Consider the following 72,089-nt stretch of genomic DNA (forward strand, 5'->3'; position numbering starts at 1 on the left):
AATCTGATCACCTTTCAACAAAAGGTGGAAAGTTTAGGAAAACAGCTGCTATTCGGAATAATTATCCAATTATTATTACCCTTGGTGCCTTAAAATGTATGCTTATCTTATTGAAAAAAAAGGTGTCAGGAGCAATGTGACATCATGGTCATGTTTAGGAGAGGGAGACGAGTGTTTTTTTCACAACATCTTTAAGAAGCAAAGTAAAAAACTTGGATCTATCTTAAGTCTCTGCAGTTTGGCACAAGGTGTCTCCCTGAGAAAAGCAGTGAATTTACTTATTGCAGATAATACCTCCTTGTCGCAGGAATGAAACAGGCTGCAGAATTGGGCAAAGTGACCATGGCTGAATAGTTATGCAGACAATATTTCACAACCTCATGCCACTAGAATCAGATAGTAGTTCAGGTGCTTTAAGATTTCACTGTGCTGGAATATGGTCACCTTGGAAACTGCACACTGATAGGATGATTTGATCCTTGAGGTTTGGTTTTAGGGTGCCAACAGGTTTGCAAATATAATGAAGCACCAGGAAGAAAGCCTGCTAATCTGTGGTCCAGAGAAATGGAAACTGTGGACCACAGGTGCAGATTCAGTTATTAAGTTTACCATCAGGAGATGATTACACACTTCTGCTTCAATACTCCTTTCCATTGCTCCTATAAATTTGATACTGAAGGCCTCATCTCAAGATTTTCTTTTACATAATAATGCCTTTCCAGAAGTAAACATCATAAACAAGGTGGAGGGAGCTTTATGGTGTTTTCTCAGTCTAGTTAAGCCCCAGGGCAGTTGACTCATGGAACTGAGGGCATGGTTGGGTTATGGAAGAAATGTTTAATTTAGGTTTGACAGAAGAAGTCATGCAGGGTTAGCAGGAATTGTCCATCAGCTGAGGAGCCGAAATAGTCTGTTAATGCTTAGTCAAGCTGGATTCAGAAGCCAACTGTGGTGAAGTTCCACATTGCACCAAACTGGGGACAGGGCCTGATTTCCAGGAACATGCAGGCCCATGCCCAGGCACATAATTTCCTAACACCCTATTAGTTTTTCCTTTGGGGTTTATGAAGTAAGATAGCGTACACAGGATGGCTCCAAGGCCCTGGTCTCCATGCCAAACAAGAAGGTTTGCAGTATGTTGGGTAATACAGATATTCAACTGTTTCTGCTGCATTTCTTAATGCATCAATACCTGAATGTCAATATTATTTTAACACATTGCAAAGATGGTAAAAGATGTCATCGCCATGTCAAATTAGTGGTACCAACAACCTCCTTAAAATCAGTTAAGATGGGAGTCAGATGAGATTCCTGTGGAGACTTCAATTTACTTTAAAATTATTTACAAAATATTCAAGTACTATGGATGTCATCTCCAAATCCCAAGGAACCGTGTACTTGTTCCATTTGGCATTACAACTGCACCCCAATTTAATAGGTTTCCATCACCATACCAGAACTGCAGGAGCAAAATACTTAACACAAAAGCTGTACATATTTTATCTGAGCGCTTAAATTAAAAAAAGCTGCAGCGATTTCTCTTCCTCTACTAACTTCCTGTATTCTTCCTCTACAAGCCGTGAAATAGGGACATCTGGTCTAAGGGCATCAGCGGACTTCTGCATCCTTGCGATTTTTCCTCAATTAGGAGGCCAGCAGGCCAAGACTATATTAGGGGCTGGGGGGTTAGGGTGCATTTCAGTGCCTTCTGGTGCCAAAATTGTGGCCAACAGCTCTTAACAGAACCTTTAAATGTAAACCCCACTTACCAAAATACGGTTACTCAACTCAGAACTTTAAATACAGAGAAGTTGTGATCATGAGCAAAAGCACTCTCCAAACAGAAAATTGCTCTTCCATCAGATATCACTGGAGATGGGAGGCAGAACTAAAATAATTTGTAATAATTGTAATATAATAATAACACAATTTGGTCCGACCATTATGCTAGTGGAAAAACTTTATTACATGTAAATCATTGTTATTATTAGGCCTCCCTGACCACAACAGAAGCCAGTAGGAAAGCAATGAATTTACTGATTGCAGATAATACCTCCTCATCCCAGGTATGAAACAGGCTGCAGGACAAAACTACACAATTTGTGACAGGATTTCACAACCTCATGCCACTAGGATCAGATAGTAGTGCACGTGCTTTAAAATTTCACTGCCTCACCCTCCTAGGGTGAGGAAAATAGTGCACATTATAGTTTTCCACTTCCTAACCCCACTAAGATCAGGTAATAGTGCACATGCTATAAAGGTTCCACTGTCTGCTCCACTGTGGTTAGATTCTATTCTATTTTTAATGCTCACGGTTAAAAGATGTTAAAACAAAGAGAAGGATACACACAAGAATTACAGATACTACAGTTTCTAACATCACTGCTGTGGTAAATTGCGATACGACAGGCAATACACAAGAAACTGTGTAAGTAACCATTGTACACTCAATTTGTTGATGTTTTTTGCTGGCTGGTGCTATGTAAACATGTATTGAAGTGTTTCAAAGTGCCTGGAGGGGAGGAACAGATAGAGGGAAAGGGAAGGGGAAACATGCGAGTCCAGCTCAGCTAGATCTGCCTTTGAATGGAATATCACCAGTGCTATGATGATAGACAGCAGGGCTTTGGAAGATGCAGCCAGTGCACCCTTGCTTTACCATTCACAGCTGTTGTAATTGATACTGCATTAAGAAGCAGGAAGGAAGGAAATAAAAACACAGCTAACTCTAAAGAAAGTGCAGAAGACCAGAGGCTTTTTTCACAGGCAGCACTGGCTTGAAAGGCCCTTCCAAATATGTCCAGTTATTGCCGAAGACAGTCCTCTGTGACCCCTTGAGCAGCCAGCTCGGCAATGACATTGTCCAGGTAGTTGGGGTCAGGGAATCCGTGCCCCGAGACATTGGACCCCATCTCTGTTTTGTGGTGAATTTCATTCCAAACCACGGTGTCCGTTTCTCCAGTTGTGTTCGACGTTCCCACAGTAAAAATCAGCCGTCTGTTCCATGCTACTTTGAGAAGCTCCAGAACCTGAAATATATGATTCAGTACAGTTTGCATTCATTTCCTGAGGGCTGTACGTGCATAGCTTTATACCAAGAGCACTAATCAAATGGAAGTCAATTGATTTTTTTTTTAAAAATGATTACTCTTTCATGGGATGTGGGCATCACTGGCAAGGCCAACATTTGCTGCCCATCCCTAATTGGCCTTGAACTGAGTGGCTTGCTAGGACATTTCAGAGTCGGGCAATTAAGGGTCAACCACATTAGTGTGGATTATGTTGGCCATGTGGAGTCACATGTTGGCCAGGCCAGGATAGCAGATTTCCTTTCCCGAAGGACATCAAAGGATGGGTTTTTGCAACAATCGATGGTAGTTTCATGGTCACCATTACTGAGACTAACTTTATGTTCCAGATCTTTTCTTCTTAATTAATTGAATTTAAATCCCACCAGCTGCCATGGTGAGATTTGAGCCATTGTCCCCAGAACATTAGCCTGGGTCTGTGGATTACCAGTCCAGTGACATTACCTCTATGCCACTCTCCACCAGAAACCCTGTTCTGTACTGTTAACTGATCGCAACTGTAGAAGCCCAATAGCTGCACAGTGCAACAGGCTGCAGCATCCAGCAAAATGCATAACCACCTTCATGGAGCAAAGGATTGATTTTTTTTTAAAATTTTAAACATGTTCTATGGTTTCTTAATAAGGTTACATTCCTGTAATCAATTCAATTCTCACACATCTACAATGTGGAAAATCTACCCAATACCAAAGTTAGAGCAGGTGGCAATCACGAGTATAATATAAAACTTATGAGTTCTTTAATTGTTTAAATTGTTTGATCTACTCTGTTACACTTTATATTACCTGTTTGCCCTTTTCACTATAAGGCAAGTAGCAGTGCCTGGGGAAGCCACGGGCAGTGTACGGTTTGCCAGGATTCGGGTGCTCTGGACCCTGTGAGCAAAGGGGAGCTGGTTAATTTCAGTAAATTAAAAACATGAATAGATAAAAGCTTTCAATTGCAATTCCCAAGGGGATATTCATTCTTCCCTAATTACATTTTCAAAAATGTTTTACTTTTAATGTAGGAATAATTGCAATAAGGAGATAAATAGAACTTGAGCTCTACCAATGTCTTAGAACTACACAGTGTAGGTTCCATATAGGCCTGCCAGATCCCGATTCAACCACCAGTCTATGTTGTGTTAACTGGTCTCTGCCAGAGTGGTACCTCAGTGCCACTGGGTTAAGCCAGGGTGGGGGCAGGAAGTGAGTTGCAGCTCCTGGCCTGCATTTTCCAATCCTGCCTGTGGTGGGAATCAGTGCAGGCAGGGCCGGAAAATTTGGAGAGCACCTAAAAGTCTGTTCACTTTGGGTGGGAATTTCCGGTCCAAATCCCACCCCGTTATTATCCAGTTACCTGACTGGAAAGAGACTGCAATTTCCAGGTTAGAACAGGTCTGGGCTCACTTGGGGTGCCCTCCATAGTTGAATAGGCTGCAGTTCATTGTCTGAACATATATGACCACTTGGACAGAGGGGCTTGAATATTTATTTTAAGATTAAGAGTTTTTTTTTAAATATCAGTGGTCAAAATAAAGTGCCTAGTGCTAAATGTGTCTCACGGTCCACTGTCCCCATGAGGCAGCACCTAATGTCTTCCCAATGCCAGCACTGCATCCCATTAATAATGGGAGTCTAAGCGACACAGTGGCTTAAAACACTAAACACATTGCCCTGATCCACATATTTGTGCCTAAAACTTCATTTGCCTCAAAATTCTTATCAAAATCTCAAGAAATTAGGAAACAGGAACAATTTCTAACAAGTGGTAAAAGCAAAATACTGCAGATGCTGGAAATCTGAAACAAAAACAAAAACAGCTGGAAAAACTCAGCAGGTCTGACAGCATCTGCAGAGGGGAATACAGTTAACGTTTCAAGTCCTTATGACTCTTCATCAGAACTAAGGAAATATAGAAATGAGGTGAAATATAAGCTGGTTGAGGGGGGTAGGACAGGTCGAGCTGGATAGAGGGCCAGTAATAGGTGGAGATTGCCAAAAGATGTCATAGACAAAAGGACAAAGAGGTTTTGACGGTGGTGAAGTTAGCAAGATAAGTGCTAATGGTGACATTAAGGGGAGAAAGCAGGACGAGCAAGGTACACATAGCCCTAGTGGGGGTGGGGTGGGGGGGAAGGGATTGAAATAGGCTAAAAAGGTGGAGATAAAACAATGGATGGTAATAAATTTAAAAATAATGTAAACAGGTGGGAATATATTAAAAAAACTAAAATTATTTGAAAAGCGGGGCAGGGGGGAGGGAGAATCGGAAAGGGGGTGGGGATGGAGGAGAGTGTTCATGACCTGAAGTTGTTGAACTCAATGTTAAGTCCAGAAGGCTGCAAAGTACCTAGTTGGAAGATGAGGTGCTGTTCCTCCAGTTTGCGTTGAGCTTCACTGGAACATTGCAGCAGGCCAAGGACGGACATGTGGGCATGAGAGCAGGGTGGTGTGTTGAAATGGCAAGCGACAGGAAGGTCTGGGTCATGCTTATGGACAGACCGAAGGTGTTCCGCAAAACACTCAGTCTGCATTTAGTCTCTTCAATGTAGAGGAGACTGCATTGGAAGCAGTGAATGCAGTAGACTAAATTGGAGGGAAGTGCACGTGAAGTGCTGCTTCACTTAAAAGGAGTGTTTGGGCCCTTGGACGGTGAGGAGGGGGGAATGAAAGGGGCAGGTGTTGCACCTTCTGCAGTTGTATGGGAAGGTGCCATGGGAGGGACTTGAGGTGTAGGGGGTGATGGAGTGGACCAGGATATCCCGGAGAGAACAATCCCTGCAGAACGCTGCCGGGGGGGTGAAGGGAAGATGTGTTTGGTGGTGGCATCATGCTGGAGTTGGCAGAAATGGCGGAGGATGATCCTTTGAATGTGGAGGCTGGTGGGGTGATAAGTGAGAACAAGGGGGAGCCTAACATGGTTCTGGGAGGGAGAGGAAAGTGTGAGGGTGGATGCACGGGAGATGGGCCGGACACGGTCGAGGGCCCTGTCAACCACCGTGGGTGGAAAACCTCGGTTAAAGTAGGCCTCTACCTATCACTGGCCTTCTATTCAGCTCCACCGGTCCCACCCCCCCTCAACCAGTTTATATTTCACCTCATTTTTATATTTCCTTAGTTCTGATGAAGAGTCATACAGACTCAAAACGTTAACTGTATTCCTCTCCACAGATGCTGTCAGACCTGCTGAGTTTTTCCAGCTAATTTTGTTTTTGTGTCTTACAAATGGTACCTATCTTCAGGTTAATAGTTCACCTCTCCTGTTGCAGCACGTGCTACACAACAGATTTAGGTGGAAATGGAGTCAGATATTGCAAAACAATTTTCATTGCAGTAAAATGTTCTGAAGTAAACTTTATTGAATTGGGCCAAGCTACTTCATAATAATGAATCAGCATTTCTAGTTTAGACTTTGGGGTTGAAATCTAACTACCATGAATTTGTGGTAATTAATGAACTCAAATTGAGCCTTAATCTCCCTTCATGGGCCCTCTGATAGCTGTAAACTCAAACTGAAGTTGAACTTCCATCACCCAAACTGTAGACACAATAGCTCAGCTCTAATCATAGTCAACTGATTGGTACAATGCAAGTACAGACGGACAAGAAACATTAATTGTCCATTGATGAGCATTAAGGGATTAATTTAAATAGTAAAACAGATTATATTTACCTACATCATTCAAATTATTGCAACAAGACCAGATCCAACAGACATTGATAAGAAAATATTGGTTTCCCATAAATAGTTTGTTAGGCAATCTTAATCTTCAAGAAGTATAATTTCTACTGTCACAAATCACTCAGGAGTGGTTACCTGAATACCATGAGGGATATTATACACAATTTGTATAGACCCAGAATCTGGATATCCAGGCAGTGACTGTGGTAATAAATAAATATCCATCTTTCCTTTTGGCTGTGTTCCAGTCTTTTCACCATAGATTATTTTACATGAAGGACACTGCAAACTGCCATCCTGAAAAATAAGAACACAATTGCTGAGTACACATCTCTAATCTGGAAATAATGGGTGGGATTTTCCACACCCACTTAACACCACAATCTTCCAGTCCTGCCGCATGTCAGTGGGCTTCTGGCTGGGGTGCTGCCTCACCCATGGCAGGTCCCGCCCACGATGGGGCTGGAAAATCCCAGCCTATGACTAAATACTGGAATAACACAAATTTCCCTTCCCTAATGAAGTAGCCCACGATTGTCCAAAATATGCATAACATTATGTTCATACGGCACTCCTATACAGAACTGAGTGAAGCAGGCAAGGAAGGCTCCTGATTTTATCTGTCTGAGCTGAGTTAACACCTCTTAACTGAGGCAGTGGTGGATGGACTACATGTGATCTTATGGTAATTCCTTATCAGTCAGCAATGCATGGCCACTAAAAATAATGAATGAATGTTGAGGGGGGAAAAGGTATGAACAAATAAGTGGCACTTTAGAATAAAACAATCAAAAAGTCCGCACAGAACTGATCTAGAACCAACACTGACCATTCACAATATCCTCTATCTAAAGAATATTCTTCCCCTTTAGGGAAGATTGCAATGCCACTTTAAACAAATCACTGCTGCACTATTGCTGGTTGAACTATGTATGAAGTGGGACAATTTTCTGTACCTTGTTTCCATTTTCATACATGGCCATCATACACAACAAATGGAAGACATGGCCACATCTTGTGAACTTCCCCACTGCACCCGGCTGAATGTTTCTCATCCGGGAGAGTCCATCGTACCCGGACAAGGCACTCAGCTTTTCCATGCAAATCATACAGTCCTAAAATACACAAAAAAAAACACAAAATCAAAGCAATATTTAGCTTTAAAAACTTAACATTCAGTAGGTTTGAGCAGAACAGCATGCAGATACCCAGTTCAGAGTCTGCACTGTGAGGTGCAGTGGGAGAATGAACCGTACCACATCACTGTCCTGAAGCACAGTAACTTTGGAATCTGCTCACTAATACTCAGGAAAGTGTAGTCACTGCAATTAAATAGATGCATTCAATCTCTACTAGTAAATTGAGGACAGCAAGTTAACTGAAGCATTCAACCCATGGTCTCAGATTGATCCACAGATCCTCATTTTCCCCGTAAAATGTAGACTAACTGCACTGTCAGTTTAGCTTAATCGGTAGCAGTCAATTTTCAGCCCATAGCTGTGTGTTCAAATCCTATTTCAAGTTTCAGCATATGATCTAGACTAATAGTTCAGTACATTGAAATCTGTATTGCTGAATTTTGTTTTCCTGATGCCTTGGCCAATATTCCTCTCAACCATGCCGAATATCTATTTACTCACTGTCTGAGATCTTGCTGTGATAAATTGGCTGCTGCATTTACTTACATAACAGTGACTGCACTTCAAAACTAATCCTCTAATACGAATATGCTTTGGGAAATCTTAGATGTAATATTAATTCAAGCTTTTTTTACTTAATTTAAGTAACATAAAGAACATAAATGAACAGCTTTATTTATTTTTTTCTATGCAAAATAGCACAAAATGGGCCTAAGTGGGAATGGGAAAACCATTAAAACACTAAGTAAATAAATCAGCACACCCACAAGCAGCTACTCAACATCCTAAACATTCATTTTTTTAAAATCCCATTTCCACTTGTATCATCAGCTGATGGAGAATTCAGACCATTTTGATTGGAAAATGTTAACATATTAAATCAATGTTGGAAATTTTGAGACTAATAAACATAATGTATCAGTGTTATGTCACAGCAATTGGTACAAGCTGAGTTATATAATCCCAGAGGGAAACTTGAACAACTGTCATAACCTATATTTTCAATTGGTATGTTTGAGAGGCAGCCCTGAATTCAGGAATAAGACCACTGAGCCTCAAGACTAAATCAAACATTTATTAATTTAACAAGTTAAACACATGTCTACAAATTACTACCATAATAACTTTTAAACAAATCTCCAATTTAATCGCTTCCAGATAAATCTTCACCAAGGCAACAGTAACCCATAGACTTTAAAACAGACACCAGGCAAAGCACATTTGACTGTACAAATTCAAAATGAGGTTCCTTGCAATTTGGTTCCCTTGCAGACAGTTGTAGGCTTACAGGCTGGTTAGATCTTAAATGCCTCTGCCTTACACAAACTCCTTTGTTTATACCTAGCTTTTCCTTTGAATGTAAATTTTCCATGGCATCCTAGACTTTTCATGTCATATCTTCTAGCAATAACATTTTCATCCTACTAATTTTATTAATAACATAAACACATTGTTTGGCGTTTCCCAGCTAGGTGCAAGCTTTTATTCCCACTCTTGAATGCTTTATTCAACAAATGTAAATTTACACTTTACCTTCTATCCTCCTTAACTGTTTACCCAATTAACATCTCAAACTACTATACATCAAAGCACCCAGACTAGCTGGCTTTAATCCAATTAAGACACACACAGACACAGGCCCCACTACAATTCCAATTTAAAAATAATTTCCAATAACATTATTGACATTAATATCTCTTCATGACAACCAGGCTATGATGATTAATGCCTTTTAAGCTCCTGTATATTACAGCTTCTTCGGTAAACATACAGTTTTCAAAGTCATAAGTCTGAATCCAGTAGGTACTATGGACATCTTAGGCCCACCGTCTTCTCAACTCCTGCAAATATATTGCTTTTTCTCAGTCCAGGATCTTCCCCATGTCCAAGCACCCTTCCATCTATGTAAGCTGATGGATATGTAGCAAATTTGTTAGGGATGGGTTAAATTCATATGGTGTACTTTTGCTGATGGCTGAAGAACCAACCTGAGAGGCAGGTTCTGCCACAAGTGCCTCGTTTGAAGTGGTTATCAGCTGTTGTTGTGGATTGCTGTTTTCAGTGTTGGTGCCTGTTGCCAGGCCACAGGAGCCACTGATTGTCATGATGGTGCATGCCGACCCAGAGGCGATGTCACCATTTTCCTCTGTCGTCAGCTATTGTCTCCCAGGTGTGAAAATTGCTTAGGGCCTTCATGTCACACTTGCAAGCATCCTTGGAGCGGAGCTTTGGACATCCTGTTGGTCTTCTGGCTCCAGTCACCTCACCATACAGAAAATCCTTTGGTGTGCGACCATCTTCCGTTCTACAAATGTGCCCGTGCAAGCGAAGTCACCTCCGCTTGATGAATGCCAACATACTTGGGAGATGTGCCTTTGAGAGGACTGTCGCACTCATAATATATTCATGATTCTTGACTAGATATTATCCCACTTAACCAGATAGAACTGTAAAATTGTACAAAACCTCAAGGCACATATCTGCAAGTATATGATACAATGACCTGTAGAAAGATTTTGTACAACACAATAATTGGAATAAATGAGCTCGCTAGTGGGGGAACATTTAGAAATGCACTGACATTCCATTTGTGGTCACACAGTTGCTATTAGAACTAAAACAATAAATCCACATTTTGTTCCCAGTTCTGGACAGTTGAAGATAACATTGTGTTCTGCTTTGGTCTCATTTTAGGAAAGTAATTTTTCCTTCTCATCAGTCTTCCTGGGTCACTTAGTAAAGTGGGTGGAGATATAACTTGTTCCCAGAGCTCTGCCAACTCTACCAACTATTACCCTCAAGTTATAATCCCCACCCACTATATTCCTGGCAGAACTGTAAGTGTTACAATGAATAGAAGAACTCAATGCTTTGGAAAAATAAAACTAAAGCAGGTGGTTTTCAAAAAACAATGACATTCTAAACACTGGAGTGGGGGCTGGTAATAAAATAATGACTTTAGTCCTTTTTGAAGAGCCATGTTGTGCAAGTGCAGTAGGTAAGACAAAAACTGGAAAAGGGAAACTTCTGTTTTGGAAGCTCTTAGTGCTTAAATATCAGTGTTTAATCATAAAAATCACAGTTCGCCATCAACAAAACTTGGACTTCACCTCATCTGGAAACTCTTCTATTCTCATCATGTACTTCTTTACCACCTCCTCTGGGTCCTTTACCATTTCTGTAATGAAAGAAGAAGAAAAACAGACAAGTTATACAATTGTCATGTCCCAGTGTATTATGAATTTTCACTCAATACTTAATATTTTCAAAAAACAAAGGAGGCTCCAAAAAGATGGTCACCTGGCTTCTCTTTTGGAATGAAACACTTCCCTGTGTCAAGATGGAACAAAAGGGACATTCCAGACTGATGTTGACTCAATGCCTTTCCCTGAAACTATTTCAAAAGGGTAATTTCAAATTGAATGAGTCATTTAGATATAAAGACACCAGCTGTCTCAAATTCTCGGTGTGAAAGTCATCAAACAGGATATATAATTGACCTGGCCACCCACCTTATTTTGAAAAGGGCTTTGAACTTGTAGCAGGTCACATGGTGAGAAGGCAGTGTTTGTTGTCTGGTTTTAAAACAGCAAGAAGCTGTTCTGCAGAAAGCATTCGAACCAAATTCACACCAACTAAGGAGCCAAGGTAAGAAACAGCCATACCTTGAAGACAGGAGGAGGACTCTCCCCAACCTTTTCCAACTTCAAGTTCACTGAGAACCAACCTCCTGGAAAATCAACTACAAGAGGCTTTGCAGCTTACTGAAAATCCTCTACAGTACATGGCCTTCACTTCAACTAAAGCATCAACTCATCTAAGAAACTACAGGCCTGACATGAGAAACTGAGACAGACAATCATATATTGTAGTTGCATGGTTTTCCCCTCATCTGTATCTAATCTTTGTGTGAGTGATTGTGTGGATGAGTCAAGTGAGAGAGATAAACTTCCAGGGCAAGTGTGTCTTGCCTTCCTTATTTTTAAATTCACAAAAAGCTTGCTGCTGGGTTTATTCAAATTGGACCTAGCACTCTGAGGGTAAGAAAACACATCCCTCATAAACAAAACACACTGATCATGGGCAGTAAGACAACACAAATTTGGCGATCACAAATGATCTGACTGACAAATATCCATTTACCACTGGTAGCTCAACATCTAGTCCACCGAAATTGCCTCAATTCTAACTGTAATTGAAGCTGAATTTTATAAGCAATGAGAAGTAAAATGTCAATAAATTAAAATCCAGGGCTAAGAGATAAACAACAACAAAACGATTCCCAGCAGCTTCTAAAAAGATTAATGACTAAGAGGTAGTCTCAGTGTCTGCCAATTTTAACAAAACTGGATGAATCACAAGATGATTTCAATTCCCTACACACTGCTGTCATGTCTCTTTCTAGTCAAAAATCTGCTCAAAACAGAAGGCAAATAATATAACCAAGAGATACGAGCTTGAACCTCTGAGGACAACTATGCAATCAAATGATATCAGCTTCACAACTGAAGTGAGGGTTATTTGTTATAACAGTTTGAACGTCTGATCCTCTTAAATTAATTCAGCTTTTCGTAGTCGGGCTCATAAATTTCTCACAACAAAGTCTCCTATTATTATTCATGCAAGGTTTGATTAGATGATCAGGCAGCACTCACTCTTCAAATGGTCTCACTTCCACTCTGATTTCTTCCTTTGATTCTCTTTCCTTACTTACAAATACTTCCCTTCAGTTGAGGGGATAAAATGGTCTGTGCTATGGATGATGCAATAACATTCTATATTAACCTGAAAGTACTAGGTTTGTTACAGTCATGCCTGAGACAGTGTTTTATTGTCAAGTTATTTAGACAGTCTACTCAGTTTGAAGTTGCTTAATTTCAATTATCTGTGAATTCAAAGTGAAATTGTGCAAAAACACCTGTTGTGCTCCTATAAAATTCATTTCAATTCATACTGCTGGATAATTTAAATCTTTATCAAAAAGAAACATAACTTCAAATGAACAGGAGCACACTAGTGGGAAATGACAAATTCATTCAGGACGGGTAGACGCATGAACCTCAGAAAAGGCTATGAGTCACATTTATACTTCCCCTCCCAAGAGGTACACTGACATTGGATTGGGGAAGGACAATTTGCACATGACGCTGAAGGCGCATCTAGTAAGCGGCTGCTATATCGTTTCTGTTATATACCAGATAGGGAATACTTCTAGGAGAAATTCCTGAAGCAAAATTATATATTCACATCTGTCTCTCAGTAAGCAGCAACTTCATTTTTCATCAATTCATTGGTTAACTGATGTGGTATAGGACAGGGAAGGATAATCATGGGGAATTTTAACTACTCCTAAATAAATTGGCAGAAAGAGATAGCAAATGGTATACAGGGACTTGAGTTCTTAATGTGTGCAGGACTCCTTTCTTAGCCTGTATGTAAAAAAGCCTAATGAGAGAGGAAGTACTGCTGGAGCTAGTAACGAGAAATGTACTAGAATGGTCAAGAAGTTAGTGTAGGGGGAACATCTAGGAAATAATGATAATGTAATCAGGTTTAAGATAAAGATTGAGCAGGACACAAATAAAACCAAAGTAATATCCAAACCAAAGCATTAAATTGGCAAAATAATTGATTTTTAGGGGATGAGAATGGAACTAGAGAAACTCAATTGGGGAAAAGTACTCACATAGATATAGAACAACAGTGGTAAACTTTTAAAATGGTGATCAAGAGTATTCAGGAGAAATATATCCCACTAAAAAAAAAAGCAATAAACTAACCAGTAATGACAAACTACAGATGAATAAAGAAATAAATGAAAAACTGAAACCAAGAAAAAGATTTACACAAAGTATACAGACAACATAGAAAAGGATGACAAAAGGGAATGCAAAATAGTTAGGAAAGAAGTTTAAAAAATAGGAAGGCAAAGAGAAGTACAACATTAAACCATCAAGGAATATAAAATAAGCAATGGAATTCTACTGGCAAATAAATAACCAAGGGGGAAAAAAATCAGATAGGAATAAACCCACAGGTAATGATGGTGAAATGGCAGAAATATCAAATTACTTTGCTTTGGTATTTATAGCAAAACTACAGTAGTTGATATGACATGAGAAAACAAAGATTTTTTAAAAATTAAGATAGGAACGTAAGAAATCATTGATAAACTGATCATACAGAGTAAAACCCCTGGTCCAAATGTATTGCATCTGCATATATTAAAAAGTTAAGGATGAGATTAAAACTATTGAAGACATAAAAATTGATTAGAAGGGGGATTAGTGCCAGAGGACTTGTGGTCCTCTAATGTGATTCCTATATATCAAAAAGACCAAACAATTCTAGAAAACCATAGACCAATTAATTCAATGGTACGAAAGCGAATAGATACTCTACTCAAAAGGTATTATGGAAAAAGATGGAGAAACCGAGGATACAATAAAGAAAAGTCAGCATGGATTCCAAAAGAGGTCATTCTCAGCCAATCTTATTGAAATCTTTGAAGAACAGGAAAGTTATATAGTGCAGATGTTTAATTTGATTTGCTTTTTAATTACCTTATTAATCTGTGTCATTACTTTGTGATTTGCATATCTGTACCCCAGATTCCCATGGTTCTCTGTCCAGGCATTTATCTTCCAAGAGGTTTCCTAACTCCATAACAAAAATGTGCCACCTCACACTTGCCTATATTGTAGTTTGTGTCAATTACATACCCATTCTGTAAGCTTATTAATATCTTCTAGTATTGTGTCGTAATCCTCTTTATTAACCGTACCCTCTTATTTGGTGCCATCCGCAAATTTCAAAAATTTTACATAAAATGATTCAGACTTGAATTGGAAGTAAGTGGTGAGTAATGAACAAGAGAGTTCCCAGCACCACTCCTTGTGGAACGTTCCCAAGTTCCCACATTTTTGGCAATCTGAATAACTAGCTTTAACCCTTACCTCCTGTTTTCTGTTTTGTGGCCAGTTGGCTATCCACTCTGCGTCTTGTCCCTTAACTCCACATGTTCTGACCTTAGACATGAGTCCAATATGCAACCTAAGCAATAACTTAAGACTATCTATTGCAGAGCATATATACTACTTAGTGGCAGCAATCATTCTCCTGGGCACTCATTTATATAGAATATTTTTTATTCATCCATGGGATGTCAGCGTCGCTGGCAAGACCAGCATACGTTGCCCATCCCCATCGAACTATGGGAAGGTGGCAGTGACAACTGAGTGGTTAGCAAGGCCATTTCAGAGAGCAGTTATGAGTCAGCTACATTACTGTGGGTCCTAAGTCACGTGTAGGCCAGCCAAGGTAAAGACTGCAGATTTCCTTCCCTAAAGGACATTAGTGAACCAGATGGATTTCCACAATAATCAATGACAACTTCATGATTGTCTTTGCGAAGACTAGCTTTCAATTCCAGGATTGAAAGTTCTTAGTACTCTTATAAGGCTGTATCATTTTCATTCAGAAGAATCAAAGCACTCATGTTTACTTTTCACTACACAACTGATCTGTCAACCATGAATCTATTACATGGTTGAATAGTTTACAGCCATCAGGTCGATGCTGAGACTGTGCTATGCTCAAGTGACATGAATGAATGTTGAGAGTTGTGGTTTTTACACCAGATGCTCCATAAGCTTTATGTACTTAATTGCTGAAATTGAAACAGCAGTAAGTGAGGAATTAACTGGATGATAGTGAATGGAAGCCTATGTATGACTGTGGGGGACCGGGTTAAATGATGCAAGGTTATGAGTGTTATATTAGCATAATTTAATATCAACCTGCAAACTAATTATCAAGTGCCTTATTTGAACTTAAGATCAGAATAATGGAGATCTGAGAGTGCATTAGAAAACTAAGCTGAATGATGAATTGAGATCTTAAACTGAAAAAGAAGAATCCAAGCTGTGTAGGAATGCCACCAGAATACTAAAATAGAGCTACAGGATTGAACAGACTTTGAGCTATCTTATGGCCAGTCACCTCCTTGCAACTGTTGCCACTTTCAATACTGTGAATCTTATCTAAACTACATACTTTACATTTGAATTGGGACAGGAAAATACTAATTCTGTGAATTGTTTTAAGCTGCTCATAATTTATAAACACCAATTTAAAATCGAACCACAAATCTGAGTTTCAGTCTCTGGAAAAAGCATTCTTCATGGAAGCCCAGAGAGGGCCATAGATAATCACAGCACAGTCTGAACCTGTTCCCACTGAACATCCAAACAAATACACTTCACAGTAAGGGCCTTCAGGGGCTGATTTTTTCCTCATTAGCACAGAGGAATTGAGGTTCAACTGCTCTTGCTGTCTGGCTAATATTAGATAAATTGGCAGAGATTGTGGGTCGATCTGGGAATCTGTTGTGCGGCAAGAAATATAGGATGGTGCATTTATGCAAGTCTTTGGAGAACACATTCCACACTTTTATTTAGTAAAGTAACCATCAATGGCATGGAACAGGTTATAAGAGAGGGGATAATTTATTTGGAAAATTATCCAGTTCAGGTACCCTCCTGACATGCACAATATCCCAGCCCAGTCAGCTCCCAGGGTGGGAGGTAAAGACTCATTCCCTGTTTTCTTTCCCACACTCCACCTCTAATGCACTTGCTAAGGGCATTTACTCATTGTTCTGTCAGATCAGGCCATTAAATAACCATTTACTGCAGCAGGTAATTATTGTGCTGCCAGTGCAGTCCACTCAAGGGAAAAAAAAAAAATCACACTTGTCATCCCTTCTGCACCTGCAGGTTGGTGCATGACAATCAAAATACCGTTTTCATAATGGATATCCATGCTTATTTGTTTGCGTGGTGCATTAATTAACTAACTACAATGACAAAATCTGATAAATGTAAACACTTAAGGCCTCATATGGAACCTGCAAGATAAACAGAAGTATTGCATCCAGCTCTGGGCACCACACTTTAGGAAGGATGCGAAGGCATTAGAAGGTACAGCAAAGGTACACAGGAATTATTCCAGGGATGATGAGCTTCAATTATGTGGATAGATTGGAGAAGTTGGTCTGTTCTCCTCAGGAGAAGATTAAGAGGTGATTTATCAAAGGTGGTCAAAATCATGAATCATCAGGGCAGAACAGATAGGAAGAAACTGTTCCCGTTGGCGGAAGGATCGAGAACCAGAGGACACCAACTTAAGGTGGTTAGCAAAAGAAACAATGACATGAGGAAAAACATTTTTTTTTTTAAATGCAGCGTGGCTAGGATCTGGAGTGCACTGCCAGAGAATGTGGCAGAGGCAAATTCAATCATGGGCTTCAAAAGAGAACTGAATGATTATCTAAAAAGAAAAATTTGCAAGACTGCAGGGAAAAGTCAGGGGAGTGGGTCTAAGTAAGTTGCTCTTGCAGAAAGCTGCATGGGCATAACAGGCCGAATGGCCTCTTTGTGCTGTAACCATAACCATGCTATGACTAAGTATAATATCATGGGAGAACCGAACATGATGCATTGGATAAGAAAATGGTCAGGGACAGCATTGTACAATTATGGTGCACTTATTTTACTTTTGAAAAATCCCAACAACATAGTTGACAGCTATTCACTCGAAGTGGGAATGTGCATTTTTCTGTAAGCAATATGTATGTAAAATTGTACTCTGCCTTTAATTTGAGAATAAAGGTCCACTAATGAATGCCATCTTATAGGATAAAATCTGGCATGCATGGTAACTGAATGATAAAGATGTTTGCGGCAAATATAGAAACATTATAAAACAGATGCAAGAGTTTTGATCTTTAAACTTAACATTAAATCAATGTGCAAAAACTCAGATCACTTACCTGTACAAAAGAATGTAGTGGCCAAGAGACCAAGATGAAGTTTTGGTACCTTAGCTGGAACCCAGGAGACCCTGGAAATGGAAAACGCTGAAATGCATTTGAAAGGGAGAGACAGGTTAATGTTCCAGGCACACTCCATCAGGGTCAAAGCTGAAGCATCAAACCCATCTATCTCTTTCAGATCCTAATCAATCTGCTCTGCATTTCCAGCATTTGTCGTTTTACTTTTTAAAATTGCACTGAAGTTAGTGCAGAACCACACGTGACACCTGCGATCCATCCTTGGTTCCAAAACCACATCAGCCAATAATGTTACTAAAATTCAGCATTGTTTCACGGATTAGATTGGAGTGAAATACAAGAAAAGCAAGAAGAAAAAACTGCAACCAAATTTGAAACTTCTCCCCCACTGAGCAACAGAAAACAGATTAACACTGGAAGTAGATAGGAAATGTCTTTACTTAACTACCTTTTCTGGGCACTTTCTTCGATCTCCTAAATGATTTATCTCGGGCTGTGCTGAGTTTTTTATCGCTTTTTCTCGAGTCGGGATTGTGTACGGGTTTAGTTGCGCGGGTGAAGCACACAGGCAGTCCAGCAGCACACATCAGAATTGCGGTCATGCCTACAGGTTCAGTGGTCATCAGCATGCACAGGGGTAATGGTAAAAAAAACAAAATAAAGCACACAAAAATAAATTTAAAAAGGAACCAGAGAAAATAAAGGAAGGAAGTCAACAGGACTAAATAAAATCCAAATCACCAAGTAACAAAATGAATTCATTAGGCAAAAAAGTAGTGCAATTAGTTTCAGACATTGTAGGCCTCACTAGTGATTTGAAAGAGATCAAGAGTGAACAAAACCCCACAGAATAAGCAATAGGGAGCAGGTCTATGTAAATACCATGGCAACAGCAGCATTTTCACAAACAGTTGGATCAGGGAACATCTCCGTTCAGATACGTGTTTTACTGTAGCACTGAAAGGGCTCGAAAATGAAATAACTACACAGAATTGCAATACAGAATGAAAATATCAATGCCTAGCAGTTCAGACACGAGTGCTCAGATTATTGACATCATCCTGAGGTTTTGCACTCTCTTTAAATGAGCAAGAGTGAACAGCATTCTCTTTTTGAAAAATAAATTCTCATCTTTTGTCTTAGGTGCAGGTGCTCTCTGTAGGGATGTTCCACTCAAAACTGTCTCAGATGCACAATTGGAAATTAGATTATATGTCACAAAGGACTATTCTGTACAACATGCCCCCCTCTCAAAAACTCTTGCAGATTTTTCTCAACTGGATGAGAATTTCTCCATGGAGAAGGTTGAAATTTTTCTCAATGCTAATATGTGCCAAAGAAGAAGATTTTCTCACTCTTCTGCAGTCTTGGCTTGCAACTTTCCCCACAGAAAGCAACCCATGATTGTTGACTAGGATGAGGAGGCAGATAAGAGGAATCAAACTGCTGCTTTGTCTACTGTTGCTGTGATGCCATGTATTAGTGATCCAAAATGTCATCTATTGACTTCTGGATAGTTAATGAAGTCAGTATTCATTGAAGCACAGTTTGTACAATTTCTGTCTGCCTATCTCAAAAGCAATCCTAAATCTAAGGAAAGAAAGTTCAGGAGGTGAAATTTAGTAGTAATAAATGAGTTTCCAAAACACCCTGTGCAAAAATAAATACAAGCATCTAACCTTTGAAAGCCATTTGTCAAAATTTGAAAGGATACCATTGCTGTTTAAGGGACAACCCAAGTATAAAAGACTCAGTGGAAGGTATTAATGAGCAAAAAAAATACAAATCTGATTTTGATCAAATGCTACTTAATAAAAAAAGTTGAGCCTATAAAAGGTGCACAAATGAATCTCATTATGTCTAAATGTATTACTTTAAATGTTAAGATGGCATGAAAGAATGAAAGAGCATTTGGCAAGCAAATAAGAACGTTAGAGTACATAGCACTTTTATATCATCTGGCTAAGATTTTGCAGGGACATTTCTAGTGTATTGACCAGATCAAGCCACACAGTATACAAAGTATAGTTTGGACACCATGTTTCAAAAAGGGCATCCGGGCATGGGAGAAGGTGCAATGAAAGAGCAACAAGATTGATTCAAAGTGTGCAGAGAATGAATTATAAAGGAAAAAAAAAAATTACAAAAGTTTGGAACTGAGTATAGATACTAGGTTTTTCCCTATCAGTATAATTTTGGGCTGCCTTGAGTCCTTGAAGTAGACTAATGATGCTTCCCGACTGCAACAGACTGCACTGGGGACAGGAGCTCAGAATCATTTGGGCTGCTTTCGGGTGCCACTATTAACCTTACCAGACCACTCCGATGCTGTACTTATGCTAAATAAACATCCAATTTCACTTTCAGATATCATTTCCCTTGACTGCTGGCAGCATATTATCAGGCCTAAAGTTTAGCCCAGATCATTGTTTTGACTCATGATTTTTTCAGCTAATTTTGCAAAAGTTGCACGTACTTGAGCAGCAAAATTGTAATTTTATGCTAAATGTTTACAAGCACTATAAAAGCAGATCTGCTTCTCCAATATATATTAAAAAAAGGTGTCTTGAGATCTTCAGACAAGATCTGACACTAGCACCTAATATGATCAGCACATCAGTAACTCAATCCAAAATACACTGATCCTGGCAGAATTCAAGTCGCAGCAGAAAACCTTTCTGAACTGCAAATTTTAAATGGATAACTGCATCCAATTCCTTCTATGCTAAAGTAGGGCACCTTTGCCATTTGTGGAATTAATTTGTGCTGAATATCCAGTGTTTCCTTGCAAATGCCTCCTTCACAGTCATCTGTAAAGATGGCTGTTTATTTAAGTAACCTGACTACCATGCTAGGGAACAATAAAAGCACCCATGCCCTGAAATTACATCTCATAATACCAATACATGGCTATTTAGCACTTCATTGACTATTTTGACAACATTAACCTATTTAAAATCTTTAAATTACTCACTTTACCAATAGGGGAGTGGAAAATTATAGACAAACACATTAAGATTTTATGTGCAAGCATCCCTCAGTGCAATTTTAGGGCATAGCCTTTTAAACAAATCAGTAGATTTACTGTAATCTAAAAAGTAAACAATACTGGATAACAGGCAAATTAAACAAGTGGCCCAATCATGAAGAACAAAATTTTTCAGAGTTCCTCAATTTCAGGCAAATGACTACACCAGCCACATAAATACTGTGGCTACAACAGCAGGTCAGACACTTGGAATTCTCCAGTAAGTGACCTATTGCCTGACTCTCAAAGTCTTTCCACCATCTGCAAGGCACGCAAGACTATGATGGAATACTCTCCATCCGTGGAGCAGTACAGCTCTAACAACACAAGTAGCTCAGCACCATCCAGGATAAAGCTGCCCGTTTGATTGTCACCCTATCCACCATCCTAAACATTCACCCCCTCCACCATCTGTATACCAAGGCTGCAGCAAAGCAATGCAGCAAAGTGTTTTTTGACAGTACCTCCCAAACTTATAACCTTGGCCGCCTAGAAGGAAAAGGGCAGCAAGTGCATGGAAATACCAGCCCCCCTTCAAGTCAAAGACCATACAGTCTTGGAAATATGTCACCATTCCTTCGTCATCACTGGGTCAAATCCTAGAACTGCCTACCTAACAACACAGTGGGTGTACCTACATCACAGAATGCAGCAGTTCAAGGCAGTGCTTTACCATAAACTTCTCAAGGGCAATTAGGGATGGGCATCACATGGCCAGTGACACCCACATCCCATGAATGAATTAAAAAATCAGTGAGGTAAAGTGTATGAAAAACAACTTTACAGAAGGAGGTAGAGAGATTGCAAAGTAAAAGCATCATTGTAGAAAACAGGACACTTATCTTCTTAGTAATCAATAATACTTTCAAGCATTCTGAAGACAAGGTATAATGGGAACAAACTGGAGTGCAGTGCCCACAATAATGCTTTAATAATGCATTTCACTCCCACCTTCTGAACAGCAGACTCCACTGCCCCATTGTTATTCATTACCCACACTCTTTGGATCTTTACCATCTTCTTTGAGCAAGGTAAAGGACAGTGTTGTTCTGTGGCCTTACCTCCACTGGAAACTAGACTGAGATCACCTAGGCTCTTAAGGATGGCATATCTGACTATGACAGATGATCTTTTCTCTCCCCATCCTTGTACTTTTGCTCCTTTTCACAATGCAGATTCATACATGATATAAGACTTATGGTAATGGATAATGGAGATCCATTGAGTTACAGGGCACTGAACTTTAGCACATAACTCAGACCTATGTTCCCCAAAAGGCTCATTGAGCCAGTGAAAATAAAGTACCAAATCACACAGGCCTAAGTGGTGCCTCAGGCAAATGAGGCATTTATCATGAACATCAACAGGCTCCTCGGTTTTACAACTGAGCCTTGCTCGGCATCTATGCATGTGTGTTTATTTGAGAATTGCCCTGTTCAGTCACATGAAGGCTCATAGCAGAAACTTGCGACTCTTAATTAGAAGTCATCCTTGAATCAAGGGACAGTTGACAATGACTTATTTGAAAGGATCAGGAGTTAAAAGGAATTCTCATTTATATTTATATTCCCTAATCTTGATTTGCTGAAGTCAACTGTAGTAGCCCTACCACAAGCTTGGCTGGAGTCAGCTAGCTTAGCACTAATTGGTAATTGGGTATGGGTCCATTCTCATTTGAATGGCTTGGTATCATGTTCGCATGTACTCAGTAAACCATCTGGGAAGATTGAGATTTTGTCTCGTGTCTAGGTTATGCACTAGGTGTGTATTTCAAGGACTGAAAGAATAGTGCCCTATAACTCAGACCTTCTAACCCCTAGCATTGAGAAGACATTTTTGCTTTAGAAGCCACATCAAAAGTTCACTTTGGCTTTTAATAAGTCACGTCTAATCTGGAGCTTTAAGGGTCATTTGACTGATCGTCAAATATTATTAATAATATAGGTAATATTACCTGCAAATGCTGGGAATACATTGTTTGGACCATTCAGCTGTATCGGCAATGTTTGAATGCTGGCAAAAAAAAAAACACAAATGCAGTGCAAGTTATTGGGATTGAACAAGATAAACAATAACCACGTCATATTAAATGAAAACAATAATGGGGATGCCAGCAATTTGAAATGAAACCATAGAATGCTAGAAATACTCAGCAGGTTTGGCAGTGTCTGTAGAGAGCGAAATAGTTAATGCTTCAGGTCTGTGAACTTGCATGAAAACTGTTCTAGTGTCATCAACCCGAAACATTAACCCTTTCTCTCTCCACAGATACTGGCTGATCTGCTGAGCATTTCTAGTATTTTCTGTTTTATTTAAGCCACTTATGATACTTCTCTAGAGTCCCAGGCAGTTTGGGACCTTCCAATCTTAGTGTTGCAGCTGCACAGGACATTTCTATGAGAATTCATTCTCAAAGAGTTGAATTACTTTTAAAGTACAGTGGGTATTTAAGTGCATGCACCAAGCATCACGTGCACAAGGACCTGCAAACAACAATGAGATATATACCCAACTAATCTGTTTTGGTTCAGGGTTAATTGTTGACTAGGGTACCTGGACAAGTTCCTTGCACTTATTTGAATAGTGATACAGTGAAAGATCTTTCACATCTAACTGGACAAGCAGATTCAGCCTTAATTTACTGTCTCACCCAAAGATAGTAATATTGATTCAGTGCTGCAAGTGTCAGTCTGCCTTATAGTTCAAGTCCTGAGCTGAGATTTGACATGGGAGCTGCCACCTAGCCAGGCAGATACTAGTTTAATTTCTTTCACTGGGAACAGAACCATTCTAGCAGTTGTTAGCCATGATAGCTCCACCTATTCATTAAAATTCCCTGCCTTTCCTCCCAAGCTCTTTACACTGCTACTTCTTAAAACAAACCCAATCACACTTTTATTAAGTACTTCAATTGATTTTACATCTATTTGTGTTGAGATTTTTCTAGATTGTCCTTCAGTTTAAAAGTTAAGATATAACCACTTGTTTGTGATTCTCCTGTGTGCAGAGGATTGCAAAGCTGTGGAATGTGCTAATGGAGTAGTAAATGAAAGAGAGACCATATCAACAATTAACCCCAATACTATTGCACTGACTGTAATGACCATTGAAATTACTGTAATATTCATTGACTATATTGAAGCACCTAGTGATCCATATGTAAAAGTTGAATCTGACTGCACTTTTTGATGGCCATTTAGAAATGTTTTGTAATGTTCTTTCAGATATTTTATGAAAAAAAATAAAAGCAGGTTAAATAGGTGGTTGAATGAAAGGGAAAAGGGAATAGGCACATAGGTTTAGATTGTGGAGGATAAACACCAGCATGGATTGACAGAAATGACCAAGCCATTCATTCCTATGTAATTCTACCCAAGAGAGAAGAATCTACCTTGAGCCAATGCTTGGAATGTATTTTGCTCCCAAAGAACACACAGGTATTTGTACTGAAATAGAATTGGCATAAAATTCTACTTTTGTACCTCCAATTCTGGCCTCTTGGGCATCCTCAATTTTCATCGCTCCACCAATAATGGTCATGCTGTCTAGACCCAAAGTTCTGGAATTCCCTCAACATTTTTAATTCTCTCTCTTTCCTTTAAAAGGTGCTTCTTAAAATCTAAATCTTTGATCACCTGCCCTAATATCTCATGTGGCTCGATATCAAATTGTCTTTGATCTTTCCATGTGAAGCACCTTGGTATGCCTTACTATGTTAGAAAGGTGTTATATAAATGCAAGCATTAACAATGTTCAATCACTAATTCTGTATATTCCGTAGGTTCACAACACAGTGTAACAAAGTTTTTTCCTACTCTAACTGTAGATATCATACTATTGAGTTGGTCTCACATGATAGGTCCAGTATTGCCCTGGGTTATCTGAGCAAGGAAAGAAACCCCAGCCGCAATTCATCAGCATTATTGTTTTGACAGTGACAACGAGAAGGAAGTGCTCTCTCTATGGAACAGTTATTTTCAGAAGCTTCCAAACAGGAAGTGCTAACTGCACAAGAGTTGTTAAACGAAAGGATGCATCGCAAAGTAGCAGCTCAAAAGGTCCCGAGAAGACAATCTGGGAGGAAGAGCTAACTTTAGCAGCAATTTATTCACCATCAACTTTCACAAAAATAGATCGTAAGTAGGAAACGTGTGAATTCTTTGGCTCCACAACTTGCTTTGAGTTTTGGAAACATCATACCATGATAAATGCAAATTTGCAAAATAAAAGTCCTTTCGAGCAGTTGGTGGTACATCGGAAGGGAGAATGGTGTTCAACTTGTATTTAATGTCTGGTGAGATCAGGATCAGCTGTAATGTCTGAAGATCATTACAGTTGATTACCTTCATGTAAAATTACTAAAAGGAATCATTGGGAAATAATGAAGAATGGGAACGGAGGCTGACTTTGACTAGCCCTAGCTCAGAGACAGCAACCCTATCTCCAGGTGAGGCCAGCGAACACAGCAAAAACCTTCAGGGGAGCTGTATATATCTTCCAAGTAAGTGCTTCAGCTCAATAAATGGCCTCAGATATCTGAGACACACAGAAACCATGATTAATTGTTATACTGGGCACCACAACAAATATTTATTATTAGCATTATCCTTTTACTCACCACATTTTAAACAGACTCAGATCGGTGAAGAAGCCTAAACCCTGCTTGTTTATCATATCAGTTATACACACGTTATTTGTTCTAACTGGGTGCAAGGCCTACAATAACACGGAAACCAAAAAGTTTCTACATAGACAACTAAGTTCTTTACCTCGATTTGCTTTTTAAAATCTAGTCCCCAAAAACATCATAGCCAATCATCAGAAGTTATCTGGTCATTTTTTGCATATCTATTATCCATGGCTTTGTGATATTGACGGGGTGAAGTTCTGTTCTTCATTGCTAACAGCAACCAAAATTTGCTTTCTTGATCATTCAACGAAAACGCTGCACGTTTACAGAGTGTAAAGGCCAGAATTTTTTTTTTAGGTCAGGGCGAGGGCACGGTAGAAAGAGGGGAATACAGTACATGTAAGGCTGCAGGTAGCATGGGCTAAAATAGCAAGAAGCACAAACATTTTTCAGGCTTGTAATGTACCACAGAGGCTAAAGTTTGGAGGGAATGCATTAGATTTATCTACTAGCTTATATGGGTATTTAGCATAATATGAAGAGATATTTTTGAAAGGTAGTCCATTCAGCTACAAAATTACCTCACAAAATGGATTCTGTGGTAGCCTAACAAAAGAAAGAATCCTGATCAGTCAGGGTCCTCTATCTGGGATCAGCACTGAATTATTGGGTTGAGTAAGGAGAAAATAGACCAGGGCTGAAATATGCAGGTATGGGTGTTGCACGAGGACAGAATTGGGCTCTGACATGGCCCACTGTCCAGATGCGTGTGAAAAGAAAGGCCACTTAGTCAAGGTGCCAGAGTGCAGCCTGCAGACTTTGAGCCAGGAGTGAGCAACTTCAGACAGCAACAAACAGGGTTAGGGGAACCATTATAACTGTATTAAGTTAAAAAGCTGTATTGTCAGAGTGGCCTTCATTCTTCAGCCAAGTAGTAAACGTGAGGATTTCTCTTCCATTTGCACTTTTTGCAGGAATGGAACTTGACCAGAGCGATTGCGACACAGATTTATTTTAATAGGATGAATGGCAAACATCCAGCTATGTACAAATGGACAGAGCTGAAATGTTAATTAATGGAAACAACTACCAAGAGTGCCACCCATGCCCTATCCTCTAGGAAATGGTTTGACTATAGAGAAGATACAACAGTGTAGTATTAAGCAGGCATAGAGTAAACAAATTTTACCCAACCTATCCCCATTCCTCCCATTCCCACTCACATTTTTCTTTTCTCATTTCCCAAACACTCACTGACGCTGGTATATGAATCACATCACCTGCCGAGTCTGTGCAGGCTTTTTGAAAAAGCTATCACGCTTGGTCCCACATTTCAGTCCCACTTTTTTGGTCATAACCCTGTAAATTTCTCTGCTTTAAGCAGCTCTCCAACCCCCTTTTTAAAATGATTTATGGAATCAGCTCCCACCACCTTTCGAGGTACAGCATTCCAGGTCCCAACAACTGAGCGAACAAAATCTCAGTGCAACACACATCTGCATGAATAAGGGATCCATTACTCATCCACGCTTAGGTTGGTCCAGGTAATTCATGTATGCCCTCCTTCTGCAGGAAACCTCATTTCTCTGCTGTATCCTCCTTCAGCCACATCCTCTGACTCCTTCAAGTTGTAAATATATAACTGAGTTACAAAAGGGGTGTCTATTTTGCTACCCAGAACATTGGGATCAAAGAGCTCTTGAAGTTCTCAGGAAAAGGGATCACTGTGAAGCCCTAATGAGAAAACAAAATAAAGCATCAAAGTCTAGTCCACCCCAGGGATGTGAACTTTCCATCAGGCTCACAGGGCAGTGACCAGGAACAGGAGGCTTGATCAGTTCTTACCCAAGAGCATAGGAGTCGATCATAGCGTTCCCATTGCTGCTCTAGCTGAGAGTTCAGAAATTGTTTTGCTTCAAGTGTTTTGCTTAAGCGCATTCAGGTTTTTAATAAAATACACATGGTTGACTGTGTTTTGCCTTTCTCAAGTAAAGTTGCTTCCTCGTTCTGCAGCATTAATGCATTCCTGTAATATTTGACAGTAATTATCTGTGTAGAAGTTGGAGTGTAGCTGGCACACTTCAGGCATCACAATTACGTGTCAAAATTGCACACATAAATGAGGAAAGGTGCCTATGTTTATTTCTGACGTGGAACCAAAACTTTCCAAGTCCAGACTTCCCTCAGCAAACAGCTGTTAAACTCTAGCTGACCTCAGGACTTACGTAGACCACTTCCCCACAGATTACATCTGAGCAGAAGCCTTAAAAGGCCAGAAGCTAAACATAACCATCTTCCAGACATACGGTGATCAAAGCCACACGGTGATCAAAGCCACGGAGCCATTTGCTTCAATAAATTAAGGAATTGGCTCAACTTGTAATCTGTGTCTTTTTGTAAGGGTGAGTTGAAAATAGCTGGTATAAACAAGTGGCAAGAGTTGCAAACATAGTATTTCAGTGAGCAGGTTCACACCTTCACTGCAGATGAAGCTATGGAGGGGCATTTTGATGCTTTCAGTTCTCCCTTACCCAATAAAAACCTGAGAAAAGTTCACTGGTTAGTTGTAAATTGATAATTTTCCTTTTTACAGAACCCAAAGCTGCACAACTGTCTGACATCATGAAAATTCCCCATAGTGAGAAAAATAAAATTATAGAATTAGATATTTAACCAGTCTGGCAGAGTGAAACATTTTACATCCTGACCCATGTTGTCAGCTGTGCAAAAATATCCATTAGATAAAAATAAACCCCACAGGTATGCTGATAACACCCAGTTCCATCTTACTACCAACTGTTTCATTCCTTCCATTGACTCATTTGTCCAACATTCAGTTTTGCATAAGCATAAATTTCCTCCCCAGACAGTGCCTTTAGCTGAACCAGATAGTTCACAGCTGCAGCATTCAGCTTGAGCTTCTGGCTCCATACTCTCTCCATCATTGACTCCTACTTCCACCTGTGCAACATCACCTGAGTCCACCCTTCTCAGTTCATCCACTGCTGAAACCCTTGCTGCCTCTAGACTCAACTATGCTATTTCTCTTCTGATCTTCCTCCCATTATCCAACCTCTGAAAAGGAGCATTCACCATGTCCCATTTACCCACTACCTGCTGCTCGCTGATCAACATATGGGCTCGAAATGTTAACTCTGTTCCTCTCTCCACAGATGCTGCCAGAGCTGGTGAGCTTTTCCAGCATTTCATGTTCTTATTCCAGATTTCCAGCATCCACAGAATTTTGCTTTTATCTTAGCTCATTAATCTACAACCACTGCACCCCTAACCAAGCTGTTCCAGTACAGCTACAACACTGGCATCTACCCAGCTATGTGAAAATTTGTGTACAGGTATGTCCTGTACACAAAAAGCAGAACAAATCCAACACAGCCAATTACCGCCCCATCAGTCTATTCTCGATCATAAGCAATGGAAAGAGTCATCAACAGTACTATCAAGCAGCACTTGCTTATCAATAACCTGCTCACTGGCGGCCAGTTTGGGTTCTGCCAGGCCCACTCAACCTCTGACCTCATTACAGCCTTGGTTCAAACATGGACAAAAGAGCTGAACTCTCGAGGTGAGGCGAGAGTGACTGCCCTTGACATCAAGGCAGCATTTGGCCGAGTGCTACGTCAAGGGGAAAACTCGGTTGGTTGGAGTCATACCTAGCACAAAGGAAGGTGGTTGTGGTTGGAGTCAGAGGTCGGTCATCTCAACTGCAGGACATCACTGCAGGAGTTCCTTAGGGTAGTGCCCTTGGCCCAGCTATCTTCAGCTGCTTCATCACTGACCTTCCTTCCATCATAAGGTCAGAAGTGGGGATGCTCGCTGATGTTTGCACAACATTCAGCACCATTTGCGACGACTCAGATACTGAAGCAGTCCATGTCCAAATGCAGCAAGACCTGGACAATTTCCAGGCTTAGGCTGGCAAGTGGCAAGTAACATTTGCATCACACAAGTGCCAGGCAATGACCATCTCCAACAAGAGAATCTCACCATCACTCCTTGGACATTCAATGGCATTACCATCGCTGAATCACCCACTGTCAACATCCTGGGGTTTACTATTGACCAGAAACTGAACTGGACTAGCCACATAAATACTGTGGCTACAAGAGCAGGTCAGAGGCACGGAATCATGCGACAGATAACTCACCTCTTGACCCCCCACAAAAGCCTGTCCACCATCTATAAGGCACAGGTCAGGAGTATGATGGAATACTCTCCATTTGCATGGACAAATGCAGCTCCCATACCACTTGATTGGCACATCAACAAACTTTCACTTCCTCCACCACCGACACATAGTATAGGCAGCATGTACCATCTACAATATGCATTGCAGGAATTCACCAAGGCTTCTCTGACAGCACCTTCCAAACCCACTACCATGATCATCTAGAAGGACAAGGACAGCAGATAGACGGGAACACCACTCCTGGAAATTCCCCTCCCCACGCCATCCTGACTTGGAAATATATCGCCGTTCCTTCACTGTCGCTGGGTCAAAATCCTGGAACTCTCTTCCTAACAGCACTGTAGGTGTATCTACAACACATAGACTGCAGAGATTCAAGAAGGTAGCTCACCATCACATTCTAAAAGGCAATTAGGGATGGACAATAAATGCTGGCTGAGCCAGCGAAGCCCACATCCCGTGAATGAATAAAAATAAAAATCGCTTCAAATCCAGCAAAGTTAGAATTTACAATTCTCGCCCTTGTGTTCAAATCCTTCCATTGGCTTCACCCAACCTACCTCTGTGACCTCCTCCAGCTCCACAACCCTCAGGTATCTGAACTCGTCCAATTCCGGCCTCTTGTACATCCCTAATATTCATCGCGCCATCACGGGCAGCCATGCCTTCAGCTGCCAAGGCCTTAAGCTCTGCAGTTTTTCCCTATGCCTTTCCACCTCTCTATTTCTCTCTCCTTTTTTACATCACCTTTAAAACCTACCACTTTAATCAAGCATTTGGTCAGTTGTTTAAAGGATTGCATGGTTTTGTGACTCCATTTTGTCTTTTGTTAACTGCTTCATAAGATGATGTCTATAAGGTTATGGGGATGCTTGGTAGGAATAGTGGGGGTGGAAGTGAAACAGGTCAGCTGGCCTGTATTTTTAAACGGTAGATTGACAATTATATCCCTGAGCAGTTAGAAGCAGGTCTTCTTCTATCAATATTACAATGATGCTGGGCATTAATGGCTCTCATAGAAACAGAAACCAGGAGCAAGAGTAGGCCATTTGGCTCTTCGAGCCTGCTCTGCCATTCATCATGGCTAATCATCCAACTCAACAGCCTGCTCCTGCTTTCTCCCCATATCTTTTGATCCCTTTTGCTCCAAGAGCTATATCTAACTCCTTCTTCAAAACATACAATGTTTTGGCCTCAACTACTTTGTGGTAGCGAATTCCACAGGCTCACCAATCTCTGGGTGAAGAAATTTCTCCTCATCTCAGTCCTAAATGGTCTACCCCGTATCCTCAGACTGTGACCCCTGGTTCTGGACTCCCCCACCATCGGGAACATCCTTCCTGCACCTACCCTGTCTAGTCCTGTTAGAATTTTATAGGTTTCTATGAGATCCCCCCCCTCATTCTTTTGAACTCCACCGATTCAATTTCTCCTCATACGTTAGTCCCGCCATTCCAGGAATCAGTCTGGTAACCTTTGCTGCACTCCTTCTATAGTAAGAACATCCTTCAGATAAGGAGACCAAAACTGCACACAATATTCCAAGTGTGGTCTCACCAATGCCCTGTACAATTGCAGCAAGACACACCTGCTCCTGTACTTGAATCCTCTGGCTATGAAGGCCAACATGCCATTTGCCTTCTTTACCGCCTGCTGTAGCTGCATGCTTACCTTCAGCAACTGTTGTACGAGGACACCCAGGTCTCGTTGCACATTCCCCTCTCTCAATTTATAGCCATTCAGATAATAATCTGCCTTCCTGTTTTTACTACCAAAGTGGATAACCTCACATTTATCCACATTATATTACATCTGCCATGCATTTGCCCACTCAGCTTGTCCAAATCACAGTGAAGCATCTCTGCATCCTCCTCACAGCTCACCCTCCCTAGTTTTGTCATCTGAAAATTTGGAGATATTACATTTAGCTCCCTCATCTAGATCATTTATATTGTGAATAGCTGGGGTCCCAGCACCAATCCCTGGGTACCCCACTAGTCACTCCCTGCTATTCGGAAAAAGACCCATTTATTCCTACTCATTGTTTCCTGTCTGCTAACCAGTTTTCTATCCATCTCAATATACTACCCCCGATCCCATGTGCTTTAACTTTACACACTAATCTCTTACATGGGACTTTGTCAAAAGCCTTCTGAAAGTCCAAATAAACCACATCCACTAGCTCCCCCTCATCAACTCTACTAGTTACATTCTCGAAAAATTCCAGTAGATTTGTCAAGCATGATTTTCCTTTCGTAAATCCATGCTGACTGTCTGATTCTGCCACTGTTTTCCAAGTGCTCAGCTATTAAATCTTTTATAATGGACTCTAGAATTTTCCCCATGACCGCGTCAGGCTGACTGGTCTTTAACTTCCTGTTTTCTCCCTGCCTCCTTTTTTAAAACAGTGGAGTTACATAAGCTACCATCCAATCTGTAGGAACTGTTCCAGGGTATATAGAATCTTGGAAGATGACCACCAATGCATCCACTATTTCTAGGGCCACTTCCTCAAGTACTCTGGAATGTAGATTATCAGGCCCTGGAGATTTATCTGCCTTCAATCCCATCAATTTCTCCAACACCATTTCCCTACTAATACTGATTCCTTTCAGTTCCTCCCTCTCACTAAACCCTGTGTTCCCCAACATTTCTGGTATCCTCAGCTCCTCACTCCTAACGGTGAAGTATCTTGATTAAAACAATGTGTGGAAATTTTGCAAGAGCAAGCTACTTACAGCTATGAATGTGGACATAGAACAATGTGTTGGAATGCATTATCAGCTGGTAGCAAAAGTTGATATGTTCCTCCCTTCCCCAGTCCTTTACCACATTGGTTCATTTCAAGCAGGGAAGCATTTGGGAAAACACAACTGAACTTAGCACTCTTGGGTTGAAGAAGAAAAATATCAACCAGTGGTTCTGAACTTGGTCTACATTCAGTGGCACCTGCTGGAACGATGGGCATGTGTAAATAATGGGTGGGGACAAGAGTCAGACCCTGCTGTGATTTGCATTGGGGTCACATGTCCTGCCAACATTTGCCATCCAGGCTCACACAAGGAGAAGGGTGATTTGGGGAGGGTACCTGTGAAATTGCACTCCAGCAGAAAGAGGATGGAGAAAACAGGAAAGAAAGAACAGACAGCAGCATCCAACTCTAGCATGTACAGTGATGTTTTAATATAAATTTCCATTGTATTAAGGAGCAACAGTACAAAACACCTTGGACTTTTTTTGAACTTTGCCAAGCTGTCAGTTTGGTGGGGGGGGGGTTGCAAAATTTCTGGTTTTAATGAAACATATATCATGCAAAATCTGCCAAGCACAATATTAACAGTAGAGAGAGCTAAGTTGCTGCTGCAGGCATTTATCTTGGTTATTTAGTGATTGACAGGTTACTAAAGTCAGGGACTTCATGTTGTAATAGATATCGTGTTTTTTCATAATAACTCTGCAATCCTCCTCTCTTGCCTATTTTTTCCTTCCTTTCTGCTCTCATGAAGTAGCCTGGGGTGCAGGTGGCTACAAGCAATACTTCACAAGTTGTTCTGATCACTGACCCAGCAACTCCTGGCTGAATATGTGCAAGGTGGTGGAGGTGGGGAATATTGTATTCATTGTATTTGCTCATTGGTCAATGCTTAGCAGCTTTGGCTCCTGGTAGAATGAACAGAAGCAGAAACACTGGCAGAATTTTAAAAATTCCACTCAAGCTACTATTTGTGTTTTGGTAAAGATTGACCAAATCAGCAGAAACAGGGGAGGGAAATGGAGATCTTCTAGGCTGTGTGGGTTATTAAACCTGGTGATACTTTCAGTTACATCAAGGGAACTGAATTTATTGACCCCACCCTTTTCCTCTTAACCCTTCTACCCTAAAGTCCATCGCTTTCAGACCCTCACCCAACCACACTGCCTTTCTAACATGCTTGCTATGAGCCTGAAGGTCATGGCTGGGTCAATCCTAGTCAGAGTCCATACTTCAAACAATGTGGCCATTTCCATACAAGCAAGCTTTCACAGTGAATATCAACAAGCTCTTTGGCCCAGATGAGCATCACAGCATACTTCCAGCTTGGATGTTGTGTAGATGTGAGTGCCCAGTAAAGACAGAAATGTGAAACTAAGGGATGAAGATCAGACACAGTTTGTGAGGACTGCTGCTGTCTGTAGAACTGGGCTTTGCATGAGAGAACAACCTCAAGAGATGGAGAGAAAGCAGACTGAAACCATCTCAGTTCTATACCATAACATCCAAAGTAAAGCTCAGTAAACTGAGAGAATCACAGCTAGGTGTGGTACTGCACAATGGAAAGAACGGAATGGCAGGCTGCTTGTAAACTTTACTAAATGATACATGAAGTAGTAAGTGATGCACATGTCACAAGAACGACAGGAAGTGTGCTGCTATTCCCATCTTCACTTTTATTAGGTCAACAGGCAAGGTGGAAAACCCTGTTCAGATTCCAGCATCTGCAGTATTTTATTTTTGTGAAATATCTTTAATTGGATCTCCTATAACTTTGATTCACTGCAAGCTTTTCCCCAAATAGCTGTTTGTATTGTGTAGGTTACTTGCCTAAATGAGCAAATTTCAAAAATTAGTTCATGCAACAGCATCTTTTTCCATCCAGCCATCTAGACTCAACTTACTACTGCAAGAAAAGCCACTAATTTTTCTTCTCTGTAGCCTCAAAAATGCTTGCTGACTGCAGGACACTACGCTGGTGACCACAGGAGGCTCTGTTATCTTGGTGATCAGGCAGTGGTGTCTGCTATAGGCCCAGCAGGAAAGGTAAAGGTGTAGTAGAAACAGAGCCAAAGGCTGAAACATACGTGCACTGAGGCAAGAATGAAAGTATAGATCATAAAAGAAAGACTGCACACATGGGGACAACAGATGACAATCAATCAGCATTTCAGGTCTGAGAGAGAAAGGTCTTAGGGGAGAACCATCAACTGACTGGCTTTGTTTCTCCACAGGTGCCGCTTCATCTGCCAATTCTATTGAGCTTCCTGTTTCATTTTCAGATTTCCAGCACCTGCAGTGTTTTGCTTAGTTTTCCGATCTTATTCTCAATATGACAGCATTTGAGTGATGGGACAGGTGGAGGAAGACTCTGAGAGGGCAGCAATGGTTAGAGATAACTGGGGATAAGGACAGTAGGTGACAGGGATGAGTGTAGATAAAGCAGAAAGAGAAATATATTTTTATTGATAATAGGGTCAGGTGAGGAGAAAGAGCTCAGAAGTCATTTGTTAGTATAAAATTAAATAAAGTTGCGTTGCATAAAACATGTACATGCACCAGTTAGATCAATAAAAATGAGCAAGTTAGTTCAATAGAAATTATAAGAGTCTAACAAATTATCCATACAGACCTGAAAATTTAACAATATGATGCAAAAGTTCCAAGTGCACCTACAGGTTCTCCCAAGCATTCTAACCCACAATGTAAAACTACCTCTAAAACCGAAAAGCAGAAAAGTAAATTAATATTTGGAAAATTTAACCCGTGGCTGTAGCCTAGTGTTTATAGACTATATTATAGACACTGATCCCCACCCCCGCCTGCCATTATCAGACAGTGAAACTAAGCAGCCCCCCACCATCATTACGAGACAGGGAATGGTTCGCAAACATGGAAAATAATCTAATGAATCTGATGAAAGGCCATTATTCGGGTTGAAGCTTTCAACCTAAACTACTCTTTTTTTTAAATATTTGCCCATGGGATGTGGGCATCACTGGATAGACCAGCATTCATTGCCCATTCCTAATTGCCCTTGAGAAGGTGGTGGTGAGCCTCCTTCTTGAACCGCTGCAGTCCATGTGGTGTAGGCAAACCCACAGTGCTGTTAGGAAGGGAGTTCCAGGATTTTGACCCAGCGACGTGAAGGAACATATGGTTCCAAGTCAGGATGGTGTATGACTTGGAGAGAAACTTGCAGGTGGTATAGAGAAATTCCTTTTTTCCCCCCCAATAACTGTTAGTTATGCACTGTTTGCCAGAGCTGAGTAGAGCAGTTAAATATAACCAGGCAGGAAGAATAAGACTTGGCCATCATCATGAGGAAAAATCTCATGAAGCCTAGTAACGCTACCCAATTATAGATCCAAGGGAAACTTATTTTATTACCCCAAAGAAAAAGATATTTGAAAGTTTTCTACTTTTTAAAAATGTATTGAACCAGGAGATGGGAAACGGGGCCAAAAACAATACTTTATTTCAAGCGATCCCCTCACCTTAGCTGACCGTGTTGGCAGTGTTGGGAGGGGTGGGGGTGGAGGAGAGATGGGGCGGCGGGGTGTGGTGGTGGTGGGGTTGTGACAGCTCTAATAAAAACAGCCACAAAAAAAAAAACAGCATTAGGGCTGATTTCGTATGCCCCAAAGTAATCAAAGTGGGTGATTATTTTGTTTTAGTGGCATTTACCTAATGGCATCTTAAAACATATGCAAAACAAGTCAAACATTGCAGAACCCTTCCACATCTCCCCAACAATTCAAACATTACTCTTGCCAAGAATGACAACTGAAGCAAACTTTCAGCTGGAAAACAGAACACTGGTCCAATTTCCTCCATTGCACAGTGAGAGACTCACTCCAACTGCAATTCTGTGCACTGCCCTACTGAAAGAATGCCAAGTTCCTTGAATGGACTCTGAGAGGTCCCAATACTTCATGTTAAACTGAAGTCAGAGATTGATGCACAGAACGCCAAGTGGTTTTTAACTCAATCATCATTTGATTTTAAAATAAAGCCTCTCAGTGATCAGTACCTCTAACAGCAAATCAGGTTCCATCTGTTTCTTCACCCAACCTCCCAGAAGGACAATGATCAATTTAAAACCACTCAATAGCCACCCCAATGTATCTCAAACTGGCCTCCAACTGTGAGCAACTGAATAAGATGCCTGACAGGTGAAAAGGACTCCATCAGTGTCAAGTTGAGAGCAGTAGCTATACAATATTCAACATTTTTGTTCAGAAATTTATGAAATCCAAACAATTCTGTGGCTATATGCAAGAACAAAAGGAGGAGTAGGCCATACAGCCTATCAAGTCTGCTCCCTCATTCAGCAATGGCTGAACTTCTACATTAAGTCTACTTTCCAACCTATCTTGATATCCTTTGATTCCCTTGGTGTCCAAAAACCTATCGATCTCAACCTCAAATATACTCAATGGCTGAGTATGCAGTTGAGGTAGAGAACCCCAAAGATTCACAGCAAATGAAAAAGTCTCTTCACCTTAGCCCCAAATGATCCATCCCTCATTTTGCACTTCTGTAGATGGTGCAATTAAAAAAAGACAATACAATTAACGTGACCTTTTTTGAAACCTCATCCAGTTTAATTAAATAAACTTGCTACATTCTACCTGTTCATATCCTCACCACTACTTCCCAAACAAAACATACATTAATATAGCATCTTTCAGAACTTCAGGAAGTCTCGAATGCTTCACAGCCAATGAATTACTTTTGAAGTGTAGTCACTGTTGCAATGTGAGGAAATTTAGCAGCCAATTTGCACACAGCAAGGTCCTAGAAATAGTAATGATATAAACTTCAGTTACAAAGATAGACTGGAGAAGTTGGGACTGTTTTCCGTGGAGAACATAAGAAATAGGAGCAGAGGGAAGTCATTTGACTCCTAGAGCCTGCTCTGCCATTCAATAAGATCATGACCCATCAGCTTTTAATTCCACATTCCCATCTACCCGATAACCTTTGATTCCCTTGCCTAACAAGAATCTACCTCCACCTTAAAAATATTCAACGATCCCTCCTCCACTGCCTTCTGAGGCAGTGTGTTCTAAAGTTGCACAACCCTCAAAAATATTTTCATCTCCTTCCACATCCACCTTGTCAAGACCATTCAGGATCTAATATACTTCAATCAAATCACTCCTCACTCTTCTAAACTCCAGTGGAAACAAGCCCAGTCTGCCCAATCTTTCCCCATAAGACAACCCACTCATTCCAGGTATCAATCTAGTAAGCCTCCTCTGAACTGCCTCCAACACAATCACATCTTTCCTTAAATAAGACAATCAAAACTACACACAAGTATTCAAGATGAATTCACACCAATGACCTGTATAACTGAAGCTTAACAGTCTTACTTTTAATGCTCAATTTTTCTTGCAATAAAGGATGGCATTCCATTAGCCTTCTTAATTACTTGCTCTACCTGCATACTAACTTTTTTGTGATTCATGAACTAGAACACCTAGATCCCTCTCTACCTTGGAATTCTGTTGTCTTTCTCTGTTTAAGTAATACTCTGCATTCTTATTCTTCCTTCCAAAGTGAAGAACTTCACATTTTCCCACATTAAACTCCATTTGCCAGATCTTCGTCCACTTACTCAACCTGTCTGCAACCTCATGTCCTCTTCACAACATACTTTCCTACCTATCTTTGTGTCATCTGCAAATTTAGTTACCATCACTCCCCTCATCTAATTCATTGATGTAAATTGTAAAAAGTTGAGGCCCAGCACATGCCCCTGCAGGACTCCACTCGTCACATCCTGCCAATCAGAGAAAGACCATTTATGCATTCTCTGTTTTCTGACAGCCAATCTTCTATCCATGCTAATATGTTACCCCATACACCATAAGCTTTCATTTTTCCACAATAATCTTTGATGTGACAGCTTATCAAATATCTGGAAATCCAAGCACAGTATGTCTACAGGCTCCCTTTTATCCACTGCACAAGTTACTCCTTCAAAAAACTCCAATAAATTGGTTAAACATGATTTCTCTCACAAAACCATTCTGACTCTTCCCAATTTCCTTCAGTTTTTCGAAGTGCCCTGCTATAATCTCTTTAACGATCGATTCTAACAACTTCCCCACAACTGACATCAATTGGCTTATAGTTTCCTGTTTTCTGCCTCCCTCCTTGAATATTTGCTATTTTTCAGTCTGATGGAACCTTTCCAGAATCTAGCAAATTTTGGAAATTTAATACCAGTGCACCTACTACTTCATTAGCCACCTCTTTTAAGACCCTAGGATGTAGTCCAATGGACACGGACTTATCAAAAACAAAAACAGAATTACCTGGAAAAACTCAGCAGGTCTGGCAGCATCAGCGGAGAAGAAAAGAGTTGACGTTTCGAGTCCTCATGACCCTTCAGTAGAACTGGGTGAATCCAAGGAGAGGGGTGAAATATAAGCTGGCTTAAGGTGGTGGGGAGGTGGGGTGTGTGTGTGTGTGTGTGTGTGTGTGTGTGTGTGTGTGTGTGTGTGTGTGGAGAGAGAAGTGGAGGGGGGTGGCGTGGTTGTAGGGACAAGCAAGCAGTGATAGGAGCAGATAATCAAGTGGACTTATCAGCCCACAGCTCCAGTTTGTTCAGTACCGCTTCCCTAGTGATTTCAATTTCACCAACTTCCCCTCTCCCTTTCACCTCCTGATTTATAGCTATTACTGGAATATTTTTTGTATCCTCTATAGAGAACACAGAAGCAAAATATTTATTTCTTCCACCATTTCCTTATTATCTACTATTAGCTCCCCACTGTCACTCTCTAGATGACCAACACTCACATTACTTATTCTTTTCCTTTTTAAATACCTGTAGAAACTCAATATGCGTTTTGACATTTCTAGCTAGCTTTCTTTCATATTCTAATTTCTTTCTCCTAATTAACCTTTTAGTCATTCTCTGCCGTTCTTTATATTCTGAGCAATCATCTGTCCTGCCACTCATCTTTGCACAGTTATGTGCTTATTCCTCACATATGATGCTTCCCTCAACTTCTTCAGTTAATCACGGATGGTGGACCCTCCCATTAGAACTTTTCTTTACATTAGGAATATTCTTATTCTGAATATTCTAAAATAGCCCCTTAAATGTCTGGCACTGCTTCTCTATTGATCTATCCTCTAGCCTAGTATCCCAGTTCACTTCAGCTAGCTCAGCTTTCATGCCCACATAGTTGCCCTTATTTAAAGTGTAAGATATTCATCTTAGACCCACTCTTCTCCCTTTCAAACCAGATGTAAAATTAGATCATTGTTGTCATTACTACCTAGGGATGGCTTTACTCTGAGGTCATTAACTAATCCTGTCATGTTACACATTATCAAGAGAAGCAGAGAGGAGATTTGACAGAAGTATTCAAAATCCTGACTGGTCTGGGCAGACAAAATAAGGAGACGCTCTTCCCATTCATGAAAGATAAAGAATGAGAGGACACAGTTTTAAAGTAATTGGCAAAAGAAGCAAAAATGACGAACAAAAACCTTCTCACGCAGTGTGTGTTTAAGATCTGGAATGCACTACCTGAGATTGTGGTGGAGGCAGTTTCAATCGAAGCATTCAAAAGGGAATTAGACTGTTATAAGGAAGAATGTGCAGGGTTACAGGGAGAAACGGGGAACAGTTACTCCTTCACAGAGCTGGTGCAGACACAATGGGCCAAATGGCCTCCTCCTGCACCGTAGCAATTGTGATTCTATAAAATCATCAATATTTCAAAGATGTTAGATGAGGGATCAATGCTAGCCAGCCATCAGAAAAACATTTTTGCTTTTCGTCAAATTCTTCTACATCCCACATGCCTTTGTTGCTAAATACTGAAATATTTTCTGCAATTACAATGAACTTGTTTGGTTTTAGTGGCCCCCGGGAGCATCTGTACACTTGCATCAATCCTCAAGTAGGAATATCCTAACTTGCACCAAATTCTGTTCACTCATCATCCTGCATTCACTGATATATATTAACTCCCGATCTGGCAACATGTTAATTTTAAAATTCTTAACCCAGCATTCCAATTCCTCCAAAGGTTTGGCTCTCCTTATCTCTAACTTCCTCTGCCTTACAACCTTCAAGATCTCTGTGCTCCTCCAATTATGGCCTCTTGCACGTTCCCAATTTTCATCAATACACTGTTGGTGGCTGGAGCTTCAGCTGCTTAGGCCCCAAGCTTAATTCCCTCCCTAAGCCTCTTGTTTCCTCAAAATACGCCCCTTTGACCAAATTTTTGGTTATGTATCCTCATGTGTGGGCTTGGTGCCCAATTTTGTTTGATAATGCTACTTTGAAGCTCCTGGAGATATTTTGTGTAAAAGTGCTAATATATGCAAGTTGCTGTTAACTGCATGCTGGTTTAAACCAGATTTAGCTCAAAGGTGAGTCTTATGCCATTCAAATACATTATATGCTTCCCAGGGCATATTGAGACTGCTACGATGGACAATCATTCTGTGTGCTCTCAAAGTCAAAACATAGAAAAAGATATTTATTTTGTCTGGGCAGGCATTGAGTGCATCCAATATAACTGCAGCGACTAATTCACCCTCAGCAGTTCCACGTAGAGCCTAGATTAAGCCAACATGTTCTGTATCATTGAGGAAGCAATGTCCTTTAAATTACAAATGAACATATAGCAGTAGGTTTTAATACTATACCTTGAACCATTGAAGTGTGAGCCAGAAGTTGTAGATTGACCTACAGTAGTTGCTGTGGTTGCAGGCCAAAGAGTACTTGTGACAGGCATTGGGCCCATAGATGCCGGCCTCTTGCTGTAAGGGGAGTATCCATGGTTATGAGACACCATTAGAGATAACCTGTTAGAAGTTAGCTGAGTAGAAGGGCCTGCTAAGTTGGAGACAGTGTGTCGACTACGATTTAAAATGGGCCCAGAGCCAGTATAAGCTAGACACTGATTGCAAGAACATATTTGACCTCTGTGAAATGGTCCAAAAACAGCTGATGGATAGGGTGTATCAGAAAGTCTTTGAACTCGTCTCCTGAACCCAGTGATTCTGTTTATCTGACATGAAGTGGTCAAATCCACTACGTAGTTATAACCAAATTGCCCTAAGTCAGCCATCTGTTGCCTTCCAGTGAGGCAATTCTCAATGAAAATGGAGATAGTCATTTCGTAGGCTGTCCAGCCACCTTCATCATTTTCCCATTGCCATAACAATCCTTGTCCTGGTGCAGATGACTGAGCATAAAGCTGCCTCCTAACTTGTCGCATTCTTCCTGTAAAGAAGATTGTGAAATAGGGAAATTAAATTAAAATGAGAACACACACGGTAAAGCACCAGGTTCATGATCACACAGTAAGGAATATGGACAATAATTGACACCTTTCATTGGAACACTTTAGCCAGTAACTTAACAGCACACCTTTTTGAAGCACATCATCTTTCCCTGTAAGGTTTTGAAAGTGAGGTGGCTAATTACTATAAAAAAGGCACCCTGGGCTATTCACCGTTTCAGATCTATGCACATTGCCCATCTCTTCTGCCTCCCAAAACCCATTTAAATTTCATCCCGAAATAATATTCTCCCCAAAATTATCCACTAATTGAGACCTCAAGCAGAGCATAATTTTGTAGTAAAAATAAAGTAGGGTCACATCTGTAGTTTCTAACTTCTGCATATAATGAAAATGGAATGTTTCTGCAAAATGAATGAATTGCCACACCAGAATTCGTACGTATCCTCAGACTTGGTTCCTGGAACAAAAGGATCTGGGAACAATTCAATTGCCCGTCCTCTCATTCGGGGAGTGACTGTGCAAGTGCAGGGAATACCAAATTGTAAACCGAACAGGCAGCTAAATGCCTGGCATAACTTGCTCATCACACAAGTTAATGGGCTAGTTTGAACATACCGCACAACACCAAGTAACATGCCTTGTCAGAAAGTTGCATAACTTGCATAATTTTCTGGTCAACCCAAAAATCATACCAAGGAGGCATAAAAATCTAAAAACTTTGGTTTTCTTCCATACTCTCTTGCTTAAATTCTGTTTTTTAAAAAAATGGACAAATTGCTGAACTGATAAAATGGCTGCAGCTGATCACGTGCTGGTGGTTCTGGAAAATTCTGACCAGTTTCAATGGACAAAAGCTAAGTCCTCATCCTCCTAAAAGGTGACATCCCTTTGTTTCTTATGAACATTACAGCCAAACCAACGCAAAGGACTAGTATGCGAGGCATCAGCCCCATACAGCACTGGACAAAGGCAGGGCTTTTTATGACTCATCTCCAAATTTGTGCTAATGGTTCCACAGTTACCTGCTCAAGACACAATGGGTTTTAACAAGGGGCCTTGCCTTGTTAGCTGAATGGCTCGACCCAAAACCACCAACATATGACCGAGACTTGAGCTGGTGAAACTGCTTTAATTAGAGTTTTCAGATTCCATCTTCAGTCGCTGTTTAACCTCAAAGAGAAACAGGCCCCCAGGCTAACAGCCTGCCTCTGACTACCATCTTCCATCAGCAGAGCTGTGCAGGTTTAAATTGCCTAGCCCCACATACACTGTTTTCTACTAGAATATTTTAAAATTCTGTACCAATGCCTACAAGACTAAACTAATCCCTATGGACTAATCTCATCATCCTGTGGACTCAAAGAATACACCTATGAACTTTGATTCTGGACTCTGTATACATGTAAAACAATAATTCTTATTTTGTCTGTGGTTTTTGCCTTGTACCTCTTTCCTTCCCTTTCTTTTATTGTATGAAAGTATTAGGGTTACATGGTGACACCCCCTCTCTGCATTTTGTGTGTGTAAAAATAAACTAACGCTTTCATTGTACCCTTTGGAGTTTGCTGTGGGGCTATTAATAGAGGATTGTGTCACTCCAAAATTGAGGGGTTGGGGAAAATACATCACCACCTATAAAAGGAACAAATCAAAAATACCTTTCTGTTTAAAGACAGGTGATGAGAGAAGAAATCAAGGCTGATTAAATTAACCCCCACCGTAACATCAACACACGTCCAAATATAAGCAATTCACATCCACAAATTAATATAGTGAATCAACTTGGCTGAAGACTCGCAGCTATGATGGAGACCTCAGAAGGAGGCCCAGAAGGAGTGTGTGTGCGCAAATGCTTCAGCCTTGCCTTGTGCAACGATGTATTGTGTTCCTCCAATATTGTGGATGGGAATGTTCATTGAATCTCCTCCTCCAATTTAGTTGTTTAATTGTCCACCACCATTCACGACTAGATGTGGCAGAATGGCAGAGCCATGATCAAATGTGTAGGTTGTGGGATCATTTTGATCTGTTTATCATGTGTACTCACGCTGTTTAGCATGCATGGAGTCCCATGTTGTAGCTTCACCAGGCCGACACTACACTTGTTATGCAAGCCAGCTGCTGCTCCTGGCATGCTATTCTACACTCCTCATTGAACCAGGGTCGATCCCATCGCTTGACAGTAGCCATGACAGTCGTCACAAAATGAGGAATATACCAGCCATGATGTTACAGGTTATGGGCAAACAGAATTCTGCTGCCGCTGATCACCTACTGCTCCTCATGGAAGCCCAGTTTTGAGCAGCTAGATCTGTTCTGAATCTATTCCATTTAGGTAGTGCTATACAACATGTTGGAGAGGGCCCTCAGGGAAAATATTAATTGTATATCATTTGTGCTTAATTGTATGCAGGGGGAAGGCATTAATAGGAGTTTCACTTGAGCACATAAAGATACACTCACTGAAACCGAGGTGCAATTGAGTTCGGAGGCATATGCTTGTAATGTTTCACTCTAAATAAATATGTTAGACTGAGTAAATATTTGCTCCAGTGCTATTCATCACTGACTGGCCTTATGGAGTATAACAGTGCAAGGAATACCAGATGCATCTGCAACAGGTAGGCTGGTGAGTATAAGGTGAAGTAGATTTTCCCCTTATATTGGTTATCTCACCACCTGTTGCAAGCCCAGGCTGGCAGTTATGTCCTTCAGGATTTAGCTTGGTTTGTACACAGGAAATAAGAGCAGGTCGTCATCATTTGGCCCCTCAAGCTTGCTCCACCATTCAATAAGATTCTAGCTGAACTGGTTTAAGGCCTTAGCTCCACTGTCCTACCTGCCCCCTTAAACCTCAACTCCACTGTGGATCAAAAATCTGTCTAACTCAGCCTTGAATATATTCAATCACCCAGTCTCCACTGCTGCTGAGGTAGAGAATTCTAAAGACTAACAAACCCCAGAGAAGAAATTCCTCAAGCCCATCTTAAATGGGAAACCCCTTAATTTGAAACTGTGCTCTTTAGTTCTAGATTTCCTCAAGGGGAAACATACTTTCAGCATCTAACCTGTCAAGCCCCCTCAGAATCTTAAATGTTTCAATGATATCACCTTCTATTCTTCTAAACTCTAATGAGTAAAGGCCCAACTTTTCCTCATACGGCAACCCTTTTATCACAGGAATCAGCCTAGTGAACCTTCTCTGAACTGCATCCAATGTAAGTACGTCCTTCCTTAAATAAGGAGACCAAAACTGTATGCTGTAATGTAGGTGTGTTCGCACCAATGTCCTGTACGGTTGTAGAAAGACTTCCCTGCTTTTATATTCCATCCCCTTTGCAATAAAGGCCAATATTCCATTTGTCTTCCTAACTGCACGTTGTACCTGCATGCTAATTTTGTGGTTTACAAGGTCACCCAGATTCCTCTATACGGCAACATTCTACAGTCTCACCAGTTTACAATATTCTGCTTTTCTATTCTTCCTGCCAAAGTGGAAAAACTCATTTTCCCACATTACATTCGTTCTGCCAAATTTTTGCCCATTCATAACATATCCATATCTTCTTACAGTTGTGCTATGGATCCATGCTTGGTGATGGACATTGAGGTCACCTACACAAGAGTACATTATGCACACTTGCTATCTTCAGTACTTTTTTCCAAGTAGTTTTCAACATAGACAAGTACTGATTTACCAGCTGAGGGAGGGTAGTAGGTGGTAATCAACAGGAGGTCTCCTTGTCCATGTTTGGCTTAATGCCAAGTGACTCCATGAGGTCCGGAGTCAATGTTCCATTACCTCTGGTGAGTCTGTCCTACAGTGGGTTGTCTGGGAAGTTCGCTGAAAGGTAGGATTCCATATGACTATGCTGGTCTGTTTCTTGACTTGCCTGAGGCACAGTGCTTTCAATTTTAGCATCATGTGTTAGTGAGGAGGAGTTTGCATGGTTGGCTGGATTGATGTGCCTTTGCAGTGTCCAGTGCCTAGCTTGATACCAGGTAGTTCATTCAATTTTAATCTTGTAGTAGTTTGACTCAACTGAGTGGCTTGCTAGGCCAATTCTGAGGGCAGTTAAGGGCCAACCATATTGTTGTGGGACCACTGCAAAATGGCTTAACACAGCAGTGTGAACCTGCTTGGCCTTTCCATGTCTATTCCTACAGCGCTGACAAAATTTACACCCTTCCTTTTAGTTGCGCAAAACCTTATGCATCACAAAATCCACCAACGAGACTGTCCAACATACATAACCATTAAATGTAGCTGGACCATTTTGTGATTGCAACAATCACTTCTGCATGCACATGTTTCCTGTTATTCTTTCTGGTTTCCTGTGAAAGCCACTGTCAATGTGCAGACAGCTGTAAAACCATTCTGTACAATCTTGCCCACGTGTCTGTCAAAAGAATATTTATCTATACTTCCGAGCAACCCAATCCTGTCAATATCCCAACAGTTTAAACCCATTTTCCTACTTTAGCTGATTGCCCACAAAATAGAATGATCATTTCTCATAGCATTTGGAAAATAAATCCGGGAGAGAGATCCATCAAGTAGTGGGTGTATTTTAGGTTAGTATACTGTCCTTTCGCCTCTAGGACTTAAGAGTCAAATACAATGTAAGTTTCCTCTTTGCAGCTGCATATCTGTATCACATAAAGACATCTCAAATCAGTCCTTTGTAGGGAGTCCAAAGGGCAACGTGATCTATAATTCAGTACAAATTAGCTCTCACTCAAAAAGGGTGTAAGGACGACTGACACTGAAGTTACACTTGGGCTACTTGCCTGACATTCAAGGTGCCCTAAACCTAACAAGACGTACCTGACCTTGACACTAGGTGCCAATGTGGAAGTGCTCCATTCTTTAGCACTGGCATATAATGACTTGAAATTCATCCAGAAGTGTCCTGATTAGTTTGAAACCTCTCCTACCAACTTTTTGTGCAGCACCATGGAATATTCTTTGCCTTAAAGGTAGTACATGTTATTCTTGCAGCTCCCAAAGTAGTAGAAGCTGACCTTCAGCATCCTGAGACAGGACAGCGATCTGGTGCTTTCCCAGAAGGAAAGTTTGCCGAGAATGGCAATGGTATGGAAGCTGGTCTCCATTGGGCTGCTTAGGGAGACACCAGAATTTGTGATGTCAGAAAGCACTTCTTTACAAAAAGAAGTGCTTTACAAGTAAAGCACTTCTTTACAAAAAGAATGGAGCACTTCCACATTGGCACCTAGTGTCAAGGTCAGGTATGTCTTGTTAGGTTTAGGGCACCTTGAATGTCAGGCAAGTAGCCCAAGTGTAACTTCAGTGTCAGTCGTCCTTACACCCTTTTTGAGTGAGAGCTAATTTCTACTGAATTATAGATCATGTTGCCCTTTGGAGTCCCTACAAAGGACTGATTTGAGATGTCTTTATGTAGAAGAGCTCTTCCTCCGAAAAGCTCTTGAGGCTAGTTCAACTGAAAATTTCAAAACAGACTTTTTTTTAAATTTTGGATGAGCAAAGGAATAAAGGATTACTGAAACAAGGTGTTTTGATGGAATTAAGGTATGAGTTCTGTTGAAAGGTCATGAGGACTCAAAACGTCAACTCTTTTCTTCTCCGCCGATGCTGCCAGACCTGCTGAGTTTTTCCAGGTAATTCTGTTTTTGTTCACAGATCAGTCATCATCTAACTGAATGGCAGAACTGGTTTTGAGACTGAATGGCCTATCCCTGTTCCTTTGCAAATATATATTTTTAAAAAAAGTAAACGCTTGCAGACTGTTCCAACAATTCTTACAATTGATGGACTTTAAAAGGGATCTTAACTTGACATGACTTAGAAAATAACTACAAAGAATCTTCAGGATTCAATACTAAAGCTGTGAATACACCACCACTTTCATATTCATGGTTTTATTTGCTCATTTTTACAAAAGTGGCTGTATAACAGAGGCTTCAGAACCCATCTGACACCCGCATACAATAAAACTAAAGCGGTGAGATCTTCTCATGCCACCTGGTTTAAAGACCTGATTTTGGGGGCGGGGAGCATTCTACACTAGTTTTGAGTTCACAGTAACTGCAATTTTAACTCAAAACAGCCCAGGGGGCCCACTGGACTCATTTGAAGTAGTGTGTGGGATCTTTCAAATATGATACACTGGCATTGTTGTTCAACTCTTGATTTGTTCAAAGTATTTCTGAAGCTGGAGTTAGAATGCCCTCTGCACAAATGATCAATGTTTATGTAGCCATATCAATAGCAAACCTGGTCTCTGGGCATGATCATTTCAAGTATCAAATTACCAAGAGACACCAAACCCTGACCACAATTTCACTGAGGAATATCCAATTCGTGCAATTTAAAAAGCATTGCCAATGTATTTTGGAATAGAGTTTAGTCCATAGAAAACTATTTTGGGCTTCTTACTAAGAGAAATAGAAATCCATGTTTGGTTGCTATTTTTATAGTTTCCTCCTCTTGATTTCTATGGTTAAGTAAGTGAATTATTTTGCAAAATTCTGGATTATCAGCATGACATTGCAACAAAATCTATTTTCACCTGAAGGAAAGCGGAAACAGGAGTAGACCATTTCGCCTCAAGCCTCTTCCACCTTTCAAGGAGATCATGGCTAATCTGCAACCCAACTCCAAATACCCTCCTTTACTCCAAATCCTCAATGTCTTTGGTTAACAAAGATTACCAATCTCAAATTTAAAATTTACAATTCGCCTAGCAGCAACTGCTGTTTGTGGAAGCATTCTAAACTTCTACCCTACCCCCAACATGTAGAAGTGTTTCCTAATTTCTCTCCTAAAAGATCTGGCATTAACTTTTAGATTATGCCCCCTAATCCTCGACTTCCAAACTAGCAGAAATCATTTTTCTCTCTGCCCTATCAGTTGCTCTGAATATCTTGAAGATTTTGATCAAAATCACAAGTGTAAAATAAATGTATTAATTTTCATTTGTCTCAGGTCCTAATCTTTCTTTCCCACAACTCAATTTCAGGGCTGTTTTATAAATTCACTTTCAGCATTCAATCTTACTGGAAAGATGATGCCACTAAGCTGAGGAAGTTATTTTCCATGTAAGATTTCATAAAATTTATATCTGCTCATTATGATAAAATATTGATGATATGCTATTACAGGGGTGCCAAATCCCATGTGCCAAATGTACTATGAATGTTTCAGCTTTGCAACATTATGGTCCAAATCCATTCATTACCAACCCACAACATCCTGCATCTCATCTTTTGCTGCTTGCTGCAGATAGCACTGCTAGGTTTTGCTCAGTTCAAAACTAGGTTGGGTGCATTTAAAACGATTTTGCCAACACAAAACACATCTGCACATAAATCTGGACAAATTTGTTTTTTCAAAATGCAATTGCAAATCGGAGTTTTGATTTCCCAATCTCAAAATTACTACTGGCTTTTCCGGGGTGCAGGCCTTTATCATTCTAACTGGCTTGTAGACTGTACAGAAAAGCTTTTTGTTTCATTTTGGGATTAAAATTTGATGGTTAACTGAAGTAGTTTTTTTTTGTCAAGTGAAAAGTTAAGGATTAGATTAAAACAGAAGTCAAGAGGTTTAAAATATCCACCTCCTGCTATCCAGGGTACCCCTCCTTTCACTGGCTCTATTTGTCCTCCCTCAGTCGTCAACTGTTCCATATGTCCCTCTTGTACCCCTATTACTTGCTCTATTGCCCTTCCTTCCACCTTCTCCTCCACTGCTCCATCTTACTGCTACCTCTCTTCCCCTGCATTTGCCTCCTCCTCCATGCCTCACACCTCTCCTGAGCCTCCCTTCCCTCCTCTTCCACATTGGTTTCATTATCCCGCAGCCTCTAACCTCACTTGAACTCAAAGAAATTTAAATTGGTCTTGATTATACACAGATAAATGGAATTCTTGTGCTTTTGAACATATGGTGTATGTCCCGGAAACGTACAAAGTACTTGCACACACACTTTGAATAGCAGATTAATGTTAAGTGTGTGGATGCATGTGGCAACTATGACAAATGATTGACAATTTATGCTATTTTTGATGGTACTTGAGGGCTTTGTTGGCCCCAGGTGTGGGGGGGTAGGGTAAAGAGACAGGTCAGGATTGTTTTTAAGTTTGTTCTTGGGACGTGAGCATCTTGACTAAGGCCAGCATTTATTGCCCATCCTTAATTACCAGCAAGAAGGCTATGGTGAGCACCTTCCTGAGCCGCTACAGTCCATGTGGTGCAGGAACAGCCATAGTGCTGTTGGGAAGGGAGTTTCAGGAGTTTGGCCCAGCAATGGGACAGTGATATAGTTCCAAGTAAGGATGATGTGTGGCTTGGAGGGGAACTTGCAGATGGTGGTGCCCCCATGTGTCTGCTGCCCTTGTCCTTCTAAATGGTAGAGGTTGTGGATTTGGAAGGTGCTTTTGAAGGAGTCTTGATGACTTGCTGCAGTGCATCTTGTAGATGGTACACACTGCTGCTACTGTGCGTCAATGGTGGAGGGAATGGATGTTGAACATGGTGGATGGGGTGTCAATCAAGCAGGCTGCTTTGTCCTGGATGGTGTTGAACTTCTTTACTGTTGTTGGAGCAAGTGGGAAGTATTCCATCACACTCCTGACTTGTGCCTTGAAGATGGTGGACAGGCTTTGGGGAGTCAGGAGGCAAGTTACCCAGTGTAGAATTCCCAGCCTTTAGCTGGCTCTTGTCAACTGAAGAGACCTCCCATTAGTGTGTCAGCTTTGATTTGTGAAGTCCTGGTGTAAGGCTCGAATCCACAACCTTCCGACTTCTACTCATTTACATTAGATCCTTAAATCCTTTCAAAATGCAATGAATGTTTTGCTGTGCAAACAAGACACATTCCAGTCTTGTGTTGAAATTGTACTGGTATAGTGCCATGTGGAATTTAATTTATTTCAGCTGCAAAAATCCTACATATCAGCAGTATTAAATTATTAATACATTCCCATGCTAATAGATTACACAACTGCACATAGTATCAAAACAAGATACAGAAACAGTGTTTAATCATAAACATACAGGCATGCAGCTACAGGCAATAATGGTGCCTTGGTTCACTTATAGCACTGCTGCTACTAATGCTTTGGCTACAGAGTAAACAGAACAACAAAGTGCAAGAGTCCTGAAGAAGGGTATTTATTGTAGCCAAGATTCTTATGTTGTTTTACCAGCATTTTCCATTTTTATTTCAGATTCCAGCATGTTAGACAAAACTTAACATTGGGAAAGGTGAGGTGATACATTTTGGAAAAAAAACAGGAAACATTTCCCAATAATAGCAAAACTTGGGGGAAAAAAGATTTTGGGGCTCAGGTACATAAAGTTGGTGAAAATGGGCACAGAGTGCAACATGAATTTGCATTGCACCTTTATCATAGTGTAACATTCCAAGATACTTTATAGATGGTGAGAAATTGAAATGGATTTTAGGAAGCCAGGAAGAAACTAGAAGAGGTAACAGACTTGGTTGGGGAGATGGGTTTTGAGAAGCATTTAAAGGAGTGCAGAAATGTCTAAGAGGAGAGCTCAAGGGAGTAGAAGCAAGGCTGCTGAAGGATCTTGCACCTATGAAGAAATGAGGGGAAGAGAGAGGGTATAAACATAAGCTCAGAATCAGAAGAAAGGCATGCTCAATAGGGATTTCTAAGGCTGGAACAATCTGCAGATGGGTAGAGAAGACCATGGAAGGACTTATAGACAATAAATAAAACAATGCAAAGAATGAAAGCAAAGTGGTAATGTTCACCTCCATTAAAATCAATAACCTAGATCTGTGTGTGCAGAGCACAATCTGCAGATGACATAAAACTTAGAAGTATTGTGAACTGTGAAGGGAATGTAATAGATTTCAAGAGGATATAGACAGGTTGAGGGAATGGTTAACACATCGCAGATGAAATTAAAGCAGAGAAAGTGTGAAGTGATATATTTCAGTAGGAGGAATGAGGAAAGGTAATATAAAATAAAGAGTACAATTTTAAATGGGGTACAGGAGCAGTGGGACCTGGAGGTGTATACACGCATCACTGAAGGTGGCAGAGCAGGTGAGGAAGCAGTTAATAAGGCACACAGGATTCTGCTCTTTATAAATAGAGGCATAGACTACAACAGCAAGGAAGTTATGACTCTTTATAAAGACTCTGGTTCTGCCTCAACTGGAGTATTGTGTTCAATTCTGGATGCCATATTTTACAAAGGACGTGAAGCCATTGCAGAAGGTGCAGACAAATTTACAAACATTGTTCCAAAATGAGAGACTTCGGTTAAGTGGGCAGATGGGCAAAGCTGAAGCTATTCTCCTCAGATGATTTAGATAGGGGTGTTCAAAATCATGACAGGTCTGTACAGAGTGGATAGAAAGAAAACATTCCCATTGGTGTAAGAGTTGAGAATGAGAGGACAACTATTACACGTGAAAAAGCAAAAGAACCAAAAGTGATGTGAGGGAAAACTTTATTAGAGTGAGTGGTTAGGATCTGGAATGCATTGTCTGAGAGTTTGGTTGAGGTAGGTTCAATCATGGCTTTCTAAAGGGAACTGGATATTTATCTGAAGAGAAAACATTTGTAGGGCTATAGTGAAAAGGCAGGAGAGTGGGACGAGGCAAGCTAACAGTGAGCAAGCAGTGACATGACAGGCTGAACAGCCTCCTTCTGTGCTGCAACTATTCGATGATTCTATGAAATTGGGTCAGAAGGAAATCTGAGGAATCAAAATTGACAAGTCAGGTGGTATTATCACTGGTGGATCAGTAACTAGAGGGCATAAAATGTCAAGAAAACAAAGAAGTTAGGAGTTTTTTTTAAAATGAGGGCCAGTTAGGAGACGAAATGCCCTCCTAAGAACAGCTTGATCCTAGAATTGGAATACAGCCAATTTCAGGCTCTGAAATTACCCCATTAACCATCATGACTCATTTCTCTTACAAATGCGGTGAGTCATATTGGCTTAAAGGAGAATTCCACAAAGCCCAAAAATAGCTGCTTTCCAATAATAGAGGTTGAAACGTAGAAATTAGGAGCAGGAGTAGGCCATTCGGCCCTTCGGGCCTACTCCACCATTCATTATGATCATGGCTGATCATCCAACTCAATAGTCTGCTCCCACTTTTTCCCCATACCCTTTGATCCCTTTTGCCCCAAGAGCTATATCTAACTCCTTCTTGAAAACATACCACAAAGTAGTTGAGACCAAAATATTGTAAAGAATCGCACAGGTTCACCACTATCTGGGTGAGGAAATTTCTCTTCATCTCAGTCCTAAATAGTCTACCCCTTATCCTCAGATTGTGACCCCTGGTTCTGGACTACCCCATCACCGGGAACATCCTTGCTGCGTCTACCCTGTCTAGTCCTATTAGAGTTTTATAGGTTTCTATGAGATCCCCCCTCATTCTTGTGAACTCCAGCAAATATAATTCTAATCGATTCAATCTCTCCTCAGTTGTCAGTCCCGCCATCCCAGGAATCAGTCAGGTAAACCTTCACCGCACTCCCTCTATAGCAAGAACATCCTTCCTCAAATAAGGAGACCAAAACTGCACACAATATTCCAGGTGTGGTCTCACCAAGGCCCTGTATAATTGCAGCAAGACATCCCTGTTCCTGTACTCAAATCCACTGGCTATGAAGGCCAACATACCATTTGCTGTCTTTACTGCCTGCTGCACCTGCATGCTTACCTTCAGCGACTGTTGTACGAGGATACCAGGTCTCATTGCACGTTCCCCTCTCTCAACCTATAGCCATTTAGATAATCATCTGCCTTCCTGTTTTTGCTACCAAAGTGGATAATCTCACATTTATCCACATTAAACTGCATCTGCCATGCATTTGCCCACTCACTCAACTTGTCAAAATCACACTGAGGCATCTCTGCATCCTCCTCACAGCTCACCTTCCCACCCAGCTTTGTGTCATCTGCAAATTTGGAGATATTACATTTAATTCCCTCATCTAAATTATTAATATATATTGTGAATAACTGGGGTCCCAGCACCAATCCGCGTGGTACCCCACTAGTCACTGCCTGCCATTCGGAAAAAGACCCGTTTATTCCTACTCTTTGTTTCCTGTCTGCCAACCAGTTTTCTATCCATCTCAATACACCACTCCCAATCCAATGCGCTTTAATTTTACACGTCAATCTCTTATGTGGGACTTTGTTGAAAGCCTTCTGAAAATCCAAATAAACCACATCCACTGGCTCCCCCTCATTAACTTTACTAGTTACATTCTCGAAAACTTCCAGTAGATTTGTCAAGCATCATTTCCCTTTCATAAATCCATGCTGACTCTGTCCGATTCTGCCACTGTTTTCCACGTGCTCAGCTATTAAATCTTTTATAATGGACTCTAGAATTTTCCCCACTACTGACGTCAGGCTGGCTGGTCTATAATTCCGTTTTCTCTCTGCCTCCCTTTTTAAAGGGTGGGGTTACATTAGCTACCCTCCAATCTGTAGGAACTGTTCCAGAGTCTATAATCTCAGAAGGTGACCACCAATGCATCCACTATTTCTAAGGCCACTTCCTTAAGTGCTCTGGGAGGTAGATTATCAGGCCTGGTGTACAGGAAAAAAGTGGAAACTTGGCATGTTATCAATTGTGTTGGGATCAGAAATACCACACTATTCCAAATATGGCCAAAAGAGCTTAATTCCAATAGTGAGCTGAGAATGATTGCCCTTGCAATCAAGACAACATTTGACCAGGTGTGGCTCAAGAAGCCCTGGCAAAATTGTAAATGGGAACTGGGGGAAATCTTTCCACTGGTTGAAGTCATACTTAGCACAATGGTGGGTTGTGGAATTTGGAAGTCAATCATCTCAACTCCAGGACATCGCTGCAAGAGTTCCTCAGGGTAGTGTCCTTGGCCTACCATCTTCAGCTGCTTCAGTGATGGCGTTCGCAGAAGTCAGAATGTTCACTGATGATTGTGCACTGAAACTGCTCAGATACTGAAGCAGTCCATGCCCATATGCAGCAAGACCTGGAGAAGTTCAGACTTGAGCTGATATATGGCAAGTAACATTCACGCCACACCTAGTGCTGGGCAATGACCAGCTCCAACAAGACAGAATCTAATCACCTCCCTTTGATGGTCAATGGCATTAGCATCACTGAATCCCCCACTATCAACATCCTGAGTCACCGGTGACCAGAAACTTAACTTGTCCAATGATATAAATACTGTGGCTACAAGAGCAGATCAAAAGCTGAGAATTCTGCAGCAAATAACTCACCTGACTCCCGAAAGCCAGTCCACCATCTTCAAGGCACAAGGCAAGAGAGTGTGGTGGAATGTTATCTCCATGGCTGGATGAGTGTAGCTGCAACAATTAAGCAGCTCAACACCTACCGGCACAAAGCCGCCTTCATGACTGGCATCCCATCCACCACCTTAAACATTGACTCCTTCCACCAGCAGCATATAGTGGCATCAGTCAACAAGATGCACTGCAGCAACTTGCCAAGGTTCCTTCAACAGCACCTTCCAAAGTCATGGCGTTTAAGACAAGTGCAGCAGATGCAAGGGGACATCACCTCCAAGTTTCTCTCCAAGTCACATATCATCCTGACTTGGAACTATATCGCTGTTCCTTCACTGTCACGGAGTCAAAAACTCGGAACTCCCTTGATAACAGCACTGTGGGTGTACCTACACCACGTGGATAGCAGCGGTTCAAGAAGACAGCTCATCACCATCTTCTCAAGGGCAGTTAGGAATAGGCAATAAATGCTGGCCTCATCAACGATGCTCACATCATATGAATGAATAAAAACAATTGGTCTCATGAGAAATATATCAGAAACAGTGTTGAAACCAATCTGGCCAGTTTATTTAATAGATCAAAAACTAGGCAGTACCTAATTTAAAATACAAATTTATAAGACAAATGATTTGTGAATTTATTCTTTGGTAGATCAGATGGCATAATAAACTAAGGTCAGGTGTGATAAGATTTGACCTTAGTGATCGTGGAAATCAAAAAATGACAAATTCTGTTTTGCAACCAACAGACAAGCCACAGTTCCCATAATCTACAATATATGCCTCAGCAACCAGTGTTAAAGGTCACATTGAACTCTGTGTAGTATGAGTTCTAGAGGCTGAAATATCCCCTGTGCAAATTTCCAACTGTTTTTGGAACTAGTCAGTTCCAGTAATTCCTATATTTCTACAAAAAAGTGTCAGCACCCTTTATAGAACCAGCAGCCCACTTATTGTGTTAACTTAGTTTAGCAGCAACATCTTCACTTCTCAAGTCAGAAAGCTTTGGGATCAAGTCCTGCAACAGGATTTGAGCACACAATTTAGGCTGACAATTAGATGTTGTACTGACGGACTATGGCAGAGGTTTTGCCTACTGATTAAGGCGCTAAACTTGAGGCCTTTGTCTTCCCTCTTGAAGAACAGTGAAATTTACCCTAAATCCTAGCCAATATATATCCTTCAATTCCAAGAAAAATTAACTGGCCATTCATGCGGGACTTCCTGGGTGCAAGTTTGCTGCCGTGTTTGTCAACAAGAATGACTAAATGCCGAAAGTAATGCAAAGATGTCAATGACATGAAAATTACTATAAAAATTTAAGTTCTTTCTCATAATCTAAAGCTTCAGTAAAACAGACCCAATCTATAAATGCAACCTATTAACTATTTCACACCAACCTAAATGTATGGTTACTATCATCACACTGATCTTGTTAACTGAATAGGTGGAAAGAAACCTCGAACAAACTAGATTTTAATAGGCAATACATGTAAAAAATAAAGCTGAAGTACATACTTATTTCAACACAAAATGGAGGAAAACTAAGACAGCTATTTTTTCCCTCATCCAACCAGAGACAACCTGCTTGCGTAAAGTTTTCTAAGTCTGAGATTGTCTTTTGCTTCAATGGGTAAGCCAAATTATTTCTCACCCCGCCGTGTGTGAAAAGCCTCCAGCTTCTAAGCCTCAAGTTGCTGTCTACAGGAACTGAAGAGAAGAAAACTCACTTTGAATTTGACTGTTCTGGGTATTGGGTTACTTTGTCTGGGTCTTTTAAAATCTATGTTTTACTGTTGCCTTGACAGAAGTGTAGCTGGGAATTAGATTAACCAGGGGAGTTAAGAGTTATCATAGTACTGGTTTGTAAACCCATGCATGTGCTTAAAATCATTTTTTTTAATTAATAAAAGTTTAATTTAGTTTTGTAAGAAACCTAGAAAATTTGGTGGTCTTATCACTACTGAATTCAAGGCACGCATCTCAAAATACATACAAATTGTAAAATATTTGTGGCTGTTGTTTCAAGTTTCCCTATAGGTTTTAAACAGTTCAGCATTTACCATCCACTGTGCCATAACGCCTATTAAATATCCATTTTAGGATAAAATTCATGAGTGCATTAGTTTAGATAGCCCAAAGTGAATTATGGTGCTTCGGGAGGCTTTTAACCTCCAAGTTGGTAGTACACTAGTGTTTAGCTTCTTTTTTGATGCCGTGGGGAGAAACGAACTACAAACAAATACAGACTTTTGGGGTTGAAAACAGAACACCGTTTCTCACAGACTTAAATCAGCAAAGTAACGTTGAGGAGAAAGAAGTCAAATATTTTAAGCGAATAGATTTGCAGTTGGAGTAAATGTTTAGTTATTGATGATGAACTATTAATAGGTAACAATACCAAAAGTTGTTTGAATTATAATTAAGAAGGTTAATGATAAGTATGCTTATGGATAGTAATGATGGTTGTGCTGTGATCTTGGTAATGCCAGTTTTTGGGGGGAGTGCCTTACCTGTGTCCTGGCGGAACTGGGTGAGTGTGGGGATATCAATGATGTACGGTGCCAGCCTGGGGTCGGCCTGGCCCAGAGAGATGCTGCTTGCTCCTTTGGCCGCCGCTCCGTGTAGCTGCAGGAGACTGCGCTCGATGTGCTCGCTCACCCGGCTGCTGTACGGCCTCCAGCGGCCCGCCTCGTCTTCCCACTCCCAGACGGCGACCAGCGGCCCCAGGGCCGACCCGGAGCCCGGCACCAGGAAGGGGGCGACCGAGAAACCCGAGCCACTGGCACCGAGGCCTCCGCCGGCAGCTGCCCCTCCGCTTCCGTGAGCCGAAGCTGCCATATCTTCCTGTCCTCCCGGAGTTAATTGTGCGCGAGAGGGAAGAAAAAAAACACACGCCGATAACTTTCCGATCGAAGCTCCGCCCTCCCACTGTTTTCTCCCCCCCCCCGCCCCGTCTCCAGGGTGTCAGCGGCCGCACTACATTCTGGGAATTGTAGTTCCTTCCGGCCGGCATCGCCTGGGGTTTAATATCCGGTTCGCCAGCTGGGAACTACAAATCCCATGAGGTCCCGCTCCGGCCTGCACCCTCTGTTGACGGCTAGTGTCAGGTGCGAGCCAAGAAACGAAACTTCGTGACAAAACTTTTATTGTAATAGCCCTAGTCAGGCGGAGGAGATTTAATTGCCCAAGGCACGTAAAATGAACTCTGCAATTATAAAGATTAGAAGCGTGATAGCAATACAAATCTGCAAAAACAAAATGCGTAATCCAATTGAGCAGGCTGAGGAATGAGCTGCTGTTAAGAAGTTGGGGTTGTTTTCCTTGGAGAAGTTGAGCGATTTGATATTTCTTAAATAGTCAGAGATTAGAAAGTGTAGATTTACAAAGGGACCTGGGTGTCCTCGTCAATAAATCACTGAACGCTAATATGCAGGTATAGCAAACAATTAGGAAGGCTAATTGTATGTTAGGAAGAATATTATTGCCATAGAGGGAGTGCACCGAAGGTTCTCCAAGCTTGTTCCCAGGATGATGGAACTGGGAGGGCATTGGATAATTATTTAAATAGAAACAATGTTCAGGGTTACGAGGAAAAGGCAGGATATTGGTACTAAGTTAAATTGCTCAGACAGCCAGCCAGTGCAGATATGATGGCCCAAATAACCGCCTCCTGAACCATAACAATTCTGTGAAGAGAGATTCGTGAAACTGGGCTTGTATTCTCTAAAGTTTCAAAGAATGAGAAGTGATCTCATTGAAACCAACAAAATGTTTAAAGGGATAGACATAAGATGTGCCCCTGGTTAGGGAGTCTAGAACCAGGGGACACAATTTCAAAATAAGGGGGAAGCCACATAGGACCGAGATAAGGAGAAATGCTTTTACTCAAAGGTTTGTGAATCTTTGGGTTTTTCTGCCCCAGGGGGCTGTGGAGGCTGTCATTGAGTGTGTCTTAAGCAGAGATTGATAGATTTCTAAATAACAGTGACATAAAGAGTTATGGGGATAGTGTGGAGAAAGGGCATTGAAGTGGATGATCAGCCATGATCGTATTGAGTGGGGGAGCGGGCTTGATGGGCTGAATGGCCTATTCCTGTTCCTATGTTCTTAACAGAAGTGCTCAAAATCATGAGGGGCCTGGACAAAGTAGATAGGGGGAAACTGTTCCCATTAGTGAAAGGATTGAGAACAAGAGGGCGCAGATTCAAGGCAATAGGCAAAAGAAGCAATGGCAACATGAGGATAAACTTTTTCATGCAGCAAGTGGTTAGTATCTGGAATGCAGTGCCTGAGTGTGATGAAGGCATGTTCAGTTGAGCATTGAAGAAGAAATTGTTTTGTGATCAGAAAGGGAAGAATGTGCAGGGAAAGGGGAGAAGGCAGGTGAGTGGTACTAGATAGATTGCTCCTATGGAGAGCCAGTGCATGCATGATGGGCCAAATGTCCTCCTTTTGTGTGGCAACAATTCTTTGATTCTGTGAAGTAACATGATCCGTTTTAATTCATGCTCTTCTCAGCATTGTTGCACAGATCGTTCCTGACTTCAGGGTAATGTTGTCTCACAATTGAATAATTGTAACCATGTTTTCCATCAACCTTGTGCTCCCAAGAAATTTTATGGAAATTACTACAGCAGTTGGGTTGGATACTTTGTTCAAAGAGTTCACAAACTAGTACAAGGAAGAGCAGAGGGATCCAGTTGATGCAGGTAGATACATACTCTTCTAGAAAATATGGAATGATGAAGGGAAGGGAGCATGGGACTAGTGTTATAAATCTGCAGAGGTAGAAGAAATTCTCAATCTGAGGTGAAATTACTGGACCATTATTGTGGTACAAAGAGGTTTCTAGGACTTCTTTTAAAAAAGGTAAATTTATCCAGAAAATAGGTTAGTTTTTTTAAGTCTATTCTGTTGTAATTTTGTAATAAGTTATGCCCCACAAACTCCTTTTTCTGAAGTGATGCTTTGTTCATTGAAACAGCTCCAGTATTTAATTAGTAGAGCCATATACATTTAGACCATAGGACAGAAGAAGCGGGCCATTCGACCCATCAAGTCTCCTCTGCCGTTCAGTGAGATCATGGCTGATCTGATGATCCTCAACTCCACCTTCCTGCCTTTTCCCCATAACCCTTGACTCCCTTACTAACTAAAAACATCTATCTCAGCCTTGGATATGCTTGGCGACTCAGCCTCTACGGCCCTCTGCGGCAGATGATTCCACGGATTGACCACCCGCGGGGAGGAAATTCCTCCTCATCTGTCTTAAACGGGCGACCTCTTGCTCTGATGTGATGCCCTCTGGTCCTAGACTCAACAAGGAGAAACAACTTCTCAGCATCTACCTTGTCATGCCTCCTAAGAATATGTTCACTCATGGGATGTGGGCTTCGCCGGCTGGGCCAGCATTTATTGTCCATCCCTAGCTGCCCTTGAGGTGGTGGTGGTGAGCTGCCTTCTTGAATTGCTGCAGTCCATGTGGTGTAGGTACACCCACAGTGCTATTAGGAAGGGAGTTCCAGGATTTTGACCCAGCGACAGTGAAGGAATGGCAATACATTTCCAAGTCAGGATGACGTGTGGCCTGGAGGGGAACTTACAGGTGGTGGTGTTCCCACCATTTGCACAGTAAGATCCCACAAACAGAAATGACCAAATAATCTCTTGTTAACGATGTTGAGGGAAAAATATTGGTCAGGATATAGAGAACAGCCCTACTCTTTGCATTGTGGCATGGGATTCTTTACACAATAGAATAGGAGGGGCCTCAGTTTAATGTCTCATCCAAAGTACAGCCCTCCCTCAGTACTGCAATGGGACGTCAGCCTAGATCACGTGCTCTGGAGTGATATTTAGACCCACAGCCTTTGATTTAAGGCGGAGATTGCTACCAACTAGATCACAGCTAATATAGGCGTAGGCCTTTTCTGCCCGCTCTGGTGAATTATAAAGATCCCAAGTCACTACTTGAGGAATAGGAAAGCTCTCCTGTTGCCCTGTCCAATATTTATCCCTCAAACAGCATAATCAAAAACAGATTGAATTGTTATTCGTCTCGTTGTTGTTTGTGGGATCTTGCTGTGTGCATTTTTGGCTGCCATGTTTACCTACGCAAATGACTACACTCCAAAAAGTTATTGATTTGGATGGAAAATGATTTGGCATGACCTGTGGATGTAAAAAAATTCTATACAGATGCAGTTCTTTCATGATTATATTTTTAAAAATCAGAGTGGAAAGGAAATAATTTTATAAGAGAAGGGAATATGCTCCTTTCCTTTATGCTTTCTATTTAAAATTTTCATAATAGAAAGCAAATCAACCTTTCTGCTCTTCACATTTCAATCCCTATTTTAATGAGTCAGGGTGGTGGCCAGGAAGAAGTTGCAAGATTCTGAACTGGAAAGAGATGGTTTTGGCAAATAACTGGCAGAGGCACACCTGAGATATCAAGGGATAATGACTTGATGAAATCAAAAAAACATACAGTGGGAAAGACAGGTGAACAGAAAGATTCAAATGGTGTGGGGGGCATGCAGTGAGGGGTGGGGGAAAGGCAGTGAGCAGCTGTGAAAGAATGCACAAAGAATACTGTTGAAAAAAGAGACATGCTATCAAAGCTTTTTGACTTGCACTCATCAGGACAGCTCGCAAGATAAGCCACCAGTAAACAGTTTATACTACATGAGAAGAGAGTGCTGATTGGTTGGCAGTGGACACTGATTGCCAGAAGTGTTGCCATGGCAAATGCAGAAGAAAACAGTTAACTGCCCAGCTTTTGTTCAAATTCAAACCAGGCAGGTTGTCCTTGGAACTTATTGACTTCTCTCATTTTAAACAAAGTTAGACCAATGGCTATGAATGGAGCTTCAAAAAATAGAATTCAGCAGAGGCACCTGGGGGCCACAGCCCGTAATTACAAGCAAACACAGCAGTGGAGTGCAGTGCTGCATCTCACTGGGAAGAACTAAATCAATCAATATTGGAAATGTATATATGGGAGTTTGGAGGTTAATATCAGGAAGGCAGGTGAAGTTTAAAGATTTTTGAATGAAGAATTTCAGCTCTGTTCTTAATCAAAAGCTGAATATCATTTAAACATAAGGACACTGAAAATTCTGGACACATTTCTGGGCAGCATCTATTGAACAAAACATAGGGTTAACTTTTCAGGTCGATGACCTTTGGTCAAAACTGAAAGATGCTACAGATGAACAGCTTTAAAGCAAGTACAAAACCAGGGCATGGGCGGGGAGGGGGGGGAAGGGGAGAGGTGGGGCAGAGATGAAGAATACAATTAAATGACAAACGTGCAAGGCAAAAGGAGGCAGTAATGACAGAAATTAAAGAAAAGTGAAAAGTACTGAGGAAATGCAACTCATTACAGCAGAATACCACATTGACAAAGAGAAGCAGACAGATCATGTGGACTGTACAGTGATCGGGGATTCCCTACCCTAGCAACAGCTCATACCTTTCCCATTATCAGTTTCTCTAGTGTACCCATTCAATATTGCCAACATATGCTATTGGAAAGAAAATGGAAGCAGTGCGTCTGGTCTAAAACTGCTAAAGTCAATGTTAAGATCAGAAGCTATAATGTGCCTAAAGAAAGAAAAAAAAACCTGGCATTTATACTATGCTTTTCACAATCACTGGACATCTCAAAACGCTTTGGAGCCAATGAAATACTTTTGAAGTGTAGTCACTGTTATAACGTAGGAAGCATGACAGCCAATGGCGCACAGCAAGCTCCCTCTAACAGCAACATGATAATTATCAGATAATCTGTTTGTGATGTTGATTGAAGGATAAATATTGATCAGGACACTGGGGTTAACTCCCTTGCTCTTCTTCGAAATAGTGTAATGGGATCTTCTACATCCACGTGAGCAGGTGGATGGGATCTCGGTTTCTTGGATGTCTCATCCAAAAGAAAGCACATCCAGCAGTACATCTCAGTACTGCACTGGAATGTCAGAGTTGATTTTTGTGCTTAGGTCCTAGAGTGGAACTTGAACTAGAACCTTATGACTCTGAGCATAAGTTCTACCAACTGAGCCACAGCCACAATGAGGTGCTGTTCGTCAAGCTCATTTTGAACTACATTGCAACAGAGTAGGACTCCAAGGTCAGAGTTGCAGGGGGACCAAAAAAATTTTGGAATGACAAGGCAAGCAACTGGAAGTTCAGGGTCACACTTGGAGATAGAATGGAGATGTTCAGCAAATCAATCACCCAACTGGTCTGCCCAATGTAGGGGAAATCACAATGATAGCTGCGCACATGGTATACTAAATTGAAGTACAAGTAAAATAATCTCACCTGGAAGGATCATTTGAGGCTCTGGATGGTGGCAATGAAGGTGTTGAGGGTGACCAGGTTGTCAGAGGAAGCTGAATGGGGACAAGAGGGTGTAGGAAGATGTGTTTGGTGTTGAAATCATACAGGGAGTGGTGGAAAATGCAGAAGCTGGTGGTTTGCAAGGTGAGGACTATTGTATGGGAGGGAGTTAAGGGGCAAGGATGTAAATGTAGGAAATGGGATGGACACAAGTCAAGTGGTGGTGGGGCAAGGGGATTGAGAACAGGAATCCCAGCTGAGGAAAAAGGACATTTTGGAAACTCTTGAGGTAGGTGGCAACGTCAAAGCAGATGCGATGGAGATGGAGAAACTTCCATCATTTAACCATCTCCTTTTTCCTTTTCCCCAGCTCTACTTCCTTTGCTTCTCCCATTTTACTTACAGTCACAATGCTGGTTGATCACCCTTCTCTATTTCCTCCCATCAGTCACCCAATCTTCTTCCAATTCTACTGCATTTGAGTATCTCACCACCGCATCTTTCCATCTGGTCTGAGGCCTTCCTCTTCACCTTCTTCCTAGCAGTCCCATCTCCATCATTTGCATCACCACATTTTCTCTTTCTCACTCGATAACAGATGACCAAACTATTTTAATCTCTTAGCTATTTTCTTCAATACTCCTACAATCTTCACGGACTCCCTGATGTGCTGGTTCCTGATTTTGTTCTTTCTCATTACTCCACACATCCATCTCAGCATCTGCATCTTATTAATATTCAGTTGTTGTTCCTCTCTTTTTGATGTTGCCCAAGTTTCTGCACTAGATAAAAAGGCCTTGCTCTACTTAATATTACTTACTTTGTAACATCTTCCAACTTCGATGAAACATTATTGGCCTGAAAAGTTAATCCTATGTTTCTTTTTCAACAGATGCTTGTTGACCTGTGGAGGGTTCCCAGCATTTTGTTTTTACTTCAGATTTTCAGAATCTGCAGTGTTTTGCATTTTTAAATTTAATCATTTACATGTGTCCTTAATTATACAGTATTAACTATTAGGAATTTAAGAGTTTTAGTTTGCTGCAATGAATAGATGCTCAGGAATATAACTACTTTGCACTCCGTGAATTCATCAAGCACCCCAGTCAGGTACAGCAGAGATTGGAAAGAACAGTCAAGCTCTCAATGGTATGGAGAGGCAATGCCTTACCCATTAATCTAAGCTATAGTTTCTAGCAGAAAAATGGTGAGAAATTATTGAAGCTAGCATATGCATGGTGATAACAGTTAAGGATTTCAAGATGGCCATAATTGGAGTACAATAATCACTTGGTTCAGATCACGGGACAACAGAATTTCTGGAGTGGAGCTCGTGCTTTTGTTTCTTCTCCTGAGGTAGATGTTTTTTAACCACGTTCCAGCCAGCAACTTTCCCCACTGTAGAATTTTCCAGTCTAATTAGAGATGGGATTGAGAATACAGACAAGAACATTTGGAATACATACATTAAATGGGGAAGAATGTTGAATTTTAAAATATTGACTTTGCCCATGGGAACATATGAACATGGGAACAGGGAAGATTCCATTAGATCGAAAAATAGCAAATGTAGCTCCTTTATTCAAAAAGGGAGGGAGACAGAAAGCAGGAAACTACAAGCCAGTTAGCTTAAAATATGTTACAGGGAAAATGTTAGGAGCTATTATTAAAGACGTTAAAGCGGGGCACTTAGATAAGTTCAAGGCAATCAGGCAGAGTCAACATGGTTTTGTGATGGGGAAATCATGTTCAACTAATATATTAGAGTTCTTTGAAGAAGTCACATGTGCTGTGGATAAAGGGGAACTGGTGGATGCATTGTACGTAGATTTCCAGAAGGCATTTGAGAATGTGCAACATCAAAGGTTATTGAGGAAAATAAAAGCTTGTGGTGTAGGGGGTAACATATTGGTATGGACAAAAGATTGGTTTAGCTAACAGGAAACAGAGGATAGCCATAAATGGTTCTTTTTTTGATTGGCGGGATGTAACAAGTGGTGTCCCATAGGAACCAGTGCTGGGGTCTCAACTCAAAATTTACAACTTATATAAATGACTTGAACAGACAGAAGGTGTGGTTGCTAAATTTGCTGACATCACAAAGACAGGTACGAAAGTAAGTTACGAAGAGGACGTAAGGGGGCTACAAAGTGACATAGATAGGTTATGGGGTGGGGAGGGGGGCAAAGGCCTGGAAAATGGAGTATAATGTGAGAAATGTGAAATTGTCCATTTTGACAGGAAGAAGCATATTATCTAAATAATGAGAGATTGCAGAGCTGAGATTCAGAGGGATCTGGGTGTCTTAGTGCATGAATCACCAAAGGCTAGTATGCAGGTACAACAAGTACTTAGGAAAGCTAATAGAATATTATTGTTTATTGCGAGGGGAATTGAATATAAAAGTAGGGAGGTTATGCTTCAGTTGTACAGGGCACTGCTTAGACCACATCAGGAGAACTGCGTACAGCACTGGTCTCTTTATTTAAGGAAAGATGTAAATGCTTTAGAAACAGTTCAGAGAAGGTTTACTCGGCTAATAACAGGAATGGTGGATTCTCTTATCAGGAAAGGTTAGACAGATTAGGCTTGTATCCCACTGGAGTTTTGAAGAGCAAAAGATTACCTGATTGAAACCTTTAAGATCCTGAGGGGTCTTGACAGGGTGGATGTGGAGATGATGTTTCCTCTTGTGGGAGAATCTAGAACTAAGGCTCATGGTTTAAAAATAAGGGGGTCACCCATTTAAGACAGAGGTGAGGAGAATTTTTTTCCCTCAGAGGGTCATGGTCTTTGGAACTGTCTTCCTCAAAAGACAGTGGAAACAGGGTTTTGAATATTTTTAAGGGAGCTGGATAGATTCTTGATTAACAAAGGGGGTGAAAGGCTACCGGGGTTGGCAGAAGGTTACAATCAGATCAGCCATGATCTTATTGAATGGCAAAGCAGGCTTGGAGGGCCAAGTGGGCTACACCTGCTCCATGCTTGTATGGCTGTCCTATGACGAGAGATTGGGTACTCTGGGCCTGCATTCTCTAGAGTTTCGAAGGATGAGAGGTGATCTCATTGAAATTTACAAAATACTTAGGGGGTTAGACGGGGTAGGTGCAGGTAAGATGCTTTTCCTGGTTGAGGAACCAGGAGGTTCCTCTAGAACCAGAGGACACAATTTCAAAATAAGGGGGAAGTCACTTAGAACTGACTTGAGGAGAAATCTTTTAACTCAGAGGGTTATGAATCTTTGGAATTCTCTACCCCAGAGGGCTGCGGAAGTTCAGTCATTGAGTATGTTTAAAGCAGAGATTGACAGATTTCTAAGTGTCCATAATGTAAAAGGATATGGGGATACTGTAGGAAAAAGGCATTGAAGTGGATGATCAGCCATGATTGTATTGAATGGCAGAGCAGTAGGCTCGATGAACTGAATGGCCTAATCTTGTTCCTATGTTCCTAACCTTGTGCTCATTTCTCTCCTTTCCCATTTATTTAGCCACTCTTGCAAATAGCATTAGGTCGTGCAGACTGAAGCTAAGCTAAAACTATTTCCATTGTTATTTACTTTGAAGTAATTTTAGTCACTCACCTATCCTAAAATATTGAAAATGAAAACAGATACAATGTCTATTTAGCTCACCAATTTCTTTATCCTCATAAATAATCTGACCTGACATTTTATTTATAAAAATTACTGACTTATTTCAATACAGGATTCATTCAAGAATCTGATAAAAATAGCCTACAAAATAAAAAATATAATTCTGTAGAATTCCAATATTAAAACTAGATATACATTTGGTAAAATGTCACTTTCATTGTCCCATTCCCAAATAGCTGATATTTTACAAAACTGAAGTAGGGAGCAAACTAGTTTAAAATTCAAAATTAGTTTAAACTTAAGCTCATTTAGTAAAAGAATTTCCAAAACGCTAACTTCAATCACCCTGACATAACACCAAAGTTATATTTGAGCACAGTTAATTTACAATATATTAACATTTATTTAAATCAAAATCTAAATATTTGACAGTAAAGCAGATCACTACCTGTTTGCTTAGAGAAAACCAGGATCAGTGGTTTCTGAAGAGGCAATTTGACAGGTTGGAATAATTTGAATTGTGTGTCCATTTATTAATTAAAAATAGGCCAAGTCCTCTCACAACAGGTCAATACTCAAACCACCACCTAGCTGCAGTAAATTTGGAAAAATTGATTCTGGATTCTGAGCTTACTTTTTGCACTTCCCTCACTAATAAAAGCCTGGTTATGGCTCATGTGCACGGTGCATTGGTGGACAATTTGCCAAGACATTATTCTGATACCATAATTTCCCCCAAAAGTGTTCCTGATTATAGGGGCTGGAGTGGAGAGCAGCTGTTTCCCCAGTGGGGTGGCAGAAAAAGTCAGAAGAAGCTCACTATTCTTGTAAATCTCTAGGCAAACATTTATAAAGCTACAAAGGCCTGGAGGCAGACTGACACACCCATTGCATCTTTTTTTAACCAGGCAACAGCATACGGATATGGGTTAAATAACTTAAATACCATGTTTTTTGTAGCTATCCCAAAACTGAGTTTATAATGGAGGTCACTTATGCTTGATGCTTTAGAGTAGTAATTTTATACAGGAACACCCTGAAACCTCAGTGCTATATCCACGAGCTCTTTCCCCAGTGCCTCTTGGTTCCCTCCGTGGCTGAACTCTTCCGATAACTCCCTAAAGGTACAGCATATCCGCCTTGACTTGATATCTTCCCTGTATATGCCATGTTTCCATTTATATCGTGCATCCCCATATAAAGCAATTAAAGATCTCCTTGGCAAATTAATGGCTACCTCTACATCTTTGTAAGGGACTGGCCTTTGACCTGTGTCACTAGTCCTTTTCATGCTACAGTTGTCTATCCAATGAACTGGAATGTTATCTCCATGGAAATTAAAGATGCTCTCTGAATTACCAGTTACTGGATCATATGATGGTGCATTGCACACCATTTCATTACAATGTAGCGGGATGAAATTCTCTGAGTCAAAAGACATTGATAATGTGGTTTCAGACAGCAGGTTCACGCTGACCAGACGCTCGCCCCACAGCCACCAGTCATCAAAGTGTGGGTCAATGGAAGAGCCTCGTTCTGGTCTATAATCCAGGTTACATTGCTCCACAGGAAGAAAGCTTTTCAACATAGGGTGTTGTATCATTCGGTTTATGAGGAGATGGCTGAAGCATGGCAGGCCACTGAAGCTTCCCACTTTCAACTTGTGCTTTTTAAAATTCACTTTTGGGCCATAGTCCTGTATGTTGACAAAGAAAAACATGAGTAATACTGAACAAAAACACCAGAAAAGTAACTACAGTATTGTTGTTGAAAAAAGAAACACGCTATCTAAGCTTCTCGTCTTATACTCATCGGGATACCTCACAAGAAATTACCGAACAGTAACATGGGAACAACCATTTATACTGCATGCGAAGAGCATACTGATTGGTTAGCAAATGGACTCTGATTGGTGGAGGCGTTGCCACGGTGAATGCAGGTTTGAATTTGAACAAATCTGGGCAGTTAACTGCTCCGTCCTGCATTCTCCATGGCAATGCCTCCAACAATCAGAGCCCACTTGCCAACTAATCAGCTCTCTCTTCCTATGCAGTATAAACTGTTGTACCCCTGTTACAGTTTGGTAATTGCTTGTGAGATATCCTGAGGAGTGCAAGATGAAAAGCTTAGTTATCGTGTGTGTCTCTTTTTCAGCAATATTCAAGTTCTGTACTACTGAACTACTACAGTATTGTTAACAATTAGATTATTATTTTTAATTTTAAAACTTCTCATCAAACCATTGTGGATGGAATAGTAGGCAAAATAAAAAAAGCCAATTTTCACAGGTGTAACATCATAGAACCAAACAATAGAAAGCAGCTTTAATTGATAGTCTGAGATAAAAGGCTGTATTTTTCCCCAAGTGGAATGCACAAAGTATTTTAAATCAATTAACTTATACACAGGGAGTGCTGCAGTTTTGGAAATTCCATCTTTTGGATGGAACATTAAACAGAAATTTCCATTTGCCCTCTCAGGAGAATGTAAAAGAACCAATGGGACTATTCAAAGAACAGCAGAACAGTTCTCCCAATGAATCAACTTTTAGCCCTCAACCTATATTGCTAAAAATGAGATAATCTATTCACTGATTGCTTGTTTTGTAATCTTGCTGTACACATATTGGTTCCCTTGTTTCCTTGTGTTACAGTAGTGACTGCACTTCAAAAAGTACTGTGAAGCGCTTTGAAATAGCCTGATGATATGAAAGTTGCTAGATAAATACATAATGTTTCCTTTCAGATCAAGGCAAGCATCATGATATGACAAACATGTCAACTTGCTCAACTGACTGCAAATCCCTTTACTTTCCTCATTACCTTGTCCGCTTCATTCACCGATATTTAACTGAGCACAATGTCAGCCACGGTCCACTCATCAACTCACATTTAAAAAAAAAATCAATTATCCACTCAAGTTCATTTTAAGTTTGTTCTGATATGAAATTCAAATATTCTTTTCTATAAACTTATCCCAGAATGGAACTACACTGAGACCAATGTGATATTAAATTATAACACTCGAAGATCTAAATGACATTCAAAAGAAATGGAATTGGATTAATGATTGTGCATTATTATGATGTTTGCTTGTGGTTACCTATCTCAGTAACTCCTTCAACTCAATGGATCATTTAAACAAAAATATTCAGCAAAAAGAAAAATGAAAGCTCAGTGGGGTGCTTCCAGTTAGCCAACATGGTGTTCAACATCATGTTCCATGAGGCTGAGGACAATACTATATTGAACATATAGAACACAGGAAAGCAAACTTTCAAACTAGGAAACCCAGAATGATCAGTGTAAGTATGAGTGCATTTTTTTAAACAATAGTGGCAGGTTACTTTAGGATCCTAAGTTTGATTTGCACTAAAGAACCCTCTCTAAGGCAACAGCATATAACCAATCATGTATTTGTAAGGACTGATAAGTGGCAGGATCAATGTAATTGGGCGATGTAGCACAGATTGTCCCACAAGTGATGGAAAGTTGGTTTGTGCCAATGCCAAGACTCTGTCAAACAGGAAAGAAATTAATATTAAGTTTCTACCTCTAATCACTCAAAATAACCAAAAACTTAATATTCTGTCATTCACCCAGGCAAAAAAAGAAGTGTTGTAAAGCTGGATGTGTAAAAGTGTTCCGACAATGACCCATAAGAGCATGTTTTTCCTCTGAGACAGGGAAAGCTAACCTGTTTCTTGCGTCCAGACTGTGAGGGTTTCCACTCATTGCTATCCATCAGGCTCACCAGTTCTGTTTCCTCCTCTTCATTCACAAAATTGTCTGATAAAAATACTCCAGGAAATGGAAAAGTCCAGCCACTTAAACTAGAAGAGTCATCCCCCACTGCCAAGCCCGATGCAGGGTGATAAATGAAGTGGTACTTTTTCTGTGGAAAGAGCATTTGTGACAGTGTTTCAACTCCTTCAGGAACATTGACGAAATGAACATTTAGCCCACTAGCAAGCAAGTAAGGGAGTTAACTCATACAGACTTAAAAGGTTAACTTTGTTTCTCTCTCCACAGATGCTGCAAGACCTGATGAGTTTTTCCAGCATTTTCTGTTTTTATCCCCAATTCCCAGCATCTGCAGTCTTTTGCTTTTATTTTAGAGTTAATTCATATACAAGCAAGAAAACATCAGAGATAAGACTGACTTGTTTGTACAAAAGAAAAAGGCAAAGATTTAAAAAGTTGAGACACTGGGACAAGATCTGGTGTATAACTACAAAACAGTGTAGTTATCCCAGTGTCAGCTACTTTGTTTCCTAGAGGTGCTTAGCAGGGGTCAATTGCCCAGGATGGGGTGTTCCATTGGAAAAATACCAAGATGGCGGGAGCTATTGAAATAAATTGTAAAAGTATTCTATGAAATATCTAAGGCACTTAAAGGAGAGCCATTTCTCACTGCTCAGTAAAATTGATAACATTACTATGGTATAAGGGTCTGGCACATATAGGGTTAACGTGGGACTGAGCCCAGTACCGCTCACAGTGATATAAGAGAGCACATGACCCACACCTAGGAGTCACTCTAGGTGTTAGACAGAGCCAAGTGCACAAGTAAGCATGGAAACAGCTCTTAGCTTGAACCCTTTACTGTGTATATGTACATAGTGCTTGTAGTTAATAAGTATATAGAGTTAACCTACTTAAAACTGTGGCAACTTCATTAAGACCTACCAAGCAATAACCAATACCCTACAACAATTACCATTTTAGAACCAACAATCTACAATATCTTTTAAAGTGGAGTGAGCACTGCTATTACCTCATCAATGTTTTGAATTTAGGCAGCATAAGGACACAGTTGCCACATGATCCATGAGCTAGAACTTTCTTCGGTTCAACATCTGCAAGACTGAAACTATTCTAGTTGGTTCCCATCAGAATTTTGCACCTCAGACACCAACTGCTTGTTCACATGAAACTGAAATGTGGTGACCTGAGCCACACTTTACTTTAAACATCACATTAATACATTGCCAAGACCACTCATGTCCACTTTTGTTCCAAATCACAAGGGGTGAAACTTCCCTATTGGCAGAAAGGTCGAGATTTATGGTGATTGGCAAAAGAAGTGAAGGTGACATGAGAAAAAACTATTTTTATTCAGAGTGTAGTTGCAATCTGGAATGCCTGGTGAAGGCAGATTCCGTCGTGGCTTTTAAAAGGGAATTGGATAAGCACTTCAAG

At 40.7% G+C, this 72,089-nt stretch overlaps 2 protein-coding genes across 4 annotated transcripts in view; both read right to left on the reverse strand.

The window, feature by feature from the left end:
* Positions 1-1,942: 1,942 nt before the first annotated feature.
* dtx2 (deltex 2, E3 ubiquitin ligase) lies at positions 1,943-57,862 on the reverse strand. 3 transcript variants are annotated; one of them, XM_041198147.1, is made up of 9 exons: positions 57,458-57,862; positions 41,053-41,632; positions 22,733-22,791; positions 18,199-18,354; positions 11,008-11,075; positions 7,715-7,873; positions 6,894-7,055; positions 3,878-3,967; positions 1,943-3,032 (listed from the first exon to the last, which is right to left on the reverse strand). In XM_041198147.1, the coding sequence occupies exons 1-9, from the start codon at positions 57,783-57,785 to the stop codon at positions 2,808-2,810; spliced, it is 1,827 nt and encodes a 608-aa protein (XP_041054081.1). In that variant the 5' UTR covers positions 57,786-57,862; the 3' UTR covers positions 1,943-2,807. The 3 variants fall into 3 exon arrangements, with proteins under 3 accessions (XP_041054081.1, XP_041054082.1, XP_041054083.1); XM_041198149.1 differs by having other exon boundaries at positions 2,896-3,032; positions 6,989-7,055; XM_041198148.1 differs by lacking the exon at positions 18,199-18,354.
* A 9,055-nt stretch (positions 57,863-66,917) lies between these two features.
* alkbh4 (alkB homolog 4, lysine demthylase) overlaps positions 66,918-72,089 on the reverse strand; it is a 9,275-nt gene continuing 4,103 nt past the window's right edge. Inside the window, exons 2-3 of the mRNA XM_041196804.1 lie at positions 70,585-70,782; positions 66,918-68,584 (exon numbers count right to left, since the gene is read on the reverse strand). Of these exons, the coding sequence (XP_041052738.1) occupies positions 67,910-68,584; positions 70,585-70,782 (873 nt within the window). The 3' untranslated portion in view covers positions 66,918-67,909. The remainder of the gene's footprint in view (positions 68,585-70,584; positions 70,783-72,089) is intronic.

The sequence above is a fragment of the Carcharodon carcharias genome, chromosome 10 (assembly GCF_017639515.1).
Source record: "Carcharodon carcharias isolate sCarCar2 chromosome 10, sCarCar2.pri, whole genome shotgun sequence".
Taxonomy (NCBI): domain Eukaryota; kingdom Metazoa; phylum Chordata; class Chondrichthyes; order Lamniformes; family Lamnidae; genus Carcharodon; species Carcharodon carcharias.

What these genes read in the sequence shown, in the direction of transcription:
- dtx2 (XM_041198147.1), bottom strand. Translation starts at nt 57,785, where the DNA reads ATGGCAGCTTCGGCTCACGGAAGCGGAGGGGCAGCTGCCGGCGGAGGC. An exon ending in TGTATTCCCAGCATTTGCAG is followed by an intron (nt 18,355 to 22,732) that starts GTAATATTACCT and finishes CTGAACCTGTAG; the next exon opens with GCATGACCGCAATTCTGATG. An exon ending in TGTATGAAAATGGAAACAAG is followed by an intron (nt 7,056 to 7,714) that starts GTACAGAAAATT and finishes CTTATTTTTCAG; the next exon opens with GATGGCAGTTTGCAGTGTCC.